The sequence below is a fragment of the Aegilops tauschii genome, chromosome 2 (genome assembly GCF_002575655.3).
Source record: "Aegilops tauschii subsp. strangulata cultivar AL8/78 chromosome 2, Aet v6.0, whole genome shotgun sequence".
NCBI classification, from domain to species: Eukaryota; Viridiplantae; Streptophyta; class Magnoliopsida; order Poales; family Poaceae; genus Aegilops; species Aegilops tauschii.
Genome location: NC_053036.3, coordinates 618,304,319 through 618,376,407, shown reverse-complemented (window position 1 = coordinate 618,376,407; position 72,089 = coordinate 618,304,319). Strand labels below are relative to the sequence as shown.

General features: G+C 45.1%; 1 protein-coding gene, 1 long non-coding RNA gene and 1 pseudogene across 2 annotated transcripts; all 3 read left to right on the top strand.

Moving 5' to 3' along the window:
* The first annotated feature begins 21,115 nt into the window (after window positions 1–21,115).
* Window positions 21,116–30,811, top strand: LOC141041355 (uncharacterized; annotated as a pseudogene).
* An 8,976-nt stretch (window positions 30,812–39,787) lies between these two features.
* LOC109771866 (uncharacterized) lies at window positions 39,788–41,369 on the top strand. Its single transcript, XM_073507496.1, has 3 exons — window positions 39,788–40,787; window positions 40,986–41,107; window positions 41,223–41,369. Exons 1-3 carry the CDS (start codon window positions 39,788–39,790, stop codon window positions 41,367–41,369), a joined length of 1,269 nt encoding a protein of 422 aa, XP_073363597.1.
* A 20,413-nt stretch (window positions 41,370–61,782) lies between these two features.
* On the top strand, window positions 61,783–67,368 carry LOC109771858 (uncharacterized). Its single transcript, XR_012203542.1, has 7 exons — window positions 61,783–62,336; window positions 62,420–62,509; window positions 63,110–63,183; window positions 63,261–63,319; window positions 63,993–64,096; window positions 64,524–64,596; window positions 67,043–67,368. It is a non-coding gene; the product is annotated as an uncharacterized lncRNA (long non-coding RNA).
* Window positions 67,369–72,089: the final 4,721 nt, after the last annotated feature.

Sequence of the window (72,089 nt, the reverse complement as noted above, 5' to 3'; positions counted from 1 at the left end):
TAGCAACTGAACTAGTATCAAGTACCGAGGGGTTGCTATAAACACTAGTAAAGTACACATCAATAACATGTATATCAAATATACCTTTGTTCATTTTGCCATCCTTCTTATCCGCCAAGTATCTAGGGACAGTTCCACTTCCAGTGACCATTTCCTTTGCAGTAGAAGCACTCAGTTTCAGGCTTGAGTCTAGCTTTGAGTTTCTTCACGGGAGTGACAACTTGTTTGTCATTCTTCTTGAAGTTCCCTTTCTATTCTTTTGCCCTTTTTCTTGAAACTAGTGGTCTTGTAAACCATCAACACTTGATGCTATTTCTTGATTTCTACCTTCGCCTATTTCAACATCGCGAAGAGCTCGAGAATTACTATCGTCATCCCTTGCATATTATAGTTCATCACGAAGTTCTAGTAACTTGGTCATAGTGACTAGAGAAATTTTTCAATTACTATCTTATCTGGAAGATTAACTCCCACTTGATTCAAGCAATTGTAGTACCCAGACAATCTGAGCACATGCTCACTGGTTGAGCCATTCTCCTCCATTTTGTAGGCAAAGTACCGTCAGAGGTCTCATACCTCTCGACACAGGCATGAGTATGAAATACCAATTTCAACTCTTGGAACATCTTATATGCTCCATGGCGTTCAAAACATTTTTGAAGTCACGGTTCTAAGCCGTAAAGCATGGTGCACTAAACTATCAAGTAGTCATCATACCGAGCTTTGTCAAACGTTCATAACGTCTGTATCTGCTCCTGCAATAGGTCTATCATCTAGCGGTGCATCAAGGACATAATTCTTCTGTGCACCAATGAGGATAATCCTCAGATCACAGACCAAGTCCACATCATTGCTACTATCATCTTTCAACTTAGTTTTCTCTAGGAACATATCATAAATAAAACGGGGAAGCTATTTGCGAGCTATTGATCAACAACATAGATATGCAAATACTATCAGGACTAAGTTCATGATAAATTTAAGTTCAATTAATCATATTACTTAAGAACTCCCACTTAGATAGACATCCCTCGAGTCATCTAAATGACCACGTGATCCATATCAACTAAACCATGTCTGATCATCACGTGAGATGGAGTAGTATTCAATGGTGAACATCACTATGTTGATCATATCTACTATATTATTCACGTTCGAACTTTAGGTCTCCAGTGTTCCGAGGCCATATATGCATATGCTAGGCTCGTCAAGTTTAACCCGAGTATTCTGCATGTGCAAAACTGGCTTGCACCCGTTGTATGTGAACGTAGAGCTTATCACACCCGATCATCACGTGGTGTCTCAGCACGAAGAACTGTCGCAACGGTGCATACTCAGGGAGAACACTTATACCTTGAAATTTTAGTAAGGGATCATCTTATAAAGCTACCACCGAACCAAGCAAAATAAGATGTATAAAAGATAAACATCACATGCAATCAAAATATGTGACATGATATGGCTATCATCATCTTGTGCCTTTGATCTCCATCTCCAAAGTACCGTCATGATTTCTATCGTCACCGGCATGACACCATGATCTCTATCATCTTGATCTCTATCAACGTGTCATCATATGGTCGTCTCGCCAACTATTGCTATCGCATAGCGATAAAGTAAAGCAATTACATGGCACTTGCATCTTATGCAATAAAGAGACAACCATAAGGCTCCTGCTAGTTGCCGATAATTTCAAAAACATGATCATCTCATACAACAATTTATATCTCATCACGTCTTGACCATATCATATCACAACATGCCCTGCAAAAACAAGTTAGACGTCCTCTACTTTGTTGTTGCAAGTTTTATGTGGCTGCTACGGGCTTAGCAAGAACCGTTCTTACCTACGCATCAAAACCACAACGATTTTTCGTCAAGTGTGCTGTTTTAACCTTCTATAAGGACCGGGCGTAGTTACACTCGATTCAACTAAAGTTCGAGAAACAGACACCCACTAGCCACCTGTGTGCGAAGCACGACGGTAGAACCAGTCTCATGAACGCGGTCATGTAATGTCGGTCTGAGCCGCTTCATCCAACAATCCCGCCGAATCAAAGTATGATATGCTGGTAAGCAGTATGACTATCATCGCCCACAATTCTTTGTGTTCTACTCGTGCATATAACATCTACGCATAGACCTGGCTCGGATGCCACTGTTGGGGAACGCTGTAATTTCAAAAAAATTCCTACGCACACGCAAGATCCATCTAGGTGATGCATAGCAACGGGCGGGAGAGTGTGTCCACGTACTCTCGTAGACCAAAAGCGGAAGCGTATCAACGCAGTTGATGTAGTCGTACGTCTTCACGATCCGACCAATGATACGTCTCCAACGTATCTATAATTTTAGATTGCTCAATGTTATATTATCTACTATTTTGGACATTATTGGGCTTTATTATTCACTTTTATATTATTTGTGGGACTAACCTATTAACCGGAGGCCCAGCCCAGAATTGCTGTTTTTTGCCTATTTCAGAGTTCCGCAGAAAAGAAATAACAAACGGAGTCCAAACGGAATGAAACCTTCGGGAACGTGATTTTCAGGAAGATTATGATCCGGGAGACTTGGACCCTACGTCAAGAAACAAAAGAGGAAGCCACGAGGTAGGGGGGCGCGCCCTCCACCCTCGTGGGCCCCCTATTGCTCCACCGATGTACTCCTTCCTCCTATATATACCTACGTACCCCCAAACGATCAGATACGGAGCCAAAAACCTAATTCCACCGCCGCAACCTTCTGTACCCACGAGATCCCATCTTGGGGCCTGTTCCGGAGCTCCGCCGGAGGGGGCATCCATCACGGAGGGCTTCTACATCAACACCATAGCCTCTCCGATGAAGTGTGAGTAGTTTACCTCAGACCTTCGGGTCCATAGTTAGTAGCTAGATGGCTTCTTCTCTCTTTTTGGATCTCAATACAATGTTCTCCCCCTCTCTCGTGGAGATCTATTCGATGTAATCTTCTTTTTGCGGTGTGTTTGTTGAGATCGATGAATTGTGGGTTTATGATCAAGATTATCTAGGAACAATATTTGAATCTTCTCTGAATTCTTTTATGTATGATTGGTTATCTTTGCAAGTCTCTTCGAATTATCAGCTTGGTTTGGCCTACTAGATTGATCTTTCTTGCAATGGGAGAAGTGCTTAGCTTTTGGTTCAATCTTGCGGTGTCCTTTCCCAGTGACAGTAGGGGCAGCAAGACATGTATTGTATTGTTGCCATCGAGGATAACAAGATGTTTTTTATCATATTGCATGAATTTATCCCTCTACATCATGTCATATTGCTTAAAGAGTTACTCTGTTTTCATGAACTAAATACTCTAGATGCATGCTGGATAGCGGTCGATGAGTGGAGTAATAGTAGTAGATGCAGGCAGGAGTCGGTCTACTTGTCTCGGACGTGATTCCTATATACATGATCATACCTAGATATTCTCATAACTATGCTCAATTCTGTCAATTGCTCAACAGTAATCCGTTCACCCACCGTAAAATACTTATGCTCTTGAGAGAAGCCACTAGTGAAACCTATGGCCCCCGGGTCTATCTTCATCATATTAATCTTCCAACACTTAGTTATTTCCTTTGCTTTTTTACTTTGCTTTTATTTTACTTTGCATCTTTATCACAAAAATACCAAAAATATTATCCTATCATATCTATCAGATCTCACTCTCGTAAGTGACCGTGAAGGGATTGACAACCCCTTATCGCGTTGGTTGCGAGGATTTATTGGTATTGTGCAGGTACGAGGGACTCGCGCGTAGCCTCCTACTGGATTGATACCTTGGTTCTCAAAAACTGAGGGAAATACTTACGCTACTTTGCTGCATCACCCTTTCCTCTTCAAGGGAAAACCAACGCAGTGCTCAAGAGGTAGCAACCGATCCTAGCACTGAACGTACGACACCTCCGCGTTCAGCACACGTTCAACTCGATGACGTCCCTCGTACTCTTGATCCAGTTGAGGCCGAGGGGGAGTTCCATCAGCACGACGGCGTGGCGACGGTGATGATGAAGTTACCGGCGCAGGGCTTCGCCTAAGCACTACGACGATATGACCGAGGTGTGTAACTGTGGAGGGGGGCACCGCACACAGCTAAGAGATTGTCTGTTGTGCCTTTGGGGTGTCCCCTGCCCACGTATATAAAGGAGGGAGGAGGAGGAGGCCGGCCCTAGAGGGCGCGCACCAAGTGTGGGGAGTCCTACTAGGACTCCCAAGTCCTAGTAGGATTCCCCTTTTCCTTTCCGGAGTAGGAGAGAAGAAAGAGGGAAAGAGAGAGGGAGTAGGAAAGGGCAAGGGGGGGGGGGGCGCCCCCTTTCCCCTAGTTCAATTCGGACCCATGGGGGGCACGCGCCTCCTTCCCTTTGGCCTGCCTCCTCTATTCCCGTATGGCCCAATAAGGCCCAATACTTCTCCCGGCGAATTCCCGTAACTCTTCGGTACTCCGAAAAATACCCGAATCACTCGGAACCTTTCTGATGTCCGAATATAGCCTTCCAATATATCGATCTTTACCTGTCGACCATTTCGAGACTCCTCGTCATGTCCCCGATCTCATCCGGGACTCCGAACAAACTTCGGTCATCAAATCACATAGCTCATAATACAAATCGTCATCGAACGTTAAGCGTGCGGACCCTACGGGTTCGAGAACTATGTAGACATGACCGAGACACATCTCCGGTCAATAACCAATAGCGGAACCTGGATGCTCATATTGGCTCCTACATATTCTACGAAGATCTTTATCGGTCAAACCGCATAACAACATACGTTGTTCCCTTTGTCATCGGTATGTTAGTTGCCCGAGATTCGATCGTCGGTATCCTCATACCTACTTCAATCTCATTACCGGCAAGTCTCTTTACTCATTCCGTAATGCATCATCCTGCAACTAACTCATTTGTCACAATGCTTGCAAGGCTTATAGTGATGTGCATTACCGAGAGGGCCCAGAGATACCTCTCCGATACACGGAGTGACAAATCCTAATCTCGATATATGCCAACTCAACAAACATCATCGGAGACACCTGTAGAGCATCTTTATAATCACCCAGTTACGTTGTGACATTTGGTAGCACACAAGGTGACGAACTTGGGCGAATATATCCTTTATCCAGTAACTCCTTAATCTGCTTCTTAATTTCCTCCAAATCCTTTGCGGGCATTCTGTACGGTCTCTTAGATATTGGCCCTGTGCCTGGCAAAAGCTCAATAAAAAACTCAATGTCTCTATCCGGTGGCATGCCTGGCAACTCCTCTAGAAATACGTCAGGGAAATCCTTCACCACTGGTACTTCCTCCTGTACAACTCCTGATAAGGAATTCACTTGAGTCTTCTTCGGCACATGCCGGGATACATACTTGATCCTTCTTCCTTCTGGGGTGGTAAGCAAAATCGTCTTACTGGCGCAATCGATGTTTCCTCCGTACATCGATAGCCAATCCATTCCCAAAATCACATCCAAACCTTGGGACTCCAAAACTATTAGGTCTGAGGGGAAAACATGCCTACCTATGGCCAATGGCATCTGAAAACATCCTTGGCTTGCCATATACTCTGCTCCTGGCGAGGTTACTAAAATAGGTGTTCTAAGAACTTTGGTGGGCAACTTAAACTTATCCACAAATCCCCTTGATATGAATGAATGCGATGCACCAGTATCAAAAAGAACGATTGCAGTAAATGACTTAACCAAAAACTTACCTATTACTGCATCAGGCTGGGCTTCTACCTCCTCCACGTTAACGTGGTTCACTTGTCCTCTGTTGAAAGGGTTCGGCTTCTTCCCCGAGCTTCCGTTGCCATTCCCATTCCCATTCTTAGCTTCAGGACATTCATTGGCATAATGTCCAGTCTTCTGGCGTTTGTAGCAAGTGACGTGGCTCAGATCCTTCTTGGCTGGGGTTGATGGGTTGGAACGGTTCTGTCCGTTGCTTCCTCCGTTACCATTCCCATTCTTGGGGCCACTATGGTTGTGCGAACTCCCTCCTCCATGGGTATGCTGAAAAGGCCCTCCCGAGTTCGGGGTAAATCGAGGCTTCTGATGAGCTCCAGAATTGTACTTCCCTTGTCCATACTTCCTCTTACGGCTCTCAATCTGCTGCTGCTTCCGTTCAATCATGAGAGCTCTGCCTACCAACTCCTGGTAGTTGTTAAAAGTTGCCACCATCAACTGCATGCTCAGCTCATCATTCAGTCCTTCTAGAAACTTCTCATGCTTAGCTGCATCCGTAGCAACGTCATCTGGGGCATAACGTGCTAACTTACTGAAATCCTCCATGTATTGGCCAACGGTACGTCCTCCTTGGCGTAAGTTGCGAAACTCACGCTTCTTCATGGCCATAGCTCCTGCTGAAACATGGGCAGTGCAAAAAGCTTGCTGAAACTGGTCCCATGTGACAGTGTCAACGGGGTGAGTGGTTGTGTAATTCTCCCACCATGATGCTGCGGGTCCATCAAGCTGATGTGCGGCAAAACGCACTCTCTCCGCATCTGTGCATCTTGCAGTGGTCAACTCCCTATCAATCTTGCGAAGCCAATCATCTACAACAATCAGCTCGGTGCTACTGGAGAACACCGGCGGATTCAGCCTAAGAAAACGGGCTAAGTGGTCAACTGGTGGGGGTGGTGGTGGGTTGTTGTTGTTGTTCCCCTGGTTCTGAACTAGCACTTGCATCAGGGCATTCTACTGCTGAATCAACTGAGTGATCTCCGGTGGGAAAACAAATCCGGTGTCGCGTCTCAGAGGCATCTGATGGGTTTAGAAAAGATGAGAAAATAGGATAGAATGAGATCTAGAGGGAAAACACTACCCATATGCACATGAGACAAACACAATCATATCACTCCAATCAATTCAAACAAGGCATACAATCGATCTAACTATCGTTACAAAGTGCTTGGACTATACTATATACATGGTGGAATACTACTACTGATATGGTGGTCGACTAGAAAAATTGATCGGTCGAAGACTCCATGATATCTGCTCCGGCTTCATCCTCCAAATCATCATCACTGGGGTCCGAGTCAGTGTCGTCGATGATGATGTAGTTCTCCGGACAAGTAGAATCGTCGTCTTCTCCTCCTGGCGCAGGGTCTCCCATGAAAACTCCTAGCTTCTTTGTCAGGTCGCCATTCTTCTCTACTAGTGCGATGATTTCCTCCAGATAATCTTCGCGTGTAGCCTTGAGTTCTTCCTCCAGCTCCGTGATCCTTGTCATTGCATTCTTCAAATCCATCATGCCTGCGCACATCTGGTTCTCCTGGCGACGAATGTGCTGGTTTAACTCCTGAATGAAAGCTGCAATAGATCTATCCTTCCTGGTGCTGATCATCTCCCATTGCTCGTCTCGGCGCCCACAAATCTGATAGATAGTATCCTTGAGATCATTGTGGTAAACTTCTCCAATGCGTCCCATGGTAATCTGAGCTGCCATACTCTTTCCTAGACTCCAGGTTGGTGCATCGAAAGAAAACTCTATGGGCTCAGTGACTGGCGTGAACGTCCTTCCTGGAACTTGAACTTGAATCATCCAGCGCTCCTCTTCTGGTAAAGTGGCGTTGTAGGTCCCGGTGAAGCTTGGTATTCCGATGTTCAGGTACCTAGTAACTTCCTTCAAGTGTCGTCCAAAAGGTGTATCCTTATCCGGTTGCACGAACTTGTTCCTTGCATCCGCCATCCTAAAAGAGTGGAAGAAAGGAGAGGAGTCAGAAATGAGAAGAGAGTAGTGATCTAGGGCTTTAGCTTAGTGGTCGTGTCCTACAGTCAGCGTGTGCTCTGATACCATCTTTGTAGCGACCAGACCTCAAACAGTCTAGTCTCTGTGCATCAGTGTCATCCCTGGATCGGTAATGCTGACACGCACAACACTTGAAGGATTTATAACAGCGTAGCAATCACACACTTATTACACCGAATAGTCTCAAGAGAGAACTTATTACAAAAACATGGCTTAAGGCCATCTAATATGATAACAACGGAAGGCTTGGAAGATAAAGTGAGTCCATCAACTCCAACGGCATCACTGAGTATAAGACCACGACCTATGGCACCTCACTCGTCGTCTGAAAAGTCTGCAACATGAACGTTGCAGCCCGAAAACGGGTCAGCACATGGAATATGCTGGCAAAGTAACACATAGAGAGTAATGAGCAGAATAATGCTAACACTACATGCATATTTGGCTGGTGGAAAGCTCTATGGTTACAATTTTGCGAAAAGCCAATTTTTTCCTACAACAAAGGAATAAATTTTATTTAAATACAAAGTTTGTTGAAAAACATTGAGAATGGTAAACCCCATCTCAATCCCAATTAAGTAATCTTCATTAAACCCAACAAATTTAATTAAGTAACATGATGATGAGATTCACATGATTATCCAAGAACTAGATACTCAAGATGTCCTTAACCGGGGACACGGCTAACCATGATTAGATTGTACACTCTGCAGAGGTTTGCGCACTTTTCCCCACAAGACTCGATCTCCTTCGTTGGATTTCTCACACTTCATGATATTTGAGAAACGGATGACCGAGACACAGTCTTTCAGAAGCGTTAGCACCTTACGATGGGTAGACAGTTACACCTACTTTCCCCTACATCTGCTAGTCTACCACTGTAAGAGTTCACACGACTTAATCAACTATGCTAGAGCCCATAATAGCTTGTGGATGCACACGGAAGTTTCTAGCATGAATAATCTCATGATCCCTTTGAGCCTGGGTGGCGGTCCATAGGAGAATCACACGGTACCCCGGGATTTCCAAAAAAAACGGGCAACACTGGGTTCCCCAGGTGCCTCAATCCACCCAGATGTGTATTTAAGTAGCCACCTTAAGTTAACCATTAATTAACAATCTCACATCTGTCATGTAATCACTCAAACCCAATCCACGTCTACGAGCATAGCATAGCAATATAAGCAAACATAGAAGTAACTCCCAAGGGTTTGATAATAAAACAGGTAATAGGTACTACCTCATCTACTTCCCAAAACCCATATATTAAACAGTTCCTAACCATGAAATAGTTTGAGGGTTGATCTAATGCAATAAAACTGGGTGGTAAAGAGGTATGTTCAAAGTGTTACTTGCCTTGTTGATGATCCGGGAAACCTAGAGACTCGTAGTAGCACGCTGCGCACTCCGGGTACTCTATCGCAAACAAACAATGACATACATAATCAATCAAGCAAGGGTGCACGGGTAAAACTCAAATAAGAGATCTAACCAGAAAGTTCAACTTAAGAACTCCGTTGGCAAAAAGAATCAAATCGAACAAAGCAACAAAACTCAAACGGCGAAAGAAACAAACTCCGTTTACTAATCTAGACTTAAATCAAATTTTGCAGTAGCAAAAACTTGTTTGAGTTGGTTAAATAGAAAGAGGGTTTCGAGACGAAACTCTAGGCACTTAAATCGCCTGATTCCGATAAATGAGCGAAAATTTATACTAAAACGAAAATTGGATCAGAAATCGAGATCGAAAATAATCCCGAAAAATCCGAGAAAAAGAAAAACTGACGAATAGGCTAACGAACGAACGTTCGCTGACTGTGGTTAAATGACGAAAACCATTCGTTAAAACGAACGTACGGACGAACGTCCGCAAAATAACTAAACCGAGAAAACCGACGAACCGATCTAAAAAAAGGATCTAGTTTTTTTTTTAAAATAACCGAACGGTTTTGTAAAAAAAAACGGCGGCGACTACCTCGAGTCCGGCGAGATCTCCGGCGAGGCGGTGAGGTGGCGGCGGGACGGGACGGCGGCGGGTCGGTGGGTCGGCGGCGGTGGAACGGGCGGCGTTGGCGGCGGCGGCGGCGGCGGGGTCCGGCTAGGGTTAGGGTTTAGGTGGCGGCGGGCTTCGGTGGGCTGGGGGGCTCGGGGCGGCGCTATTTAAGAGGGCCGGCTGGGCGGAGTCCTGGCCGGTTACGGCCTGAGTCGGTTTGACTTTTTTTAAACAATTCGGACGTGCAAAAAAAGAAAGTAAAGAAATACTAAACGGACTCCAAAAATTCTGAAATAAATTTCCCCCGTCCTCTAAAAATAAGCCGGACAAGATGAACATTTATTTGGGCCTAAAATGCAATTTTAAAAAACGCATATTTTTCCTAGGCAAATAAAATAGAAATATAATCCGAATAAAATCAAATATTTGTTTTTAATATTTTTCGTCCAATATTTCATTATTTTTGGAGAAGTCATATTATCCCCTCTCATGTATTTTGATATGAAATATTTTCGGAGAGAAAAATAATTAAAACAAATGATTCTCGTTTCGATATTTGATAAAATTCAAATATGAAAATCGTGAAATCCCCAACTCTCTCCGTGAGTCCTTGAGTTGCTTAGAATTTCGAGGATTGCAAACCGAAATGCAATAAAATATGATATGCATGATGATCTAGTGTATAACATTCCAAATTGAAAATTTGGGATGTTACAGGAGAAGGCTCGGCTCGATTATTGTTCCGGGCAATTAGCGGCATGCCGTATGGCTGGCCATAGTGGTAGTATCTTAGCCAGTATCATGCACTCGGGAATAGTAAACACGCTGATGTGGCGGTGAATTAAAGAGAGAGAGGGTTAGAGTAACATAGGTAGATACCGTATCATATTAAATGTTATGCTACTTTGTGTCATGCATGTCAATAAATATGATCATCTATGATACTATGCACTATGAAGGTAGTATGATACACTAGTATCATATGCATGATGCTATTATATGATACTCCCCACTGTGGGTAGCCTAAGAAGGAAACTCTACTAGTATACTATGTATTAGCAACAATTAGTTAAATTGAGCGCCGCTACTACAAGATACCATCATTGACATTTAGTTTTCGTAAGCACCACCAGTAGTTTAGGGTTGGCACTCTAAACGTTGGGTCTGGTGGCGTTCACTTGCCTCGCGTGGGGAAAGTATCGAGTGCTCTCAGCCTTGGGGTACACCCGGTGCTCCAACGTCAAATTTTTTTTTAAATGTTTCAAAAAAATCCGAATCATCCCCTAGAAAACAGGTCGAAAATTGAAATGTACATTGAGAAAAAAAGAGAAATCTAGGTCTAAATAGTGCCAATGTTGCTTTTGTCTGAGAGTGGCGTTTTGGCTCCTAGGTGTAGGTACACCTATTATGAAATATGTATAAAGGACACATTTCAAAATGTTAAAAAAATTCGCTGTACATCTGGACATCCTATATTCACACACAAAAATTCGGTGAAAAGGGGCATTTTTTGTGGCATGTATAAAAAAGATAAAACAATGCCTCGTGAATAGCTGTAATCAAGCATCAAAAAAAGTCTTTTGTACACAAGCCACAAAAAATGTCCTTTTTCATTGAAACTTGGTGCACGCACGTATATAATATCCGGATTTACATGCGGGATTTTTTTTCTCAATTTTTTTAACCTTTTCAAATGTGTATTTATACAATGGGTGCATGTATACCTATGAGCCAAAGTGAATTTCCTCTTTTGTCTCTTCTTTACACTATTAGTAAATGCGTACGTGCAACACACGTTAATATTTAGGCAATATATTAATTGTACGCGGATATTAGGTATGCTATTATTTGTGTGTTAATCATGTGACTAGTGCAATATTTGGTATGATATATTTTTGAAATGTATTTGGTATGATATTAATTGCACGTTAAACACATTTAACGCTCGCCATTAGAGCAGTCTAGATCGTTGGATTGACTTAGTTCGATGGCCGAGATCAGTTGGATCTGCCCCTTTGGGTATTTTTATGTTGATACAGATTCATTCTAGATTTCATATTTTTGTTTCTCAATGTGTGTTTCGAGTTTGGACCTGAAATTTTTAAGGCTTGTAGTCACATCCATTGTGAACATTCACATTTTTTTGAAATTTTTGAAACATTAAAAATATGTTTTTTTGGCATTGGGGTACCGGGAGTACCCCAAGGCTCGGAGCACCGGATACTTTCCCGCCTCGCGTGCACGCTGCTAATATAAGCTACCATCAATGGAGTGTGTTGCCATGGCGCCACTAACTATTTCCGGTTGGGACTCCAAACGTTGGGTGCTACACTAGTAGCGTTCACTTGGTCTCCACCCTGCTGATATGTGGCATAGTAGTGACGTCCACTATTTGGGCCAAACAAGTTACCAGCGGTGCGTGGTTTTGGCCGCTTGATGCTAATAATGAAATTCTATAAGGGTTCCTGCACTACTGTACTTCCTTGCCACCCATAAGAGGTCACCCATGACCCATCGAAGGAGGCTACGTTGGTGCTCGACTGATCGCCCTTCAACACCTGGATTTTAGACTTATTTTTCTACTTTTTCAAATGTAAGCGTTATATATTCTTCTCATCAACTCTCGGTCTGAAGATCAACTTTCATAAAGGTGAATTGTTTTGTTTTGGCGAGACTCAAGACGAGGCCCACCTGTACGCTGAACTGTTCGGATGTGGGTTGGGTCAATTTCCGATCACATATTTGGGGATACCGATACATTATTGGAAACTCACAAATGCTGAATGGAAACACGTCGAGGAGAGGCTGCAAAAAAGTCTTAGCAGTTGGAAAGATAAACTACTGTCTCTGGGTGGAAGATTGGTTCTCATAAACTCAGTGCTAAATAATATGGTACTATATATGATTACCTTCTTCCAGTTGTCAAAAGGAGTTTTACATAGATTGGATTATTTCCGATCAAGATTCTTTTTGCAAGGAGATAGCGAGCGAAAGAAATATCGACTGGCTAAATGAAGCGTGGTTTGCCGTCCCAAAGACCAAGGCGGGTTGGGCATTCATGACCTTGATGTTAAGAATAGGGTCCTCCTCGGCAAATGGTTGCTTAAATTACTGACAGAAGATGGTGTATGACAAACCCTTCTGATGAGGAAATATGTGGGCTCCAAGGCGGTATCCCAAGTATACTGGAAGCCTGGGGATTCTCACTTTTGGGCGGGTCTAATGCTATTAAGAAATATTTCTTCTCCTATGGATTCTTCTCGATTAAGGACGGCTCAGAAATTAGATTCTGGGAGGACAAGTGGCTAGGAAATGCCACACTCCGGGAACAATATCGGGCTCTATACAACATTGCGCGTCACAAGGGCGATACTATTGCCACTGTAATGGAATCATTTCCGCCAAATGTGACGTTCATAAGAGATTTAATTGGAGCCAGACTCCAATCGTGGTACATCATGCTTCAATGGTTGTCCACGGTGCAATTGTCACATGGGTCTGATGTATTTCGATGGAACCTATATGGGAATGGACAATTCTTAGTGGAGTCTATGTATAGAGCATTAATCCAGTATGATGTGCTAGTTGATAATAACAAGAAGATCTGAAAGATGAAGATACCTCTTAAGAATAAAATATTTGCATGGTATATTCATCGCGGAGTCATTCTTACTAAAGATAACCTTATCAAGAGGAATTGGCATGGAAATCCGTGATGTGTTTTTTGTCATCATGATGAGACAATAAAACATTTATTATTCCAATGCAAATTGGCTCAGTCTATATGGTCAGTCATCCAAATAGCTTCTGGCTTGTATCCTCCTTGTAGTGTTGCTAATGTATTTGGCAACTGGTTACATGAGATTGATCACAGGTCTAGAACTCTTCTTAGGGTGGGAGCTGAAAGTGCAACTATCCCTGGGTGTTTTTGGTAATTACTAACAACATATAGCTCATTGAACTAATGCTATTTCAAGATAAATATTTCAGGAAAGTTCAATGATTGGCATGGCATGGATTAGAAATGTGGACCCCTCAAAATGCTAAGGACAAAAGATTGCTCAAGCTCTAAAGCTCAAGACTCTACATTTTCATTTTAGTGATCCAAGATCACATTGAGTCCATAGGAAAAGCCAATATTATTAAAAGGGGATGAGGTGTTGCTTAATGGGTTTCTTGCTCAAAGTCCTTAGTGATATGCTTCAAAATCCTCAACCACTTTCTCACATCTACGTTTGTCCCAAACCAAAAGTCAAACTCGGCCCCACCGAAACCTTCTATCCGGCGCCACCGAGTTCTGTTGACATAGCCATTTCCACAAACCCTAGTCACTTCGGTCTCACCGATAGTGATCTCGGTCTCATCGAGATGGGATTGCAAACTCTTTGTTTCCCTTCGTAACATTTCGGTCTAACCGAGATGAGCGATCTGTCCCACCGAGTTCGCAATGCAAACTCTCTGTTTCCCCTTCGTAACATTTCAGTCCAACCGAGATGAGCGAATCGGTCCCACCGAGTTTGCCTGACCAACTCTCTGGTTAGCTTATTACCAAAATCGGTCCCACCGAGTTTGTGTAATCGGTCTAACCGAGATTACGTTATGCCCTGACCCTAATGAAATCGGTCCCACCGAGTTGAGATGTCGGTCCCACCGAAATGCCTAACGGTCACATTATGAACTAAATCGGTCTGACCGAGTTTTCTGATTCGGTCCCACCGAGTTTGGTAATTTGTGTGTAACGGTTAAATTTTGTGTGGAGGCTATATATACCCCTCCACCCGCTCTTCATTCATGGAGAGAGCCATCAGAACATGCCTACACTTCCAACATACATTTTCTGAGAGAGAACCACCTACACTTGTGTTGAGGTCAAGATATTCCATTCCAACCACATAAATCTTGATCTCTAGCCTTCCCCAAGTTGCTTTCCACTCAAATCATCTTTCCACCAAATCCAATCCTATGAGAGAGATTTGAGTGTTGGGGAGACTATCATTTGAAGCACAAGAGCAAGGAGTTCATCATCAACACACCATCTATTACCTTTTGAAGAGTGGTGTCTCCTAGATTGGTTAGGTGTCACTTGGGAGCCTCCATCAAGATTGTGGAGTTGAACCAAGGAGTTTGTACGGGCAAGGAGATCGCCTACTTCGTGAAGATCTACCCTAGTGAGGCAAGTCCTTCGTGGGCGATGGCCATGGTGGGATAGACAAGGTTGCTTCTTCGTGGACCCTTCGTGGGTGGAGCCCTCCGTGGACTCGCGCAACCGTTACCCTTCGTGGGTTGAAGCCTCCATCAACGTGGATGTACGATAGCACCACCTATCGGAACCACGGATAAAAAATCTCCGTGTCTTCATTGCGTTTGCTCCCTCAAACTCCTCCCTTTACCTTCATGTGCAATTGTTTTACATTCCGCTGCTATACTCTTAGAATTGCATATGTAGGTTGATTGCTTGACTTGTGCAAAGTTACTAAAATCTGCCAAGACTTAAAATTGGGAAAAGACTAGATTTTTATTTTGTCAAGTAGTCTAATCACCCCCCTCTAGACATACTTTCGATCCTATAAGTGGTATCAGAGCTACGGTCTCCATTTGACTTGATTTCCATAGCTTTTGGTGATCATAGCCTTGGTTTCACAACCTAGGAGAGTATGGCGTCTAGCGAGGGAAATTACCACCGTAGAAGTCCTTACTTTTATGGTACTAATTTTGCCAGTTGGAAGCATAAGATGAAAGTGCATATTCTTGGACATAACCCTGCCGTTTGGGCTATTGTGTGTATTGGCTTGCAAGGTGAATTCTTTGATGGAAGAGAACCGAACCGTGAAGCTACCTCGGAAGAGTTGAAGATGCTGCAATACAATGCTCAAGCTTGCGATATCCTCTTCAACGGATTGTGCCCCGAAGAATTCAACAAAATCAGCCGTCTTGAGAATGCACAGGAAATTTGGGATACTTTGATTGATATGCACGAAGGTACCGACTCCGTCAAGGAATCCGAGTTGGATGTGCTTCAAAGTCAGCTTGACAAGTTCAAAATGAAGGATGGTGAAGGTGTCGCTGAAATGTACTCTAGGCTTGCTCTCATCGCAAATGAGATTGCCGGCTTAGGAAGTGAAGAGATGACCGATAGATTCATCATCAAGAAGATCCTAAGAGCCTTGGATGGAAAATATGATACCGTATGCACATTGATCCAAATGATGCCCAACTACAAAGATCACAAGCCTACGGAAGTCATTGGAAGAATTGTTGGTCATGAGATGTCACTTAAGGATAAGGAAGAGCTCCAAAACAAGTCAAGTGGTGCTTACAAAGCCTCATGTGATGCTCCCACATCATCAAGTGAGAAACAAACCTTCAATAAATAATTGAGCCTAATGGTGAAGAACTTCAACAAGTTCTACAAGAATAGAAGCAAGGAAAGAAGTTCCAAGTCAAGGTCCTACAATGACAAAAGATCTTCTAGTCGTGAGCGTAATTGCTACAATTTTGGAAGACCCGGACACTACTCCAATGAGTGTACGACTCCCTACAAAAGAATAGAAGATTCTCCCAAAAGAAGAAGTAGGCGAGAAGAATCACCACCAAGAGAGAGAAGGAGTAGAGATGATCGTTATGAACGAAGAACCTCTCGGAGAAGAAAGGATTCGGAAAGGAAGGACAAATCATCAAAGAGCTACACAAAATGAAGACATCAAGCTCATGTTGGTGAATGGGTATCCGGCTCCGACTCCGACCATCACTCCAAAAGAAGTTATCACTTCGACTCCGAATATACTCAAGATGAAGGTGTTGCCGGTCTAGCACTTGTGTCAACCAACTCCTACGACATATTTGACTCACCAAATTAAGGAATTGGAAGATGCTTCATGGCTAAAGGCCCAAAGGTATCACACCCCGAGTATGTTTATTTCAATAGTGATGAAGATGATTTATGATGAATTTCCTATTAATCATGCTAATCAAGATAAAACGAATGATGATGATAAGAAGGATATTGAGCGTCTAACTAAAGAACTAAACACTCTTAAGTTAGCTCATGAAACTACCTTGGAAGATCATCGAGAACTTTTAAAGACTCATGAGAAGCTATGCTTTGAAAAGCTCAATCTTGATTAAGAGCATGAGTTTTTAAAGGCAATCAATGATGATCTTCGCAAGAAAAGTTCTTCTTACATTGCCAAGCGTTCACTCTTGTCTACTTACATGCCACAAGTCAAATCTAGCAACAAGAATAAGAAAGATTCTTCTTCTAGTGGTAACAATAATCATGCTAAATCCAATATTGTTGCTTCTAGTAGTTCTCTTGATTCCACTAATGATTCTCTTAGCCAAGTTACACTTGAGCAAGAAAATAGCTTATTGAAGGGAATTATAGAGAAAGGTGTTTACAAGAGCCTTGCCAGAAGTAAGCAATTTGAGGAAATTGTACGCAAGCAAGGAAGGCACCGGAAGAATCAAGGTGTTGGTTTTGAACGAAAGTTCAATGCCAATGGAGTTGAGTGGGAAGAAGATCAATACCCCAAGACGAAGTTTGTTCCTCAACAAGAGAAGTATGATCCTACTTCCTTCCAAGGGACACAAGCTCAAGATGATCTTCCACCACAAGACCACAAGCAAAAAGGCAAGGATAAGCTTCAAGAGGAGATTGATGCATTTGAAGAACCTCCCAAGGCCTTGGTCAAGTGGGTTCCCAAGACTACATCAAGTTCTACTTCATCAAGTACGACTACAACCCCAAGGATTCCCATCAAGATGATGTGGATCCCGAAGAAGAAGAACTAGAGAGTTCTTGAGGGTGACTTCGCCAACAAACTTCACTCATATCATTTTGGCAAGGACAAGTCCAAACAACTTTCACATCATGCACTAGTTCAAGGAGTCACAAACCCTCTTGTTGGTAAGACAAGGGACAAGGTAACCTAATGCTTTCATGGACATCATCTTGTGTGTGTACATCACTCTATGTCTATGGATATCCTTGTTTGTTCCTTGAGGGACTAACCCGTGTAGGTATTGTGCAACTCACTCCAACTGATTGCTTCAAACGATCTACATCAACATTGAGCATCCACATCTTCAACACCTACATGAAGTCATCATCGACAAAACCCAAGGTTAGTTCATCCCTCTTAGGGTGATATCACATCTAGGGGGAGCTTTACTCTAATCAATTAAGCTAAAGCAACTCTAATGGTGTGAACACATCAATGCTCTATGTAAAAGTGGTAACCCCACTTGTGCTTAAACGATGAGTATGACCTATGATCAAATGTTCTCATTTGACTCCTAAGTCAATATACTCATATATAGATGACCTAGTCATCGCCAATTGCTTGATAGATGCTAGAGCGTTTGTGCATGTTTTGCCACATATTTCATTTGCCATTTTATTGTGTGAGCATGTTGGTTGCATATTTTATTCATTCGAGGACATCCATTTGTCGCTTTGATTGTTTGGCGTTTTCTCTTTTGCCAAATGGATGGACAAGAATGCCTAAGAACACCCTCTAGCTATCTATGCTTTTCTCGTCTCAAACTCTATTCATGCTACATCACAAAGTTTGATCAAGTCAGATTCGAACCACTCTGTGTGAGGAGCACTCGGAGTCCCCGATTCGTCATAGACTTAAACTTCCAAAACCTCTTTGTGTAATTCGGTATGACCGAATTATCCATTTCGGACACACCGAGTTCACTAAGTTGATCTAGGTTTTCCATCTTAGTGCAACCGATTTGAACTTTTCGATCACACCGAGTTGCAGTAACCGCTTGTGATTCTGCATCTCGGTGCCACCGAGTTGTTCCACTCGGTCACACCGACAGGGTCGGGATATATATACCCACGGGTGAGATTATCGAAATTTCTTCAAACACCTCAGCCCGCGCGTGTGTCCTGCTCTGCCTCCTCAGGTCTCCGGATCGTCTCCTCGCTGCCAGCGACCTCCCGCCACTGGTTTCCATCGCCGTCAAGGGAAATCTGCTCCGCCGTTGTCGCCGTAGCTAACTCCCGTCGAACTAGGGTATGGGTTCGACTCTTTGTGCTAAATTCCTTACTCCGATTCATAGCACATTGCTTTGCCATGATCTTTACCATGTATGCAAACAATCTATCCAAAGAAAACATCCTTTAGATTAGATTAGATTTGAAAATTTATGGTTAGGTTTCCACCGAACTCATCTCGGACCGACCGAGTTGTAGAAATCGGTCTCACCGATTTGGCTTAGGCCATTGCACATGCGCTTGTCGGTCTGAGCGAAAACTGCAAATCGGTGTGATCGAGTTCAATCCTCTGTGAAACCCTAGCAATCTCGGTGCCACCGAACTGTGACTCGGTCTGACCGAGTTCACTAGTTTAGGTTCCAAAAGTTGCTTCGGTATCCCCGAGTTTAACAAATCGATAGCTCCGAAATGCTTTCTGTGGAGAACTAAAACTAAGTTTTTGAGTCATCTGTTTTGCAAAAACTCTGCACTTTGTGATGCTTATCCAATCTACGTCATCTATATCTATTCACAGGGTTTGCTGTCAGTGAGATTGCCAAGATGTCTGACCAGAGTGATAGCCAGAACAGATCAGAGGAACAAGTGCAATTGAGTGAGGGTTCAGATCCCTCAAGCAGCTATGATGATGGCAGTAGAAGCACACCAAGCAACTTGCCCAAGGCAGCCACCAGAACCAGGAAGAAGAGAACCTCAGAATCTGAGGATGAGGACTATGTGGCTGCTGAGGATGAAGCTACATCAAAGAAGAAGGTGCTGAAGAAAGAATATGGCACAGCTGCTACAACAAAGCCTGGCATGCATAAAAAGGCACCTGCCAAGAGAGTGCCAACTTCCAAGCCCAGGAAAGCTGTTGTAGAAGAAACAATGGAGTTCACTCTTGAACCCAAAGAGGCTGGAGATGGCAAGAAGAGGAAGGAGAGGGTCAGGAAGACTATTGCCAGAGTCATTGGCAAGCCCTCCATGATGAGAGATCCATCTACTGATGAAGATGAAGAGGATGCTGCACCAGCACCCAAGTCACAAAAGCTTATGGGAGATGCAATCAAGTCAGGGGCTGCTCCATCAAAGCCCAAACCTGCTCCCAAAGCAACAACTCAAGCTCAGAAGTCTGCTCCTAAGAGAAGCACTAGAAAACATTCCTACTGAAGAGAAGAACAAGGCCCCAGTGCCTGAAGCTGAAGAAGAGGATGATGAAGCCCTAGTGCTGAGAAAACTGAAACCCAAGATTCTAGACCACAATGATGCTCATCCAGTAGCTGAGGACATGAACATCAGGAAAGATGCAGGACTGAGATTGTGGAGACAGTCTGATCCCTATGCTGTGAGGAGGACTGCAGTTGACTATAGGTTCCACACCAGAGAATAGCAAGATTTCTATGAGACCATTCTGCTTGACAAGAAGCCAATGGTATGTGACATGAGATGGATTAATTGGGAATACATCAAGAAGAAAGAAGATCACTACCTAGGTGTATATGACAGCTTCAAGGCTTGTGGAGTTGATGAGTTTGTTGGACAGAAACTCGCCAAATGGAATGATGAGCTCATACTGCAATTCTACTCCACTGCCCATTTCTATCCAGATGGGAGGATAGTTTGGATGTCAGAAGGTACTATGTACCAATCAACTATTGATGAATGGGCCAAGTTGATCAATGCCCCAGAAGCTCATGAGGATGACTTGGATGTGTATGCCAAGAAGAAGAAAGACCACAACTCTATGGCAAACATGTACAAAGAGATCCCTGATAAAGCTTTGGAGACACACAAGCTTGGATCTATACACTACTTGTTGTCTGGCCTGCCTACCATCAACACCATCCTAAGGCACACTCTGCTACCCAAGTCAGGAGATCACAAGATGATTAGAGGACATTCAATCAACTTGCTGCACATTTTTTATGTCCCTCAGAAGTTCAAGGTCATGAGTCTGATTGTAAAGACAATCAAGAGGATAGCTGCTGACCAGAAGAGATCTTGTGGGTATGCTCCACATATTTAGGTACTCATCAACTCCAAGATGGGCACATGCACTTATCTGTTGGACAAGGAGCATTTACCTCTATATCCTGAATTTGAAGACAACAAGGTTGTGATGAATGAGAATGAACCTTCATCAGTGCAAGCACAAGAAAAGATAGCTAAAGCAAAAGCTAAGAAAGCTGCAAAGATGCCAAGTGCTGAAGAGGCATCTCAAGTTTTCCTGAAGAGCAAGCAAGATCAGCTGGCATATCTAATCCAATCAACTTTGAGGATTGAGAAGGGCTTGGCCACCCCGACTCAGAATCAGGAGAGCTTGGAGAGGATCATTGAACAAAAATTCTATGATCTTGATCTGAAGGTAACTGAGATGCAGACAGCATTTGAGCAGCTCCAGGAGGAAGCAGAAGAGAAGAAGGGGAAGGCTACCACAGATGCTCTTCAGCGAGTGCCTAGAGGTCAGAGGTCTGCTGCAGTACCCATGGCTGACACTAGAGCCACCACATCAGCACCAGCAGCCACAGCTTCAGTGCCACCTCCAGCAGCCACTCCACCAGCTCCAACTAAATCAACCGATGCCTTTATCCTTGGAGTTCTCTCTACACCACCTCCCGAAGACCAAGCCTGAGAGACGCATAGCACTATGCATATTTGAAATTTTTGGTAACTCGTTGCCAAAGGGGGAGAAATATGTATAGATCATAGGCTTCGAGAGAGAGTGTTTTGCTTCTTTGTCTCTCTTGCTTTTGGTTAAACTTTATTGTGTGCTTGTTTATTACTCTATGTCCTTGTGTGAGATACTTGTTTGATCATGTGTTTGATCATATGCTACTTTAATGCTTGCTTGGATGATATTATCTTTTATATCCATATATGATCATTCACTTTGCTTGGTGATGAGTGCATGTTTTTAATTTATATCATTTTGAGTGCTCCACCAAGATGTATGTGACATGGAAGAGTAACTCATGATCCTAATTGATTGTGCATTTGCATTCAAAAGCAAATCTTAAATAATGCACAAATTTAGGGGGAGCTCTTGCTTATCACATACTTCTCAAAGCCACGATGTATTTAAATCTTATGATCATTTGTCGAAGCTTTGATCTATATGTTTTCATCAATTACCAAAAAGGGGGAGATTGAAAGTGCAACTATCCCTGGGTGGTTTTGGTAATTATTAACAACATATAGCTCATTGAACTAATGCTATTTCAAGATAAATATTTCAGGAAAGTTCAATGATTAGCATGGCATGGATTAGAAATGTGGACCCCTCAAAATGCTAAGGGCAAAAGATTGGCTCAAGCTCTAAAGCTCAAGATTCTACATTTTAATTTCAGTGATCGAAGATCACATTGAGTCCATAGGAAAAGCCAATACTATTAAAAGGGGATGAGGTGTTGCTTAATGGGTTTCTTGCTCAAAGTGCTTAGTGATATGTCCAAAACCCTCAACCACTTTCTCACATCCACGTTTGTCCCAAACCAAAAGTCAAACTCGGCCCCACCGAAACCTTCTATCCGGCGCCACCGAGTTCTGTTGACATAACCATTGCCACAAACCCTAGTCACTTCGGTCTCACCGATAGGGATCTCGGTCTCACCAAGATGGGATTGCAAACTTTCTGTTTCCCTTCGTAACATTTCGGTCTAACTGAGATGAGCGATCGGTCCCACCGAGTTCGCAATGCAAACTCTCTGTTTCCCCTTCGTAACATTTCGGTCCAACCGAGATGAGCGAATCGGTCCCACCGAGTTTGCCTGACCAACTCTCTGGTTAGCTTATTACAAAAATCGGTCCCACCGAGTTTGTGTAATCGGTCTAACCGAGATTACGTTATCCCCTAACCCTAATGAAATCGGTCCCACCAAGTTGAGATGTAGGTCCCACCGAAATGCCTAACGGTCACATTATGAACTAAATCTGTCTGACCGAGTTTTCTGATTCGGTCCCACCGAGTTTGGTAATTTGTGTGTAACAGTTAGATTTTGTGTGGAGGCTATATATACCCCTCCACCCACTCTTCATTTGTGGAGAGAGCCATCAGAACATGCCTACACTTCCAACATACATTTTATGAGAGAGAACCACCTACACTTGTGTTGAGGTCAAGATATTCCATTCCAACCACATAAATCTTGATCTCTAGCCTTTCCCAAGTTGCTTTCCACTCAAATCATCTTTCCACCAAATCCAATCCTATGAGAGAGAGTTGAGTGTTGGGGAGACTATCATTTGAAGCACAAAAGCAATGAGTTCATCATCGACACACCATCTATTTGCTTTTGGAGAGTGGTGTCTCCTAGATTGGTTAGGTGTCACTTGGGAGCCTCCGTCAAGATTGTGGAGTTGAACCAATGAGTTTGTACGAGCAAGGAGATCGCCTACTTCGTGAAGATCTACCCTAGTGAGGAAAGTCCTTCGTGGGCGATGGCCATGGTGGGATAGACAAGGTTGCTTCTTCATGGACCCTTCGTGGGTGGAGCCCTCCGTGGACTCGCGCAACCGTTACCCTTCATGGGTTGAAGTCTCCATCAACGTGGATGTACGATAGCACCACCTATCGGAACCACGGATAGATAATCTCCGTGTCTTCATTGCGTTTGCTCCCTCAAACTCCTCCCTTTACCTTCATGTGCAATTGTTTTACATTCTGCTGCTATACTCTTAGAATTGCATGTGTAGGTTGATTGCTTGACTTGTGCAAAGTTACTAAAATCTGCCAAGACTTAAAATTGGGAAAAGGCTAGATTTTTATTTGGTCAAGTAGTCTAATCACCCCCCTCTAGACATACTTTCGATCCTACTGGAGCGCTTGCCATTATTTGGTCGCTTTGGCTATGTAGAAATGATAAGGTTTTAAACGATAAAAGTACTTCTCTAATGCAGGTTATCTACAGATGTACCATGACTCTTCGTTTACGGTCCTCTCTACAATGCGTGGAGAATCGAGACCTATTTACGGAGGTGTGTACACGATTGGAGGATACAGTGAAAGATACTTATATCCAACATGGGTGGCAACATGATCCTAGGATTGGCCCACCTCCGCTTTAGGCGTTATACGGTACGGACTCTATCTTTGTATTTCGTCTTTTTATTTTTCGTTTGTGCAAGAGGACTTTGTTTGGCTGTGTGCATCTTAGTTATGCAAAGGACGGTTGTAATGCTTAAACCTTTTAAGTAATAAAGCGTCCTTTTTTGAAAAAAAATATTCTTCTCATTGGATACCCATTAGGCATAAGATATCCAATGGGTATGGGTTGGGTGTCGATTTGCGTCCATGGGTATTGAAGTGGGTGGGTATAGAAGGTTTTTGTGGGTATGGATTTGGGAAGAAGGGGGTTGTATCCACCCATACCCTATGGCCTACCCATTGTCATCCCTACGAGAAAGGCGGAAACCTCGGCAAGGTGGCGAGCTCGGAGGAGCGGTGGATAGGAAAGGCGTCGGCGGCAGGTGTGGAGGAGTTCACGCAGTGGGGCGGCAATGATGGCAGGTATGGAAGAGCTAGGGCAATATTAGGCACTGCTCGTCTTTAATGCAATGGGAAGACGAAATGGAAGGGGCGCGAAAGGTATGTCAAGTTTCGTTCTTTGGGTACTCAGCAAACATGACCCCGTCGTCATGGAGCCACCAGTCATGAACGGCTGGGACACGTGCACATTTTTACCGAGTGCCACCTTTTGGGCTCTCGGCAAAGACTACATAGGCTGAGCGTTTTCTTTTATCGAGTTTTTAAGAGAAGATGTCGACGAATGAAGACCTCTGCCGAGTGTACATCTCGTCAAAGTGGATATTTATGAAACACACGTGGAAAAAAAAACTGGGCAAATACTGTTGCGCTCGGCAAACAACAATTTTTCAGCAGTGAGTGGGGATCGAAACAAAGTCTCCATATGGATGGGACGACAATGCGGGGGTGGTCGGAGAGAGCATCGCTCCAGAAGCGGCGGCCTAGATCGCCTCACATATCACAAGAGCTCACCTAAAGTTTCAATGTGCTTTGATCAACTTTTTTTGTTGCGATTGATGACGGCGAGCATCGACGGCAGTTGTCTACGGCGAGGCAAACATGTGAGGGGAGAGGCGAGCTGGCGGTGTATGGGGGGTTTGAGAGACGATGGGAATGAAGCCCATCGAACGGCTATGTGCAGGGGAGGGGGGAGGCATCCGTTGCTGAAAAAAAATGTGCAGGGGGCATCCGAGAACTGTGTTGCGACCGACCGAAATTTGGTGAGGTCGGCAGATGCCTAGCGCCACCCTTGGCTCGGCAAACAATAATTTTTTAGTAGTGAGTGGGGATTGAAACAATGAGAGGGACTCGACGGCACACCTTCCGCAATGCAAATTCTCGTCACCTAGCGCAGGAGAGCTGTTTCTGAACAGGGTCATACTTCCGTCACGATAAACCCAACAAATTTTCCATCCAAGATATATGGACGCGTCTAGGGAGCAGCCGTGTGCTCCCTAGCGTTACCTGGCGGCCTCCCCCAAAAAGGTAAGTTTCTGTCCCCCCTCGATCAGAAAGGAAACGCTCCAGACCGCGATCACAACCTGGTCCCCCCGACTCACGTGGTCGTTTCATCCCCACCTTCCCACCCCACCTCACGTGATCCCTCCCATCCTACTTTCCTCCACCCCCACCTCTCCTCCCCTCCTATTCCAGCCAGCAAAACACCGAGACCATCTTCTTCTCCCCCAAGAAAGAGGCAAGGTTCATCCTCCTCAGATCGCAAAAGCTTCACGCCTGCAATACGCCATCCATGAAACTGTTGATCTAAACACACCTAGAAGCAGCAGAAGCAGTCAAGTTTAGAGGTAAAAACAATAGATCTGCTCACCTTCCCCAAGCCCCACCCCTCTCCAGCATCTTCTGTAGAAAAAATGGATCTGCTTCTTGATTTGCTCCATCTGTGTTCCATCCTGTTTCATATGAAGCATTTTTAACCCTGTGTTGAATCATCTACTAGTTTTTGCAAAAAACACATCTTGTTTGAGCAAAAATATTGTAAGCATGTGGCAAGTAGAAAAAAAGGGATGAACATCATGGCTGATGGCTGATGGGAAAGTAACTTGGTTGATAGGTCGAGACAATATTTTAAGCATGTGCTCGGCAGTAATTTGACTTCATAGTAGTAAGTTACATTCTAAACATTATGCAGAACATCATGGTTGATGTAAAAGTAACTTGCATTGTAACTTGGATGAAGTTAGGCAAAAAATAATGTTGTATGAAGCAACTTGCATTGTAAAACTAGGCAAAAAATCATTGCTTGCATTATCAGCTTGTAAAAAATGTGAACACTAGGCAAGAAATACTGTGAAAAGGGCAACTCATGGCTGATGGAAAAGCAACTTGGATGAAAGAGGGTAGGAAAGAAAACTATTGTGAAGAAGCAAGTGATGTAGAAATTTAAAATCTACTACAACTGGTCAGTTTTATCCTTGGTACTTTTATTCACCAGTGACAAAAAAAGTGAGGTTTAATTTACCTTTCCAATAAGGTCTAGGTTGCATTAAATCCTTCAGCATGATCCTACAACAGTTGTTGTTGTTGTGATCTTGCGATTGGCGGGGAACAATGCGGTGGATGCAACATATATTGCTATTTTGATCCTGCAAAATGGAAATGGCAAAGAAATTTACTATACAACTACAATAAAATGGATGCATCAGTTGCAGCACGAAGAAAGAAAGAGAAAACTCACGACCTCGACAAACAGATTACTTGAAAAAGTGACTATACAAAGACAGTGATAACCAAAGTTGCTGCTAGTACAAACTTTAGGAGAAAAAAAAAGTACTGAACATAAAAAGGACAAACATATGTTGCCCATGACTGCTGCTATTCTTAAGTTTTTTCTAACACAAAACATGCTGCTGCTCTCTCTGTTTTTTGGTGTGAAATCCATGCTGAAAACACTCCAAAAAAACTACTATTCTTTGGCATCTAGCTTGCTTCCCCCTTGAGATCCTTGAAAACCATGCATATGTATGAGTTGCCTGCATTTTAAAATGATAAAAAGTTAGTAAAAAATTATGATACAAGCAAAAAACAGATGCTCAAAAAAGATGCTATCTTATCATTCAGTTGTGATTTTCAGCATGGAACCCATATTGTATGCTGAAGTGTTTCTTACAACAACAAAAATGCTATCTTATCATTCAGTTGTGATTGCCTGGGTTTATTTTCTTACTTGATTGACATCAAGCTAACTAGCTTTGGTTTTCTGGTTTAAATGTTGCACAGGCTGTAAAAAGATGATTGACCTAAATGAGGAACGAGATGATATGGATATTGGTGATCCAGTGAACTCTACACAACAGGGTGCTCAAAATCCTAAGTTTACCGGTGATTCTCCTAATCCTCCTATAGTGCAAAATGCCACTGCTCCTGTGGCAAAAGCAGTGGAGACAGATGAGCAACCACCTGCAGCATAAGAAACTGAGACTGATGGTCATACCCTTGATCGCACGGATGCCGCGGGTGATACAAGTGTGACTGTTGGTAATGGTTTGACAGGTTTTGGTGCTGAAAATGATGAAGAGGCTTGGTCACAACCCAAGGAGCCTCATGTGGGCATGAGGTTTGACACTTTGGAAGGCGCCAAAGAGCACTACAATGCATATGCCTTGCAGATTGGTTTTTCAATCAAAATGAATACTTCAAGGAAGGCTGTGAAAACTGGAGTGTTGATAAAACAACAGTTTGTTTGCAACAAGTTTCGAAAGCCTGAAGCCAATGACGGAGGGGCAAAAAAAAATCCTGTGCTAGATGATATCGTTGAGCAAACAAAAGATGATGATGAAGACGAGGATATTGTCTTTCTTGATGATGATAATAAAACCAAAAAGAGGAGCAAGAAACGAAAGAGAGATAAAATAGTGCAAACTGGTTGCAAAGCTAAGATGGTTGTCAAACTGATAGATGGCAGATGGGAAGTGATATATTTTGTTGGCGAGCACAACCATCCACTAGTTGACAAACCAAGTTTGACTAAGTACTTGAGATCGCATCAAGGGATCCCACCAGAAGAAAAGTCCTTCCTTACCCACCTACATAACTGCAACTTGACAACAGGTCTATAACCTTATTACCCTCCTCTCCGACAATTTTAACTGCCCAGACTTGCCTAGGTATTGTATCCACCTTGCTTGCAACATGTGTGTGATTTGCCAGACTAAGTACACAAACATGCTAGTTTTTGATGAAAAAAAGTCCGGTACTCCCTAAAACTTGCCTTATTTTTAAGTAGTATTTGCCTGCTTTTGATCAGAAAACAAGCGAGGGTCGTGCCTCTGTTGTCTTGTCTTTGTTATGAAATGTGGTAGATGGACTTGCCTAGAATTTGTCTGTTAGTTGCTCAATGTATATTTACTACCTGCCTATTTGCCTTTTGCACAAATGCATATTAGAACAAACCACAACCCAACATAAGTTTGTCTGTCTGGTTTTATGAAGCTTGTTCTTGTATTTTTTACCCACTGCTGGGTTGCCTGCGTGTTTGTTGTGTTAGTTGCTTGTACAGGAGATGAAAATGCCTAAAATCTCCATTTGAGTTGCCTGGTGCAAGAAATAAAATTGTTTTTTGGTACTGTTCTTAGGTAACAAGGGTTAACCACCATTTTGACTTCATTGAATGCAGGGTGTATGATGCACATCATGTTAGACTTCTATGGGATAGAGCTAATTGTGCCTTATGGAACTAAGCACATTACGAACCTGAAGACGGTCTTGAACAAGGATGCTACAAGAGAAGGCGACATGATAGAGACAGTAGCATACTTCAAAGATCAACAAAAAGAAGATCCAGACTTTTTTTACAAGATAAAGTATGATGAAGAAGACGAAGTGGAGAATATTTTCTGGGTCGATGGTGCAGCAAGGAAGGCATACGTGGAAGCTTATCATGATTGCATCTCCTTTTACACAACATACATGACTAACATGTACAACATGCCCTTTGCCATTTATTGGAATTAATCGACATGGGCAATCATTTATGTTGGGATGTGGTTTTGTTAGGCAAGAGTTGGCTTCTAGTTTTGATTGGCTATTCGAGACCTTCCTTGAAGCAATGCATGGAGTAGCGCCAACCAACATCATAACCGACCAAGACATCGCAATGGCACAGTCAATTAAGAAGATCTTCCCTACAAGTGTGCACCGCTGTTGTCGCTGGCATATTATGAAGAAAGCACAAGAGAAGCTTGGGGCATTGTTGGGACAAAACCCTGGCTTGTCCAAAGATTTCAACAATTGTGTTGACTTTAGCTTCACACCATAGGAGTTTGAGGCAGGTTGGTGTGAGCTGATGATGAAGTATGAGGCTATGACTGACTCCCACTTCGAGAATCTATACAAGTACCGAGAAACATGGGTGCCCTGTTACTTCAAGCACCAATTCTTCCCTTTCTTGCAGTCAACTCAACGCAGTGAGGGGTTCAACGCTGTCCTTAAGTGTTATGTGAACCCACACATGTCCATCTTGAACTTCGTGAAGCAATATCAGAAAATCCAAACACACATACTAGTTCGAGAGGGTGCGAAGGATTACAGGACATGACATTTGCAGAGTGAAATATGGTCATCTTATCCAATTGAAAAGCAAGCCTACAATTCATACACTAGAGACTTGTACGAGAAGTTCCGCGACGAGTTTCAGTTGACTACAAGGTACAATGTGCGGCCCCACGGTGAACACTTGTATGAGCTTTACCCCAATCAAGAATGGGTTGGTAAATATGGTTCTAGGAGCTATTTTGTGACTGTTGAACTAGTGTTGGAGACTACGGATATGAATGTTGCAAGTTTCATAGGGATGGTATGCTTTGCTGCCATATATTGAAGGTTTTCAACCATCTTGGGGTTGATGAAATCCCAACGCAGTACATCAAAAGAAGATGGACACCTCTAGCAATCCTGGATGCACCCCCTGCTGTTGAGGATCAGCCTGATGAGATGCCGGAACAATTGAAGAAAGAACTCTGTCATGCAAATTTGATGATGGACTTTGGTGGACTTGCTAAGGTTGCTAGTGCATCAGATGCTGCGAAAAATATTGTAAAGAAGCATATGCGTGGAGCACGTCACGAAATAAAGGATCTCAGCCTGTCAAGGAAAAAGAAAACAGCAGCCCCTCCCAGTGGATCCACTGGTGGGCCCCCGCCATCAGCTGGTGGTCCTGTGCCACCAATGACAAATGCTTCAGCGAGTAGTGGCAACACACCACCACATGCTGCGCAAGCCCCTGCTAGTGCTAGGCAGTGTCAAACTACTTCTGCCCCACGGCCAAAAAATGTAGCATCACTACCTACAAACAGTATGGGGCAGGGTGTGCATCCACACGCAGCAGTTGGGGGTGCGTCAGTGCACAAGGGGTCTGCGGTGCCAAGCTCGTGCGCTGCAGGGCACCCGTCAGGATTTGTACCTCAAAGTAGGGGACCTGCGCCACAACCCAGGGGGCCTGCACCACAACTGTTGGGGACTCCGACACTAAACGGTGGGCCTGGGCGAATACTGAGGGGGGCTCCGCGACAACTGTTTAGACCTGGAACACTAACCAGAGAGCCTGCACCAACAACGATGAGGGCTCCCCGACCAAGCTACTGGCCTGCACTACCACTTAGGGGGGATGCACCACCATCCATGGGTACTACACCAGCAGACATGAGCCGTCTTACAAATGCTGGCCTTGCAGCATTGCCTACAGATTCTGCAACAATTGCTTGTGCTTCTGGGCTGTATACAACTTCTACTACTGTACAACAAACACATGTTGCCCCACTTTCATCTTCTTTGGCGCAACCTCCTGGTGGACATGCACGCCAACCACTCAACATGGAATCCCTACATGCAGCTGTTGCAGATGCGCAAGGTGGTTCTAGTACACCTGACCCCCAAGTTCCTAGAGACCCCCCAAAATCGACTACAAAAGCGAGAGCGAAGTCGAAAAGGTTGCAATCAGCACTCGAGCTACATCCGAAGAGGAAGAACAAGTGCAATTACTGTGGGTCTTTCAACCACAACAGTGCACTGTGCCCCACAAGATTGGCATGACGAACACCACAGGAATGGGAAAACACAGATGGAGTTTTAATTATGAAGACAAAAAAATGAGCGATGACTAGATGCCCGATGATATGTTAGGAATGACATTTGCTATTTTTCTGTACGAACCTCCTTGTTTACCCTCATTTGGATTACTGTCTTTCATGCAAAAAAGACAACTTGCTTTTTAAGCCTGTAAGGTTCAAAAGTGCTCTGGATAACTATACTAGTATTTTGGATTGCATGATTATTATGTTTAGATTGCCTGGTACTACAGTTTGAATTGCCTACTTGCAACAAATGTTGGAGTTAAATCTGGGTGTTCCATGACTACATTTTTGCATAGAAATGTAGGCAATTTCTGTTTGGTGTTGTTGCAAGTTACAGAATGGTTTCAGGCAACTCCTTTTTTGTTCAAAAAATTACATGTGACTTCTGGAAAAAGGATGATGATGCAAATAATATTCATGTAAAAATAATGCTGGCAAACTTCAGTTTTTACGCGAGCAAAAAGAAAAGTCAGTAAGAAAACATGAATGGAAAAAAACTGACCTAAGCTAACTTCAGTATAGCTTCTCATGGAGCCTTGTTGCGCTTGGTGTTAACCCACGTGTTTTTCAACTGCTTCCTGATATTTGGAACATCCTCTGCTGTAAATCTTGGAACGTTCCTTCCTTCCCACCCATTTGCAATTGAGAGAGCAAAAATGCCACAGTCGTATCTAAGCAAATAATAGAGAATGTTTCAGGTCAGCTATGAAACAAGTATGAATTTGTTAGGAATTTGTTTTGGAGTTTGTCTGGGAATTGATGCTTACTTGTTAGTTTGTTTTGGCACATCAATGTTTCTTAGTGGGAAATCATCCAATGAGATGTGAGACTTCGGATAGGGCTCTTCCCACAGAGCCCGAAAACTAGCAACCATAATCCTTGCACAGACATCTAGAGTCTTGTCCTGAAGTGTCCTTCACGAATCAAGCACCTCGAACCTTCGATCCCTTATATTCACGTTGAAGACACAATAATGGTTGCCTGTAACTTTCTTTGACTTGTCGATATTCTCTAACACTGGGAACATTATCTGTGGGAAAAAGGGCAGAAAAAAAAGCTGGGGTAAGAACATAGTCTGTAGGCAACTTGAAGAGATATGGAAAGCATGTAAAGTTTTCTCATGCTATGCGAAAAAGCTAATTGTGATTCTGCACTCTGGCAACTTCGTGCATGTGCTGAAACTAGTACTCTACTATTCACATGTGGGTGGGAAAAAAGGAATATGAGAAGAATACTATAGTGGAAATTCGAGAAACATGGACTTACCATATCTTTTCGGTCCAGGTGATTTGATTTCTTGAATCAGGAAATAATCTCTTGCCTGTGCATATCATTGGATGGGAAAGTCATCTGTTGCATCCTTGTCTGTAAAACAAAAAAGGACAAGGTGGTTAGAAATGACCAAGTAGGGACCAAGAACAAAAAAATGAAAACCTGAAGTAGTAATGACTCCTAGTCCATTTTCTTACCGAGAACCTCAGGGGCATGACAACCTTCTTGGAGTTTGCTGGCAAATTCATCATTATGGACAATATGCCAATTTCCATTACATGTGTCAAGACATATCCTTTTTTTCATTGATTTTGCAAGCTCCCTCACCGAGACATCATATCCATTGTAGTCAATTACCTTCGGGCTGCAATCAAAAAGAAAAAACCAAAAAAGGACAACCATGAGAAAAAAGTAACCAAGTTGCCTGCTGCTGTACTTTTGATTGCCTAGAAATAGATCTTGTTTTGCCTAAGGAACAGAACTGGGGGTTGCGAAAATTTGCAATGAATTGTTACTACCTGAAAGTGCATTCTAGTTAGCATATATAAGGCATGGGGAATTGTGTTACTGCCTGAAAGTGCATTGTGGTTAGCATATATTTGGCATGGGGTGATTATGTTACTATGGTATTGGGCTATTTTTACCTGCTTGTTTTACTTTTGTTTGCCTATGAATACAGCCTGAATTGCCTGAAAAGTGCATTTTAATTGAAAAACATGTAAAAAATGCCTCATAAAAAATGTCATACCTAGTATCTTCATCTGGTGATTCTTCTTCATTCAATCTCCCATGCAGAATAACCGATGCATATAGCCTGCTTGCTTCAGGTTTGCATATGTACACTTTCCTCTCATTATAGTCCAAGAATGGTGACCTCATGCACGGAGGTGGCTTGATAATCCTTCTCTCAAATTGTTGTGGGACCATCTCTCCTGAGCTACTGCTGCTATAAATATTACTGCCTGATCCCACTACTACTTGGTTGTGTGCAACTTTTTCAGGTGTCTGGTAAATGTTCCCAACTATGCCTTCAAGATCCACAACATGATCGTCATCAAATATTTCAATGAGTGGCTCCTTGGGTGCTTGGTACTGCAGGGACTCATGCTCACACTTCATAGCCTGTTCTTCTGCATGTGCATACACTTCATCTATGCCTTCAAGATTAACAACTTTTTCATCTTCAATTATTTCAATGACTGGCTCCTTGCTTACTTGATACTGCAAGCACTCATGGTCAGCCACTACGTTTTCCCTGGCATCTCGATCTGCTCCATCATCTACATGTGCTGTAGGAAAATCGTATTTGAAAATATCAAAACTTGGAGCTGGGCAGTATTCACTATCAAAAACATTTGAGCTTTCACTTCTGCTATGCTCAAAATGTTGTCCATCCATCTCTGCTGGAATATGAATTGCTGACTTGCTTTGCAGATCGTTGCTAGATGGGGGAACACACCTTGCCAAGAGCTCACTGACATCTAGAACATATATTTCCAGTGGACTGACCGCCTTGTTAGCATAACTAAAATTGATATCCTTCAGCTGCGGATAGGGGGGTGATTGGGCAACTGTAGGTATAAAAGCAGGCAACTTGCCCTGAGCTTTTAGCAACTTTGCTTCCGAACTTTGTTTCATGTGCCGCCGATGACATTTTCCATCCCTCCAACCCCTGTGATTGACACAGGAGGTATGTTCTCCTGACCTGCATCTAATGGTACATCCTTTTGTGATGCTTTGTAATGAAAAAATTTGCCTCTCTGGGTGTCATTGGCTGATTGCATCCCATTCCCTCGAACAAGATTTTGTGCTTGACCATTTAGACTGCTTAGTGGTTGCCTCCCACTAGGGTTTGTACTAGGGATTGCTCTGCTTACTTGCAATGATGCATCCTGTTTCATTTGAGTTGTTCCTCCTGCTGTAGGTTGAACTGATGCCTGTGCAATACTTGCCTGAAAATCAGATGAACTTGCTTCCTCCCTAGAGTGACTTGCTAGAATTTGTGAGGCACTTGCTTCCTGTTTTGAAACTGTCCCTAGTGAAACTACAACATTTGCATCTTTGCCCCTGGTGAGATCTGGGTGTCGTGCTGTTGAGCTTGATGCTGTATTGGTTTCAAGCTGGTTCTTGTGAGTGCTAGAACTTGCCTCTTTTGCATGATGTATTGCCTGATGTTGCAACTGAAAATGCCCAGATTTCTTCATGGCTGACTTTGTTTCCTTTCCATCTTGCAGTTCTTGATCATTTCGGGCACGCATACCTCGCAGTTCCTCCACTGTCTCTGTCACTACCGTTGGCTCTGATACGAAACTGACACTCTTTTTCTTCTTTGGTGGTGGAAGTGGTGGTACACCAACTTCCTTGGGTTCATGTAGAGCCCCTATCTCCCTCATGATTTTCTTGCGAATCCACTTGGGGCAGACATCCTCAAGGTTGAATGTCATCCCCAGTTCCATTTCTTTTGTTCTCAACAGCTCTTGGAACATTTTGCTCGCTAGCACTGCAATAGTCTGCTCGTCGAGATCCAACATTTCTTTCACTTCAAACATGCGGATGCGTGGCATTTTGCAGTAACTTTCCTCATCCATCATAACAACATCTCTCACAGAGATGCTAACTGCCTCGTCAAGCCCCTTTGGCTTCATATCCTTTTTCTTTTCAAGTAAATATTGAAGTGTGGATTGCTCATCATCAGTCTCTGTTTCCTCACCTGCAGCATCCTCGTTCCCTCCATTGTTTCCGCCATTGCCACTCTTGCCACCCGAATTGTTGTCATCCTGGTCTTCCTCATCACCCTGCATATCATCATCCCCCGTGTCTTTGTCATTGTCGTTGTCATTGTCTTCGCTTTCTTCGTCATCATCGTCTTCCTTTTCTTCATCCTCGTATTTTTTTCTTCCTCCTCCTCTTCGTCCTCCTTATCCTCCTTGCTTTCATCCATTACTGCTCCCCTCTCCTGAAAAGTTGCTTCTCCCTCCTCGTTGTCGTTGCATCCAGCATTTTCAACTACAAAAGTCATCACCATCATCATCGCTTGAGTGGTCGTCGTTGTCACTCTCATCACCCCCTCTATCCCGGTCAGTTTCATCACTGTCACTTGCATCTTCCTCACTTTCAGTTTTGAATGACTCTTCTTCACTCGATAAGCTTTCTCTCGCAGCTGGAGCTTGTTTGGATCTCCTAGTAGGTTCTTGCCTCCTCTTTTCCACATGAACAGCCTCTGACCTGCTTGTCCCCTCTTGCGCATCATCTATCCTCCCAATGCCAGAAACAAGCTTCCCAACTGCATGTCAAATAGTTGAACACATTTCGTGCACCATACCTGTCAGCTTCTTTTGTTTCTGCAAAAAACAGGAAAGTAGAAAAAAGGGATGAACATGATAAGTGTTGACAATATGTTGGTTTGAGATTAAAAATGGAAAAACTAGTGAGCATAACACGCACTTGATAACTTACATTTTTGTCATATGACTCAGGTAATCTTGCTGCTACAAATTTTGTGATGTGGTCCATGCTCCAAACAAGCTATCATCTGCACATTGTGAGAACTCGGTCTTCAGTTGCTCGTTGGGTTGGCAAAAAAGACAAACAATGAAGGATGGGATAAAAGGAATTAGTGAATTGTGGCACTGGCTTGACAACAGAAAAAAAGAAACCGTAAAATGCTCATGATGGTGGTTTGATTTCACTGCCATTTTTAGTCAGAAAACTAACCTATCATGTTGCCAAGTTTACAGAAAAACAATGCATGCTTTGAACCAAGTCAAGCACTGTGGCATCATTGTTGCCTAATTTCCTTATCATGTGTGGATGGGGTTTCTAGCATGTAGCTTCGCCTAGTTTTTCAGTATATAACTTGGCAGGACTATATCAAATATAGGAAACTACCAAGTTGCCTTAAAAAACTATGAACTTGCTAATGTTTAGTGTGCAAGTTGCTATGGTGAAATTGTTGGATTTGCCTAATTTTTCTTAAAAAATTTAGTCATCAGCTGAACTGCCCCAGCAAAAAATCCTACCTATCATGCTGCGGGCAGTTGCAAAAAGGGTAAACCATGAGTAAGAAACTACAAAGTTGGTCATGAAATACTTTGAACTTGCTACTGTCCAATATACAAGTTTCTACGGGCAATGTGTTGGACTTGCCTACTTGTTGAAAAAATCTTATATATCAGCTACAAAAAATGACCAGAAACAAAAAATGACCACCAAATACTTTGAACTTGCTTGGACCTTGTAATTCAATTGCCTCCTCTATAAGAAGGTAGGTTTGCCTAACCTTATGTCTTTCCTATGTCTTTTAAAGCAAATAAAATGCCATTATTGAATACAGATGTGATGACAAAAAATAGCTTACCCGCAGTTTCCCATATTCCCGGGAGCTTTCCTGTCCTTTTTGATAACTCTTGCGCCATCAAATCTGAATTCCAAACTGAAACCCTTGGTACCAAGCTGTGAATTGGTTCATCAACATCCAAAGAGTCTAGATACAGCAACTGCGTTTCGGATAAGAAAAACATAAAGTTTGAGTTATGATATGATTTTTAAGAAAACATAGAGCACAGAGAGAACATACAGATTCAAAGTTAGGTGAACTTACTACGAGGTGGAAAACACAGCAACAAACAGCCTTCTTGCCACAACCTCATTTGAATGCTAGCTTTAGTTGATCAACAACAAACTGGCATATGTTGGTTTCAGTTATTCCATTTACATCCATGGCCGTAGGGAAGCTTTTTGGTGAAATGCTTAAACTTGTAGATGGTGCAAGGAAGCAGGAGAAAACAAGAAACAGCCATGCGCGGAGGAAGTCGTCATCGTGAGCTCCTTCCATGTCTTTGATCATCTTGCACCATGCTGTGAGAGATGGTGAATTCTTTGAAGTGATATTGTAAATCCTGAACATTGCCTTTGTGATCTCAGGGCGGTTTTCATAGCAGACTTTTCTCCCCCTATTTGGCAAACCCCATATCCTCCAAACACTCGCAGCATCTACTGGAATCTTCCCCCTCTTTGGAATAACTATCTGTGACATCTCTGGATCATAATGCTTCATTATCCATTGACTAAAATCACCAGGCATGCTGTTCGCTGCAAGGTCCAAGAGGCCTCCAAACTCTTCTCCAATAATAACACCTTTTTTATTAGAAACCAAGTCTTTATTCAATTTGAACAGCCTTGCAGGCGATGCCCTGTTCCTACGACCCTATGGGAAAATAGTTTGCAAAAAGGAAGAATCAAAAATCAACAAATGGTATATGCCAGGCAATTTAGACACCACTACTAGGCAATTGTTTCAATGAGGTGAAGCAAAAATTACCTCATTTCCTCTGGTTTTCTGCCGCTTTGGATTTGGTGGCTTATCCACACCACCGCTTTTGTCACTCACATTTTCAGCATCTCCAGGAATACTCTCATTGCTCACAATATCATCGGGGCGCTTCCCTCGAGAGATAATTGCCTTACTCCTCTGGCGCTTGTACCCAACTAACGGTTCACTGCTTTGAGACTGAAAAATGAAGATAAACACATAAATAACAATCCATAACATGAAGTTAGGAAAAAAGAAACCAAGAATGAAAAGAAGGAAAAAGGTAGAATGTTTCGAAAATGATTCAATGAATTCTACGCACCTCCATCCTACGGGCTTCAGTTGCATGAGATGGGCCATCATCAGGATCCAATGCAGGGGGGCATCCTGTATGCCTTTTTTGCTTGCCCCCGACATGTTTTCGTGCTGCGCATAAAAAGAACATCATCATACATGAAAAATAGGAGTAAAGAAACTGCAAATTGCCTAGTGTTTTAGCCTAGTCATGTAAACACACAAGGACACACATAATGCATAAACACATTAAAAAAGCAAACTAAAAACTGATGCAAAAGTGTCAGGCAAACTCATACAGAAAAAATAGGAAACATGACATGCTGAGGCAAACCAGGTAGGCATATGAGGCAACTAAAACTAAAACTAAAACTGAATTTATATTTGTTTTGCTATATAAAGTAGGACTAAAGTGTAAAGAAAAACTGAAGCACATCAGACACACTATTTTTTCAAATCAAACAACTTGCACCATTGTCGTTTAAAAATTCACACCAGTAAATTAGTTCCCTCTATTCTACATCTTTCCATCATTTCCTCTGGATAAAAGTATTGTTCACACATATAAGAGATAGGAACATATGGACAGACAACATACTACAGTGACCTTAATTCAGGATTTGATGCCAACATACAAGGTTTTGCCTGATGCCCACAAACTACTGAGTTTATGTGTGAGCAACTTCTGGCAACATATTGAGCAAGTCACTCACCACAGTGAAGCAAAACAAACAAAAACTACAGAGTTTCTGTATGGGCAACTTCAGGAAACATATTGAGCAAGTCACTCGCAACACTAGAGCAACTTAAACAAAAAGGGGACAAAACTATGGAGTTTCTGTGTGGGCAACTTCTGCACCATATTGAGCAATTCGCTCGCAACAGTATAGCAACAAAAACAAAAATGTGAACAACTGAACTACCCCTGTAGTGAGCATCCCAAAAACACTTCCACATTAACCCAGCAGCCAAAAAACAGCCGACAAACTGCCTTCAAACCACCTACATCCAACCAGTAGCGGAATCACCTTGCCAGCAACCCCAAAGGTCCACTATCTACTCGTCAATTTCGAGACACAGGCAACAAACGCAAAACGAAAAGCGAGGCCAGATGTCCTTACCAACAGATTGCGAGGCAGGGAGATGGTCGTCCTATGCGCGACCCTGACCTCTGCGCGAACGGCACGGCGCTCGCAACGGCCGTTCCTCCCCTGTCGACGACTTGGACGGCTACTGCTTCCCTTCCGACGACCTCTGCTCCAGGCCGTGGGCGGCGCAGCAGCACAGGCTACTTCTCCTCTTCCGGGAATGGGAAATGTAGCAGAAGCACCTGGTGCCCGCGCGCCACTGGCTACCTCCCCCTCGCCGGTAAATTCCGCCCGCACTTGGAGGTCGCGCGCCACTGGCTACGTCCCCCTCGCCAGGAAACGCCGCCCGCACCTGGTCGGCGCGCCCCGCTGGCTACCTCCCCTTCGCCGTGAATCGCCGCCCGCACCTGGCCGCCGCGCGTCGCTGGCTACCTTCCCTTCGCCGTGAATAGCTCCACCCCGGCGGGACGAACCGTGGCGGATTTGGGGCTGGGAGATTGCGGGATTTGGGGGGGATTGAGAGAAGTGGGTTGAGAGAAACGGGCGAGGAGCAGTTTCAAAATGAGGGGAGGTGGACGCGAGAGGAGGGGAAGTGGTGGGACCTGGAACCGACGCTCCCACCCAACGGGCGACAGGCCGACCAGGTGGCACCGCGCGAGCGACGAAACCGACAACGGCGCACCTGGTGGACGCGATTAAGATCGGACGATGCGGAGACGTGTGTGCTCGAGTGAGCACAGCTGCATTTTTTAGGATTTGGGAAGATATATATATATATATATATATATATATATATATATATATATATATATATATATATATATATATATATATATATATATTCCTTTTACATACCGCCAATGGCTAACCTTTCATACGGAGTCGACCCAACCAATCTCCCGCCAATCCTAACCGCTCGGTTCGTTGGTTGGTCCTCCCAAGCAAGAAGCCAAGAAGCTCACCGCTGCCAATGGCGAGCACAGGCGACGAGAGCAAGCAGCCACCAGAGAAGCGCGCCCGACATGACGGCGCCCAGGCCGCGCCGGCGCCGGCGCCGGCGCGCGTGCAGCTCAACCCGGCCGACTGCAACCTCGGTCAGTGCCTGCATTTCCATATCCCCCGAAATTCTCCACGCGCTCGCTCAACTCCGGTGGTGACGCGGCTCGTCTCTCTCTCTCTCCTCACCTCTCCAGATTTCATCGTCGGCCATGGCGGGCTCCGGGGGCACGCGCTGCACGGGGGCGCGTTCGCCTACTGCTGGTCGGGGGCACGCGCCACGGCGGGGGTCCGGGGCGGCGGGAAGTACTGCTTCGGGTGCTGGGTGCTGGCGGAGCAGCCCGTGGAGATGGAGGACACGGACGCCGGCCAGCGGCACCTCTGCCGCGTCGGCGTCTCCAGGGGGGACGACCCCGTGGGCGGCCTCGGGGAGGCCGGCGGCCAGAGCTTCGCGTTCGGGGGCACCGGCGGTAAGCCCCGCCACGACGGCAACCTGATCGACGACGAGTTTGGGGTCGGCGACACGGTCGTCTGCGCCGTGGACCTGGATGCCAGGCCCATGGCCTCGATCGGGTTCGCCAAGAACGGGCAGTGGCTCGGCATCGCCCTGCCCTTTGATGCCAGCCAGACCCAGACGGGGCTTGGTTTGGTTGATGCTCCTGTGAAGCCAATGCCGTGGGAGTCGGCGATCTTCCCTCACGTTCTGCTCAAGAATGTGATGGTGGATATGCAGTTTAGCATGGAGGACGGGCTGGAGCCGGTCAATGGTTACCAGCCCTGGAGCTCACTTCTTGGTGATGGCAATGCTGTTCTTGGGCCTGCGTTTGCAGAACAGAGGGAGTGCGAGCGAGATCCTGGTGATGGTTGGCCTCCCGGCTTCTGGGAAGACTACTTGGGCAGAGAAGTGTGCCAGGGAGCATCGAGAGAGACGATTCGTGATTCTCGGGATCAAGCATGCGCTGGAACAGATGAAGGTGAAAATTAACCCACTCGCATCTTACTTACATCTAGGACTAGCTAGTAGTAACTTTTTCTACTTGTAGTTGTTTCTTCAGCTAGCTAGCTGAGCAGATGGATACTTTCTCTTTGTTGCGTGCAGATGGCAGGATTGCTTAGCGAAAGAAAGATTCCAGATGCGCAATTCGATCGCTGGATTGATCGCGCTACTACAGTTGTCAACGGATTGCTGCGCATAGCTGAGAACGTCCCTCGCAACTACATTCTCGACCAGGCGAACGTCGAAAGAATCCCTCGCATTCGTCTTCTGAACAGATTCTCCAATTTTGGCCGCAAAGTAAGTTGTAATGTGTGTCTCCACTTGACTTGTAGTAGTTCAAATGGAATGGAATGGATGGTCACACTGCAGTGCAGGTGTAACTAACAGTAGGTAAAACTGAACCTTGTTACAGACTGCTGTGGTTGTTTTTCCGTCACCTGCTGAGCGAAAGTCAAGGTCCTCCAAGCGATTCCGTGAAACATGGAAGGAAGTGTCTGATGAGGAGGTTAACAAGATGTCAGTTATGCAATTTCTACCACTGAACTTGTTTCAGTTTTGATGAATGAATGAGAATTCGAAACCAAGGCCCAGGGAAGATTCAGTCAGTGGCACTGAACCTTTAATACAGTAGCTTGGATTTCCCCCTTGACTGTCGTGTCTTTCTTTTGGGTATCCGCCATCTAACTAATGTAGTAATTTGTTAGATGAATTTCCTCTCTAAGCTGCAAGATTACCATCCAGTGAATGAAAATTCAGAAAAGCCTAGGGAGGCGGCGGATCGGGATCGGGGTTTTTTGAATCCTTTGAAATGGCGCGTGCGATTTGAAGATGCTAGGGAGGTGGGGCGATGGATCAATGGTCTGATCTACTCGCATCCGTCTCGTTGGATGACGATCCGAGATGAAGATGGAGAAATTTTGGCCGGACGACATCTCAACACCGACGAGGAACTTGCTAACGGTAAGCGTTTATCGATTGATTTCTTCCATATCGAGGTTCTTGAGTGTGTGCAGGTGCCTGTGGATTGCGAAGAACAACCTGTCGTTGTGGATCTTACGGAGGACGTGGACGGACCAAAGCCTACGCAGCGGTTTGGGGTCGTTTCTGGATCCTTGCCGATGAGGACGAAGACGATGATGATCTGCAGGAAACGTCGGATCGGCCGCCACCTACGCGTGGCTTGGTAACATCCTTCTCTTTGCCTAAACCAATTGAGAGCTGCAAAAATTTGTTTTCGCTCGGTCCTCCGGTTCCTTCGCAGAAGTCGAAAGTGAAACCATGGATTGGACCGTTGCCTAAGGTGGTGTCGCCAGCTATCACTTTGTCCGACTTTTTTTCGTCACGAGTGCTGGACAAGAGTAACTAGGAGAAAGAAGAAGGGAGGCCGGGTGGTGACACAGCGATCGCCGGCGGTGGCCGGCGTGCGTGATGTTCGGGCGGCCAGATTTGAACGTTTGAATTCGCTTTTAGGCAGAGATGGGCCGCAAGCGACTGAGAGCGTTGTGGGCTTGGCTAGTACTGGGCTTGAGGCCCGGGGGCTGGCCAGGCCTGCGCTGCACCTGGCGAGGGCGACGTGCATGAGGAGGCCTCGGTTCGGTCGCCACCGCATGCACAATCTCTCTCCTCCTCCTGCCGCATCGTTCCTGCTAGGGTTCGCCGTCGCGGGAGGCAGGGTTTCCCGTTTGCTACCTCGCGCCGTCCCACCCCGGGGATTGCCGCGTTGGGCTCCGCCCGCCTCTCGGGTCTTCTGCGGCCGCGATGCCGCCCAAGCCTCCTCCACCGAGGGTTGCGCCGGCGGTGAGGAACCCACCTGGGGCTGCGGGTGTCTCTGCTGCTCAGGCAGCAGCCGCTGCCGCGCAGGCTCCCGCGCGTGCGGCGCCTCCGCCTAGGGTGGCTCCGCCGCCGCCTCGGGTGGCGCCTCCTCCGCCCCCGGCGAGGGTGGCCCCTCCTCAGCCCCCGAGGGCTGCGCCTCCTCCGCCGCCACCTAGGGCCGAGCCGCCGCCGCCCCAACGGCCGTGGCCGAGGCAGATGGCAGGTAGTTGCGGTGGGTCGGGCCAAGGCATGAACGGTCGCGGGGCGGGTGCTTCTGCGGGGGACGATCGCAATCCTCCGCGCGGTCAGTGGGGCGATGATGGATTTGATGCTTATGGTTCTGGTCTGCATCGGGGTTCTTCGTCTACCGGAGGTGGCCGTGGCTATGCTTGGGTGGACAATGGCAATGCCAATAGGGGTTTCCAAGGACCGCCCGGCGATTTTGTGGAGGGTGCGGTTGGCCCTAATAACCGTTCTTTCCGGGGTCGTTTCCGCGGAGGCCGTGGTGGGAACCGGCGTCATCCTCCGCCGAAGCAGCCGACTACTGCTGCTGAGCAGCATGCGATCTCGCCGGAGGTGGCTGCCGGTGGATCGGCTCTACCGCAGGTGGCGGTGGAGACGGTTCAAGCCCTGGCTGCAGTCACGTTGCCGGAGCCCATGCAGACTGGAGATTCTGCTTCTAAGCAAGGTACGGAGAAGTCCGAGGTTGAAAAGGTGTCCAAGTGGGCGGCTAAAAAGAAGAAGCTAACTTGTTTCCGTTGCGGTGAACCGGGACACTTTTTGGTTGAATGCACTGCGGAGTTATGTGACTTGTGCCGGAAACCTAAACATACAGCTGCTGAGTGTCCTCTTATGTTGGGGCCTAAACCTTCTGTTCAGATATACGGGGTTTGCTGCTCAGAGTTGATGTTCTTCGAGTCTCCCAGTGTGGAACCCTTGGCACCCGCGGTGGAGACCTCCTTCCCCGGTGTGGTGAAGGTGGTTCATGGACCTTTGACCGAGGCACAGATCATTCAGCAGTTGCGGGAGCTGACTCCGGGTAATTTTCAGTGGTCGTTGCTCAAGCTCACAGATACATCTTACAAAGTAGATTTCTCGTCTAAGGAGGATCAGCTGAGAATCCTCAAGTTCGGTATGAGCAGGGTCACGGGTACTAGTTTTGTGCTGCAGTTTGATGAGTGGAAAAAAAGGAGCCGCAGGGCACGCCGTTAACTCAGATTTGGGTTCGTTTCTCTGGGGCGCCATCTGAGCCCCTGGACAGCTTTTTTGTTACGTGGAGCCGGGTTCTTTGATTGGCAAGACTGAGCAGGTGGATATGCAGTTCACACGTGCTCACGGGGTGGCGCGTTTACTTGTCAGTGTTGCTAACATTGAGTTCATGCCGGATGTGGTGCCTTGGACGCATGAAGGCGTTCTGTATCATTTGGATGTTCAGTATGAGGATCCTAACCTTTTCAGTGAGTTTGAAGATGATAATCCTATGGACACCTCCGAGGGAGGAGGTGCTTCGGGGAACCAGGATGATAGTGCTAAGAGTAATGATGATAAGGCCAAGGGGCCTTCGGGTCCGTCTGATTCTGGTGACACTACTCCTGATAGGTCATCTGGCACGGTCCCGACGAGTACTTTGCAGCTTGGTTCCTTGGGGGCTTTCTCGGCTCCGCCTAGGCTTTGGTGTGACCGAGTTGATCCAGTGAGCCCCGTGGTAAGTCCGTGTGTGTCCAAGCCTGTTGAGGTGGGAGGTGCCCAGGGGCAGGAGGCCCCTCCCTCTTCTCCTACTCCTTCTCCGGTTATGGAGGAGGTGGCTGCGATGGTGGTCTCGGCTGGAGGTGGCGGGCAGGTGGCCCGGCGATCCGCATCGCCATCATCGTCGGCGCCGAGGACAAGCTCGGGGGTTTCGCTCCATCCCATGAGGTCGGTTGTGTGCGGAGGGGTGTGCGTGCAGGAGGCCACCGCACCCCTTCCTGCCAGGACGCTTCCTGCCACGGAGGGCGGGTCGGGTGGCGTGGCCGTTATGACGCCCCAATCCCCGGATCGCTCCCCTAGGCTGGCCTCGCCGGTCTCGGGTCCGTCTGCCGTTCCGGCTATCGGCGGGACTCCCGTGGACAGGCCGCGGGAGATGTCGTCCTCTTTTGGTGCTGCGCCGAGGTCCCAACACGGGTCACCGCTGTTGGGGGACGGGCAGGAGGCCCTTCCCCTAGCAGAGCTTCGCGCGAGGAGGTCATCGCCTTTGGTGGGATCCGGATCCTGTCTCTGCGGGGAGGCGGATCAGCGGGAGGCTGCAGGAGCAGCCGGACGTTGATCACATGCAGCTAAGGTGTGCTATGAGGGTGGCCAAGCTGCGTGACGTCGAGATCTCCACCGGTAAGTCTGTTAATAAATCAAATTCAATTTTGCATTTTACCAATGATGAGATTGTTCATAATGCAAATCAACTAGGAGTTTCACTTGGCAGTAATGATATGGAGATCTCTAGGTCAGTTAATGACATTCTTGATTTAGAAGCAGAGAGGGCGTTGGAAATGATTCGTAACATAGCTGCCGTTACCTATGAATGAGTCGGACATTGATGCGCTTGGGGTCAGGATTATTGATGGTTTGTGTGCCGATCTTGACCCTACGTTACCGGAGACGGAGGAGGAGGAGGGTTTTGCTTATCCTGAGACCTCTGACCATGTAGATGAGTCGTTGGTGATTGCGGCTGAGCCCGAGTGTGGTGACCGAACTGAAGATCGCGTTAAGCCTAAACGAAATTGGAAACGGAAGGTTTATCCAGTGTCGGCTATGCGTAGAAGTGCTAGGATCCGTACCTCTAAAAAAATTCATGATGAAATATGAGAGGCATTTTCTGGAATAGCAGAGGTCTTAAAGACTTGGCTAAAAGAAGGTTTCTAGCGGATGCTTCTCTTGAACATCATTTGGATTTTATTGCTTTGTCAGAGACTGCAAGAGACAACTTCACTTCCCAATTTCTTAGCACTTTATCCGGGGGGGGGGGGGGGGGGTAGATTTCGACTGGCGTTGCCTCCCTCCGCGAGGAAGATCCGGTGGGGTTTTACTTGGGGTTAAGTGTGATACTTTGGAAGTTCGAAGTGTAGTTCTGGGAGAGTTTGCGGTAAAGTTTCGGGTCAGAACTATGGTCGATGGGTTTGATTGGGCTTTGGTGGCGGTTTACGGCGCCGCGCAACCAGACCTCAAACCAGACTTCTTGGCCGATCTGGTCCGTGTGTGTGGTAACGAGCAGCTCCCTATCTTAGTGGGGGGTGATTTCAACATAATTCGAAGAAGGGAGGAAAAGAATAATGAGAATTTTGACGGCAGATGGTCGTTTATGTTCAATACCATCATTGAGAGCTTGGATCTCAGAGAGATAGAGCTCTCGGGTAGGAAATTCACTTGGGCTAACTCGTTACCAATCCCGACTTTTGAGAAGCTAGACCGTGTCTTAGCTAGCGTCGAATGGGAACAGAAGTTTCCCCTGGTAACAGTGCAGGCGCTGACACGAGGTCTCTCGGATCACACGCTGTTACTAGTTGACTCGGGGGCTCAAACCCATGCGGGTAACAAGAATATTTTCTCGTTTGAACTTGCATGGTTTGAAAGAGAAGGGTTCCTCGAGCTGTTAGCTAGAGAGTGGGCTAAAGACTCAGGAGGAAGGTCACCTATTGAAAGATGGCAATGCAAGATTCGTCATCTACGAAGGTTCCTTCGTGGATGGGCTAAGCATACGCATGGGATTTATAAGGCTGAGAAGGAACGACTCCTTCTACTTATTCAGACCCTAGAAGTAAAAGCTGAAACTTCTATTTTAGATACCAGCGAGCTGGAAACTAAGATGGAGGCTGAGCTGCGGCTGAAAGATCTCCTCCGCGAGGAGGAATTGAAGTGGGCGCTGCGAGCTAAGGTTCGCAAAATCGTCCAAGGAGAGGATAACACTCAATTCTTTCATATGATTGCTAATGGAAAGCATCGTAAGAAGAGGATTTTCCAATTAGAACAAGACGAAGGGATGATAGTTGGTCAAGAAAATCTGAAAGTTTACATTACCAACTATTATAAGCAGTTGTTTGGACCTCCGGAAGAGAATTTTGTATCCTTAGATGAGTCAAGGGTTGAGGATGTTCCTCAACTTGAGACTGACGAGAATGAGATTTTGACTGCTCCCTTTACGGAGAAAGAGGTGTTTGAGGCCATCGCACAAATGAAAAATAATAAGGCTTCAGGACCGGATGGGTTTCCGACGGAGTTTTATAAAAAATGTTGGCACTTTATTAAGGGGGACCTGATTCCGATGTTCCATGAGCTTTTTGCTGGACAGCTTCAATTGTTTAAGCTGAATTTTGGAACGATAACTCTACTTCCTAAGAAGACAGAGGCCGTTCGCATTGAGCAGTTCAGGCCTATATGTCTGCGTAATGTTAGTTTCAAAATCTTCACCAAGGTTGGGACGAACAGAATTACGCAGATTGCGCATTCTGTGGTGCAACCATCCCAGACTGCTTTCATGCCAGATAGAAATATCCTTGAAGGGGTTGTCGTCTTGCATGAAACGCTCCATGAGATTCACTCAAAAAAAGCTAGATGGCGTTGTTTTTAAAGTAGATTTTGAAAAAGCATACGATAAAGTTAAATGACCATTCCTTCAACAGGCTCTCCGTATGAAAGGATTTGATCCGGCCTGGAGAAACCAGATTGAATCCTTTACGCAAAAAGGGAGTGTAGGGATTAAAGTGAATGATGACATAGGTCACTACTTCGAGACACACAAAGGGTTAAGGCAAGGAGATCCAATGTCACCGATCCTATTCAACATAGTGGTAGATATGCTGACCATTTTAATAGGACGGGCGAAGGATGTGGGGCAGGTAGGTGGCCTTGTTCCGCATTTAGTTGATGGCGGTATCTCCATCCTTCAGTATGCTGATGATACTATCATCTTCATGGAGCACGACTTGGCGAAAGCGAGAAACATGAAGCTCGTGTTATGCTTATTTGAACAATTGACCGGGTTAAAAATTAACTTCCACAAGAGCGAATTGTTCTGTTTTGGAAGAGCTAATGATGACCAGGAGGCTTATAAACAATTGTTCGGATGAATTGGGAACGTTACCGTTCACGTATTTAGGTATACCCATTCATCATCGTAAGCTGACTAACAAAGAGTGGAAATGCATTGAGGATCGTTTTGAGAAGAAACTGAGCTGTTGGAAAGGGAAGCTCATGTCATATGGAGGGCGATTAATTTTGATTAATTCGGTCCTCACAAGTATGCCTATGTTTCTCCTCTCCTTTTTCGAGGTCCCGGTGGGAGTTAGGAAGAGGCTAGATTTCTATCGATCACGATTCTTTTGGCAGAGTGATGAGCTTAAACGAAAGTATAGGCTGGCTAAATGGGATATAATCTGTAGGCCGAAGGACCAAGGAGGTTTTGGTATTGAAAATCTGGAAGTCAAAAACAGATGTATCCTTAGCAAGTGGCTGTTCAAACTTTCGTCCGAGACGAAGGCTACTTGGGCTCAGATTTTGCGAAATAAGTATCTTCACTCTAAAACCTTGTCTCAGGTGACAGTGAGGCCGACTGACTCACCATTTTGGAAAGGCTTGATGAGAGTCAAACCACTCTTTTTCAACACGACAAGGTTCTTAGTCGGAAATGGAGCTACTACGAGGTTCTGGGAGGATACGTGGCTTGGGGAGACTCCCCTTGCGCTTCAATATCTTACTTTGTATAACGTTGTTCAACGTAGAGAAGCCTACGTTGCAACCGTTCTACAATCCACTCCCCTCAATATTAGCTTTCGGAGGATGCTAGTGGGAAATCGTTGGGAGGCCTGGCTTCATCTTGTAAGACGATTGATGGATGTCCAGTTGTCTCAGCAGCCAGATCAGTTGTATTGGAAACTAACTAAGAACGACGTGTTCTCGGTCAAATCCATGTATTTGGATGTTATTAACTCTAGCGTGATTCCTTCCTCGAAGCACGTTTGGAAAGTGAAGGTACCTTTGAGAATCAAAATGTTTATGTGGTTTGTGCATAAACAAGTTATTTTGAGTAAGGATAATCTGGTAAAACGCAACTGGGTGGGTTCTGCAAGATGTAGTTTTTGCGACCATTACGAAACTATCGAACACCTCTTTCTTGATTGTCCGCTGGCCAAGATTCTATGGCAGTCGATTCATATTGCTTTTAATTAATATTAATCTGCCCACTTCTATCAACACGTTATTTGAAACGTGGCTCGATGGGATTGATTCAGATACTGCGAGGCACATTCGTGTAGGCCTGTGTGCTTTATTAAGGGCAGTCTGGAACTGCAAAAATGATTTGGTTTTTAGCAGAACAACGAACATTCACTTTTTGCAGGTTATCTTCAGGGCCACTGCGTTGATCCGTATGTGGTCGCTACTCACTCCGACGGAGGCCAGGGAGCGTTTGGTTACTGCGTCTACCCGATGGGAGATGGTAGCTCGGGATATTTTCAACCGGTTTAGATGGCGGTCATGTAATAGGATAGGCATGTAGTGCTCCTATTTCTATTTGCCAGCCGGTTGTGGCTTTGTCTTTTTTGTTTAGCTCTTGTGAGCATTTGTTTACTTCTTACTTCGAGACTTGAAGACTTGTTGCTGGATATTTTTATTAATAAGATGAGCCGTATGCATCTTTCTGATGCAGAGGCTGAGATAAACCCCTTTTTAAAAAAAAAGAAAAGCCTAGCATCCAGTGCCATGTCATTTCCTGTAGCCTGAACTGAACAACATGTTGTAGTACGTACAATGCATCACTGGCCTTTTTATACTGTACTGTACTTGTTTAGATTGTTCGAAAGAAGATAACTTACACTAATTATAATAAAAGGATAAGCAATACACTTGCAGCTCTTCTTAGGGTGAGTTCCACATATGCTGAAAATTTACATGATGTCAGTTTATCCAATAAAGACCATTCTACCCTTGGACCCATATGCCAGAAATAGGAAACAAAGAACCTGAAATAATAAATAATAAAAGGAAACAAAATAGAAAACGCTGCCTAGCACTACCTCGCCGGACCTCCGGTCCCGACCACTCCGCCGCAGCTGCCGGTCCCGCCCCGCCCCCCTACCCCTCCCCTCCCACCGCATATCCTCATCGCCGTCGCCGCCAGTCCCGGACCCAGCCATAGCATCTCCACATCCCCCCCCCCCCCCCCCCCCCCCCCCCCCCACCCCACGCGGCCCTGGCCGCGCTCGCAGGATGGCGGCGGGAGGTGCCGGCCTCGACCCTCCTCGCACTCGCGGCGGCAAGCAGCGAGCCGCTCCGGCCGAGGATGCGCGGCAGCAGCAAGCAGCCCCTTCTTCCTCATCCTTAATGCTCCATCCACCCCCATGTGTTGTGATGAACCAATATGCTCATGTGACAACTTTGATGCTTGTGACGACATTTTTGTGTCATAGCTGTGAGTTTTTATATATGTGGTGCTGGAACTTCTTATGCAAATTGTGATGTTATGCTAATTAAGGTGAAATGCTGCTGAAATTTCGTTTTCTTATGTACTGATTTTTTAATTGTTTTGCTGAAATTAACTAAAATATTTATCTCATATCCATGCCGAAAATTTTGAAATAGAACATAAACGGAAAAGTATATCATTTCGCCAAATATTTCGCTGGAAATGTTTATCTCATATTTCCTGTTGCGGCATTTACGATTACAATGTGTATATTAGCTTGGCACGCATCTTACAAAACTTTTACAGTAAATGCCTAGTACAATTCTAAGCTGAAAAGGTTTGCCTTCAATGTTCTTTTCAGCGAATTTTGCCTTGCCATTATCGACGAACATGCCTGGTTCAATGGAACATTTCGATGAGGTATTACTGATTTCATGACGTTGTGATGTACTATCTTTTGGTTTTCATTTTGTCAAACCATTTGATGAGATCACTGCTGCTTCACAATGCGTGCAGGTATTTTTTGTTGAGCTCTCCCGGGATGATGCTGAGAGATACCTCAATCCAGTGAGAAGTAACCGTGGATCAAATGTATGGTTCTCTTTTATTTACCTTCACAATATGTTTTCAACATATTTGCTATTCTGAAATATGTTAGAAGCCCAGTAGATAATTGACATAATGTTATAATTCACGTTGCCAAATGTACTTTGAGTTTCCCATCAATATTTTTGAAACTGTTTAGATGGTCATGTGAAATACGAGTATGTCACTAGACTTGTCATTACAAGTATTTTTTCTATCTGCACTAACAGGGAACCTGCTGCATGATTGTTTTTTGCTATTCAAAACACTACCGACTACTGCATTGTTTTCACAATAGTTAGCGTGTTTTCACTTACCCAATGTAAATAAGAATAAATCAATTCTTAGTTTTTTGCCACTGCATGGGGACGTATATGCGAAGTTTTACTCCTAACTGGCTAACTATCATAATTTAGAATTCTTCTCCAATCTCTACTATCATAGGTAATCCTAAGTCAAATAGGTCATAGTTTGCGCACTGAAGCAAACATGACTTTCCGTTTGCAATATTACCTATTGTTGATGCAGTAGCTAACAAAACTGAGCCTGCTACACGCATTGGACATTCCACAGTTCCTCTTGTGTGGCTTAATTTATTGTAATCTCAGCTTTTGTGTGTGAGATGGATGTTGTTTCCCTTTGTTTTCATCTATGGTTGACTCGCTGGTGTTTACTGTGAGAAGGGATATTCCTCATCATGGTCACACAAGAGTCATTTACTTGCAAAATACAAATTGATATCTTACTGAAACATTGTAAAGACCGGAAGAGTTTTAATGTCTGCCATTTCATGTCATATATGCTAGTTTATTCACATAATCCTTGCAACATTACGGGCAGCTAAAATCGATGATAAAAAAATTGATTAATGGCGCTAGGTGTTTTAATTATGGGCCGCTAAAATCTATGGCACCTTTTCATGCTTACAGGCTTACTCTCAAGACGCTTCTGCTCGAGGCTGGGGGAGTACAAGCCATAATCAGAGGCAGGGGAGATCCAATGTTTCAGATAAGCAGTCCTCAAGTTCCAATGCTCCAGCTGAAAAGGTAATCCCTCGGTACTTGTGTGAAGGAGATGCTTCTCTTCATTGTGAATATTTGCTGTGTGTGGGACACACACACACACACACACACACACACACTAAGGTTCACGATTAATGTGCTTTGTATGCATCCAGATAAGCAGGTGGCGGACTCTGGTTTCATCCTGTCCAAGAAGCTTGAGCTAGGACAGGAATACGAAGAAATGGATACGGAGTACAGCAACATCAGGAAAATGTCCAGGGGTGGCCAAGCTTCAGAAGCTGAAGATGCTGCTTGGGTTGCATTCGAAGCTCGCCTCGACAAATGCAGAGCGATGCAAAGAGAGATAAGAAATGCCAAAGGGGATCCTGAGCCCATCCCTGAGTGGTTCTTATTGGGAAGGGATTTCGTTCTGTTGAAGAATCTTGAGCTTGAAGAGGAACTGAAATCAATGGTGAAAAGTCACAAGGAACTCACTGCGATGACCGGGAGAGGCCATGCCTCAGCAGCTGAGATGGAATCTGCTTCGGATGCATTCAAAGGTCACCTTAAGAAATGCAGAGCGATACAGAAAGAGGTAAGAGAGGCCAGAGGGGTTCCTCTGCCCATACCCGAGGAGTTTTTGGACTACTAGTAGCAGAACCACGTTCATTGATTGCTGTTATGCGTGCAAAACACTGTTGAGTCTTTAGAGCTCACGTGTCTTAGAGCATCCGCACAGTTCCTTGTAAGTAACTAAGATGTTGTATAGGTGGTACAGTACTACTCTCTCCGTTCCAAAATAGATGACCCAACTTTGTACTAACTTTAGCGAAGGGAGTAAAACGGTTCAGGTTTTCTTTTTTGGTTGCTAACTTTTTAATCAAAATTGTGAGATAGATCAGAGAGCTGGGCATGCACAATTCGTCACTATTATATTCATTGAAATGTTTGCATCGTCAACAGTTTCGACCGAAATTTGAATGAGTTGGAATATGATTACAAGATAATCAAATAAATCCATGAATCGTGTGAACATGAGCGGCACCTCTCATCAAGATGCCAACATGGATGCATTAAAAAAACCTAATCCAAACGCCGAAGTTATATACACAAACTTTCGTCTAGTACCTCAAGGACAATACTCAGCAACCAGCAAGTGGCCATGCCACGTCTTCCTCCAGCGCCGGTGGTATACCTCAAAACAGACTTTTACCCTGCTTTAGAAATGAAGCCACACGGGTCGAACGATTGAGGAAATCCTCACAAGCTAATCTATACCTACTTTTTTCTTACTAATAAAGGGACAAATGCTTCTTCCTTCCAAATTTTCGTTTGTTTTTCGTCCGTACGCCAAAGCCTTTTTCGTTCAATCGGTTTGTTTGGTTCAAAACCGAAACAGATTCCTTTGCCGCACATGGGGCAAGCCCAGCAGCAAAACTACGAGAGCCGGCCCACGTCTCTCTAAGAGCATCTCCAGCCGTTGGCCCCTCCAGGAGGCATGAAAATCGCCGCCTGGGGGCGAGCCGGCGGTACAATCGGCGCTAGGGGTGGTTGGGCGTCCAGCCGTCGCCCCCAGGCGCCGATATTGGCCCAGTTTTCGGCCCACTTTCGGCGAATAAAGGCCCCATATGAGCGAGAATCGGCCCATATTCGGTGTGGTTCGGTGTTGAATTCTTAACATAATTATTTTATCACATAGTTCATCACAGAAAATCAAATAGTTCAACAAAATAATGCAAGAACAAATAGTTCAATATGAAATATATAGTTCAACAAAAAAAACTCATATTTCATCACATGTCACGTCCGGCGTCGCCCTTGAGCCTCCATAGGTGCTCCACTAGATCTTGCTGCAGTTGATGATGCACCTGTGAGTCTCGGATCTCCCAACGCATACTGAGGTAGGCAGTCTAGGTTGCCGGTAGCTGGTGATCAACTTCGCCTAGAGGACCCTGCCTGTAGTATGGTTCAGTGTCAAACACTGGCTCTTCCTGCTCGCTCTCGATGATCATGTTGTGCAAGATGACACAGCAGGTCATGATCTCCCACATTTGACCTTTCGACCAGGTCTAAGCAGGGTATCGGACAACAGCAAATCAAGATTGGAGCACACCAAATGCCCGCTCGACATCCTTTGGGCAAACCTCCTACACCTTGGCAAAGTGGGACTTCTTGCCTCCTGACACAACGTTTGAGATAGTCTTCACAAATGTAGACCATCTCGGATAGATGCCATCAGCTAGGTAGTACTCCTTGTTGTAGTGCCTCCCATTGACCTCGAAGTTCATCGGAGGAGAATGACCTTCAACAAGCTTGGCAAAGACAGGGGAGCACTGCAGCACGTTGATGTCATTGTGAGTTCCTGGCATACCAAAGAAGGAGTGCCAAATCCAGAGGTCCTGTGTCGCCACCGCCTCAAGTACCACACTGCAGCCGTCTTTGGCGCCTTTGTACATCCCCTGCCAAGCAAATGGGCAGTTCTTCCATTTTCAATGCATGCAGTCGATGCTTCCAAGCATCCCAGGAAATCCTCTTGCTGCATTTTGTGCTAGGATCCGAGCAGTGTCTTCCGCATTGGGCGTTCGCAAGTATTGCGGTCCAAACACTGCCACCACTGCCCGACAGAACTTGTAGAAACACTCAATGGTGGTGGACTCGGCCATGCGCCCATAGTCGTCGAGTGAATCACCGGGAGCTCCGTATGCAAGCATCCTCATCGCTGTCGTGCACTTCTGGATCGAGGTGAATCCAAGTTTGCCGGTGCAATCCATCTTGCACTTGAAGTAGCTGTCGAACTCCCGGATGGAATTCACAATCCTAAGGAAGAGTTTTCAGCTCATCCGGTAACAGCGCCGAAATATTTTGTCGTCGTGCAGTGGAGCATCGGCGAAGTAGTCGGAGTAGAGCATGCAGTAGCCTTCGAGACGATGCCGATTCTTTGCCTTCATCCGCCCCGGCGCCGAGCCACCTCGCCGCGACTTTTCATTGCTCGCCAGCAGCTGGGCGAGGGCGGCGAGCACCATGAGATGTTCATCTTCCTGGACGTCGGCCTCGGCTTCCTCCTCCAGTAGCGCGGCGAGCGCTTCCTCGTCGTCCGAGTCCATCGTTGAGGCAGGCAAATCGCCGAACACCTTGCGCCCGGTGGGCGCGTGTACCCGCTGCTAAACTGCCCCTCCGTGGCCGGAAACGGCGGGAAAAACGCCCAACTGCTGGTGAAGGGGCTGCCTCGGCGAACCTCTGCTCTTTTTCCGGCGGGGATTGGCTATCTAGCGGTGAAGGATGGTGGGCGACGCCGGGATACAGCTGTTGGCGGCCGAGCGCGCGGGGGGTGGGAGGCGAGTCGGGGAAGAAAAACTTGACTTTTCGCCTGGCAGTGTGGGCCAGCCGTGCTTTTCCCTTGCGCCGGAGCCCCCGAGCGCCCCCAGTGCGTCGGGTTCGGCCTGCGATCGCCGGGCCCAAAAACGGGCCGAACCGGCGGATTTCGGCGTCCTGGAGGGGGCGACTGGGGCTTATTTTGGGCGTCGGCGCTGAAAAAATGGCCTGGGGGGCCTGTTGGGGACGCCGCTGGAGATGCTCTAAGCTCACGCAGCCGCCTCTCCCATCTCGACCACGAATTGGCGACGCACTAGGTTTAGCGCCGGTGCCGGCGCCAACCACACCCGCCACTCGCGTGCGGCCTCCTCCAGCCGCTGGTCGCCACCGGCCGTCATCGATGCCTCCACGCAACCCACCAACGCACCGCCGGACGCCCTCTCGCCCATGCGGCTGCTGCTGACTTGCCTCGTCGGTCTTCTTCCTCCTCCTCTCCCGCCTAACTGACCCATCACCGGAGATTGAAGTTCCAAAGAATAATAAGTGAAGGAAGTATTTGAGAGTTATGACTAGGAGGTACTTGTAGGTGTTAATGAGATGCTTGAGTACTATGTTTTCTTCTCTGCCAGAACCCCTTTGTCATATTTGTTTTTTTTAACTCCAAAGAAAAATCCATTCTATGAGGGAATCAATTTTTTTATTGCCTAGCACCTAGTTAACTACGGAAGATTTGGTTGGGAAATTATAACTAGAGTGATAAGAGACTAAAGGTGGCTAGGCAACGCGCCTAAGTGCAACTATTCAAGTGCAAATATTCTCTTTGTCTGGGCCAGGGCCTGGTACCATCGTTTGTTTTGGGGAAAGGTTTGCGTAACAGAAGTGGAGGCCGGCCCGCCGACATCTCCGACAAAGCAAACTTGTCTCGAAAAAAAAATCGCCAACAACTTAAGCAAATTATAAGATCACGAGGTAGATCGGTTCCAAATCCCCAAATTTCACCAAGCGCGCACCATTAGACCTATGGCGGCGGATGAGGAGTTGACGAGCAAGGGGATGGCCGGCCATGAAGGGTGCCACCAAAATTGTAGTGTTGAGAAGTGCTCGTCGACCGGCGGCCGGTGCGCCACCAAAAGGAAGGCCGAGGAGGCGGCGGCGGCCGGCGAGGAGTGTCCGCTGAAGGTGTGCAAAGTGGAGGCGGCGCCGGAAGTCGCCGCAGATTCATTGAAGCCGGCAGTGGAGGCCGTACGCGAGAAAAGGTTGACGCGGCTGCCGCAGGAAGAGGTCGATTGGACCCTTGCCCATGTGGTGGATGGTCCTGTCTCCCATCACTACAAGTCCCTGAAGCGCCAAAAAGCCAGCTTGCTGCCCTCGCCGGAGGAGCAGATGGACAGGTACAAGGTTGATCTCTATAATGGTGCCCGCGCTCTCTACGCCGTTCGAGAGAGATTCGCCAAGTTCCAGGCACTTGTCCGCGCTGAGTATGAGAAGCGCGGTTACGTCGAGGTCGACGACGACTTCCTCGCCCGCAGGGCGCACCTCCGGGCGTATAACGATGTCCTACGCGCCGAGGTAATGAAATATGTCGCCCATTTGGTCGACACCGGCGAACTTTTGGTTGCCCCCCGCCAAGAATAAATTGGCTCCTGACAATGAGGATTTCACTTCATGCACATCTTTCTTATCTGTCTATGCACAGACAGCACTCTCAGACTTGATGAACACCTTGAATAATAGTATATGCCCCTCTGTGTGCTATTGTACTATTAACTTGTGGTTTTGTTAGTACTACTACATGGCAGACAGAATTATGGGTGTTTTTCTGTTGGACAAGTTCTCTGCTTTGTGAGCATGTGATGCCTGATATATCAGTGTCATTCTTGAACGACTTGATGTGCTGATGCGCTAGGTGTTTGAAAAGTGGCATTTTTTGTTGGCTCTGAGGAATGGCATATTTTGTGTATGTTGTGCATTTTTTGTTGTGTATGATTGCCAGATTAGTACTTGGCTCAATTGCTTTCTTATGTGCATGACATTCTTCCAATGCCCCTGTTCAGCTGTTCCTTGTGGTTAAGATCCAAGCGAGGCAGAGTTTGCATTATACTCCTACTAGGCAATATTTTGTGTAATGTTTAATTGGATATTAATTGAGGCGCAGGGCCCGCCCTGAGAATCAAGGAAGATTATGTAGCGTACGTAAAAGAGTTACATAGGTATAGCATTTTTGCTAGGCAATAATAGAGAGATGGGAAAGAGGTGTGAGTGTCTCTTATTTGGATCAAATACATTACACAAAGTTCTGATGGAAAGGAGAACCTCGTGTCAGCAGCAGGTCGGGACGCATCATCATCATGATGGTGAAGACATGCAAACCAACAGAAAATCAAGTCTCAGATTTTTATTGTTTTGAAACGGACAAGTCTCAGATTATATATATTTGTGCTAGTATAGAAAGACAGGTGAAATAAGCAAGCAAAAGGTAAAAAAAATTCGTAGGAAAACTGATGCAGTTGTCTTGATCATGGGTTTGCATTCAGTGATCACCAAGATATGAGCACTCCAGAAGACAATCGGAAAAAGGTTTCTTTTTCAGGTGTCGAAAAAAAGTTTTAACTCCTAAAATATTTAGGACCTTTAAGGAAACACCTCCTAGTAGCTTCTAATACTCGGGGAAAATTTTGGGACCTCCCAATCCAACTAACAAAACAAGAAAATCTGGTCAGAGGAATTTTCATCATCCAACCACTGCCTCCGGTTTCCTCTGTTCTCCGTCGTAGGTGCACCGCTGCCACCTTTTTGTGTTCCTGCCCCTCACTTACTATTCCCGCTGTCGGGAGTAAATAGCAAAAAACTACCACATTACGGGCTAGAATTACAAAAAACTACCACTTTCTTTAATTTCCCCAAATGCTACCATAATTTTGATTCGCTGTTGCAAAAAACTCAAGTAGTTGAACCGTGAAGTTTTAAGTGCCCTTATGACACGTCTGCCCCCCCCCCCCCCCCAGTCAGGTCCACGTCGGCTCTGGTAGACAGCGCGCGGCGTGAGGGTGTCGCTGTTCCAACCGGGTCAAGACGACCCGGGCCAGTTCACCCCCTCTCACTCTCTCCCCTCGATCTGGTAGACCTAGGCGATGGCGGCGGAGATGGCAAAACCACTCGACGGCGGCGGCGATGACTTGATGGGGGAGGTGGCACCTGGGGATTGGGCGGGGTGTATTCCGAAGTGGATAATTGGCTCGGGAGCAGCAGCTTCGCAACGCAACAGCCTACACAGCAGGTGCCGCCACTGCCTACACTGGCGGCATAGCCTACGCCCTCGCGTATCTCCAAACATCAATTATCTCAACGAAAGTATCTCCAAAGAAAATTGATAGCAAGTCCTTTCTTCGTATTAAACCGGCTGATCGACACAAGATCTACGGCAATTACAAGGCACAAGGAAAGTACTTCTATGATGCGGGTTATCTACAGATGTACCGGGACTCTTCGTTTATGGTCCTCTCTAGAACACATGGAGAATCGAGACCTGTTTACGAAGGTGTGTACACAATTGAAGGGTACGACCAAGGATACTGTTACCAAACATGGGTGGCAGCATAATCTTAGGATTGGCCCACCTCCACTTTAGGCGTTATACAGACTCTACATGTTTCTTTGTATTTCGCCTTCTTTATTTTCGTTTGTGCAAGAGGACTTTGTTTGGTTGTGTGCATCTTAGTTATGTAAAGAGCGGGTGTAATGCTTAAACATTTTAAGTAATAAAGAGCCCTTTTCGAAAAGAAGGAGAAGTGCAATCCAACACATTATGAAATAAAGTAGTACACAAAACATGCCAGCACCGTAGTACTAAAACAGAAAAGCACAGAGAGAGGCCAAGCAAATCCAAGAGTCCACACGGAGTCTTCCGCGGTCGACCAAGTGCCTAATAAACGTGGAGTGATATTTACTACGCGAAATGGAGATGCAAAAAAATTGATGTGTCAGAAATTCCAAGGCTGCCTACAAGCGTACGTCCAATCCCCCCCCCTCGCGATCGGCTTGTTATTATAACCTTGGATGAACACGAAGATCCACATCAAATTACGAGTCATGGTTTGTCAACAAAAATACAAGCCATAGAGATCATGAAAAAGATGTGTAATCCGACACAGTGAAGTACCATGCGGGGTGGGTGGGGTTGGGGGGGGGGGGGGGGGTGCTAGCAGCCGCCTATGCCACGCGGCGTGCCATTTATAAAGCGCATCTTGTAGCTTGGCATCGGCACAGACCACCTGAATGCAAAACAAAAGAAGATGTGATGATGGTGGTACAAACAAAGCTGTAACACATGGCGTCAATATTTTTATAAAAGAAAAGAAAAGAAACAAAATGCCTGTTATAATTGTTCTCTTTCGACATCTCCACAACGATAGTTTTTGATAGTGTGCTGCCATCTCTTCGTCGCTTTATCACAACCTAATAATATAGAGATTGTACATAAGAAGAGATTTTTTTTTGAGTAGGTACATAAGAAGAGATAATTTTATGAAAACAGAATATGGCAATGAAAAATAGAAAAGAACCAGGGAGATATGACGATATCCAGAAACATATCTTCTGGACGGACTAAACTAAATACCTCAATTGTCATGTCCCCATCACAACCTCCAATGGATTCAACATGGGCCACCGCAGCATCCAATAACATTGAACCAAACTAATGTACACATTGTGAAGTTATATTGATTAGTACCAAAATCAAACAACCACACAAAATCATAACGATACGTTTCGGGAAACATAGTTACCTCACATTTTACAATAACATCAGCGACACATAACCCAGCAACATCAGCAAGTGATCCCTCGACAACCTAATTAGCAATTTATTTGGTCCATTTTATACAAACATGCAACTGAACCAACTATATAATAAGCCAGAAAGTAACTAAATAATGAAAATTCCGATATTGCATTTTTTGAAATTCAAAAATCTATATGGATATTGTGAAAATAGTGTATATTAAAAAACCAACAGGTGCACCATAATTCAACATAAAATTCAATAACACTTCTATAGCACTAAATTCATATTTTCGATACAAATTCAACGGTATAATTTTTGCTCCCACCGCAGTCGGTCTCGCTGGTTAAAGAATAAGAATTCAGTGGTATAATTTTTGCTCCAACCGCAGTCGGTCTTGTTGATTAAATTTATGGTCAAACTTAGATCTCGGGAAACGCGGGCGCACTACATTGTGGAATGGAGGGGGTAATATTTACCGATGAATGCTTAAAATTGTTTGCCGAGTGCAGCGTTTTGGTGCCGAGGCTCATCTGCACCCGGTCAGAAGAAAATCACAAAAAATTCAAAAAAATCCTTTTTTTGCATGGCAGAAAATTTAGTGCTTGAGGTCCGCTCCAATTTTCATATCATTTAGACATTTGAGCAGCTCTCCGCAAAAAAGGCAAATCGGGTCAAAACGGTGCATGCAAAGTAAACTTTTTTACAGACCCCGATTTGTCTTTTTACAGAGGTGCTCAGATGTCCAAATGATTTGAAAATTGAAGCGGACCTTACGCATTAAATTATCTACCATGCAAAAAAATGATTTTTTTTAGTTTTTTAGTATTTGTTTTAATTTTTTCATCAACGCGGGTGCAGATGAGCCTGGGCTTAGAAGCGGATTTTTGTTGTTTGCCTTCATATTTATACACAAATGAGTGGAATGTGATGAAAGTAGTAAATAAAGATTCTACAAACAATTAATGTGGATCGAAGGGAGTAATAAAATGAAACGAATAGGTGGGAAAGACAAAATGGGAAAGGTTGATGGGCGTCCGTTTTTTCGCGAATATAGGGAGAAGCAGTTTTGAGGTTTGGCTGTGGAGATACTCCTGCAAAAACTTTGGCAAGGAAAATGCGCTTCCTTCCCATTTGAATTTTCAGAAAATATCCAACAGTACTTTGACAGGACGTAAAGTTGGCGATTGGACATGGGTCCAGCGGAAGGCCGGGCCGATGCGAAAGCATGTAGTCAACTCAGCCCGTTGGCATCAGCTAGCTAGTTGATTCTCTGCCATTACGCCACAGCTGCAGCTCATGCTCGTATTCCGGGGGGCTCGCCTTCTCCATCCATTCCCTCACTCTCCCTCTCATACACGCGTCGTAGTGACTTGTTCCCTTTGGTCCAGCTCAGACGTGGACTTTTCTTTTTTTTAATCACGTACTCCCTCCGTTCGAAAATACTTGTCATCAAAATAGATAAAAAGAGATGTATTTAAAAATAAAATAATCTACATACATTCCCTTTTATCCATTTTGATGACAAATATTTCCGGATGGAGGGAGTACGTACCTTGTGTTCTAATCGGGAGTGAGAGGTGATCACAAGCATACCCCAAAACAAATACTGAGCATGAGCAAGCCATTTTTGCTTAACTATTAAAGTTTTGTCAGTTACTCCCTTTATCCCATAATATAAGATGTTATCATAACCAATATGCTCACAAATGGGACACAAGGAGTAGATTATATGTTTGCTTACTTCGTTGCAACCATATTGCATTGGAGTTACTGCTACAGTACACTTTCGGCCACACCAATCCAGGAATAAGTATCTAGGGAGAACATGAGTGTTCTCATAGCTCAGTGACTCTCGGCCGTCGGATCGATTGTTTGATGCGTTGTGGACCGTTCGATCTCGCTTCTGCTCGATATCAGACGTTGGATAAAAAAAGTTACTGCTACAATGAATAGTTACCGTCTCGTTCGTGCCACCACATGTAATTTCCTTGCCCCGCCGAGGGCATATTGGACATTTCACCTGCTTGAGAAAATATCTAATATCGACAGCGGTGAGACCTAGCGCTGGAACCCTCCCGCTCCTGCCCGCTCTCGCCTCTGTCCCCCCGTCCCGTGTCTCCTCTCCTCCCCTCCCGCCGACCACCTACCTACCGCCGGATCTCCCCGTCGAGCTCGCTCCTCGCCGTCGCTCTTACAGGCGCCACGCGCTCCCGTTCTCCTTCCCCAGCCCGGCGACGGTGGAGGCGCGCGGCCATCCCTCCCCGGGCGGTGGTGGAGGAAGGGCGGGGCCTCCACGGTTGTCGGCGACCTCCTCCCCGACCATCGACCCCTTTGTTAGGGCGCGGGGGTGGTTGTCGATGGTGTCTCTCTCACCCGTTCTTCTCCTTGCACGTCCTCTCCACGTCGTTGGGCAGCGCCGCTGCTGGCTCTCTCCTCGGGGCTGGGCTGGGGCGTCCTAGGGAGGGATTGGGCTGCGATGGATTTCCTCTCCACATCGTTGGACAGCGCCGCCGCTGGCTCTCTCCTCAGGGCTGGGCAGGGGCGTCCTAGGGAGGGATTGGGCTGCGATGGATTTCGTGCGGCACGAGGCTGGCTGAGGTTCTCGTTTGGGGAATGATTTTTTTTCTCGATTTTGATTCTTCAGCTATTCATCTTAGATGCTCGTTTGGTACATGATGCAGGTCTATTGCTGCTGTCGTTTCTTTCTCCACGAAGATTCCGATGATTTGTGCTCCGGCTCTGCTTCCAGTGAGTGCGCTGATTCCTACTAGGTGAGCTTGTCGGCCTCCTATGTTCCTGATTTTACTCTATTGTTCATGTCCATGTACGTGATGGTGTTTTTGATTTCTTCCTATTGACGGCATGGTCACCTCTAGCTATGGTCAATTGTTACTTACTGTCTAGGAGACGAACAGATCTAGATGCCATCGAAGGAAAAAAAATTGTTGTCCCTTTTTAGCCTTTTTGGGTACCTTGTCTTCTATAAAGGTAGAATCTGAGCCTTCCTGTTGAGGAGATGCTGATGTTTAGCTAGATTCCATTAAAGGAATATTTTGTTGTCTTTCTTGCTTTGTTGGGTACCTAGCCTTTTCTTTGTCATGGAGGAGGACAGTTTTGTCTAGGAGCCAGGGCCTTTTGTTCCTTTGCATGGTTAGCTTTTCCCCCCTATCCTCAAGTGGTAGGGGTTTAGGTATGGAATTGTTCTTTTTATCTGCTGTTCTTGCATGTTGGAGTGTAGTGCCAGATTACCTGTCAACTTTGTTTGGGTCTGACGAATAACATGGTAAATAGCTGAAAAGGTCTAGACTGGTTCAGTTTCTTGCCTAACTAGAAATAACTCCCCATTTTCATTTCTTCAATTTTTTGGACAGCGGCCCCTCCTCTTCTCCATGAGCAAGCACTCCGGCCATAGCCTCGTCTCTTCTCCTCTCCGGTCGCCGTGGAGGTGGGTGGTTGATGTTTGTTTCTTATATTGGTGATGTGGGTGAGTTGATTTGTGCCTTTTCATCTCGATCTGTTTAGCGTTGGAGCCCTTGAAGCATTCGAATGGAACATGTATTGGCATGCTCGGTTCATCTTAGGTGAGTGTGAATGTTGAAGTGTGATTTCGTAGCATTAGGCTTGCAGTTTAAGAGATCTTCCAATCAATTTTTTTTGGATTTTGGGGATGTGTGCAGTGGAAAACTATAGATAAATAAGAATTCTTTGTTCTTCTTTCATGTTGGAGAGAGTGACAGTACCTACATTCCTGTTAGTGGGCTGTATATATTCTATAACTTCTTGCTGTTTTCTTTCTTACGGTAATTTTTTTGACATTTGTAACAGCAAAATGATATGTCAAGATGCTCTGTTTTTATGGCACTTTTAGAGATTTCTCCTCATATTATAGATGGTGTGCGATATACTTCTTGACATATCCCTAGGCATCTTGACATATCCCTGGACAGGTTCTCATGTTCAGCGCATCCAGTTTGGTTGATTATTTTGGGAGGCTTATTTTGGAAAGGCTTTGAGAGGCCGTCTGAATCACCACCTTGTGTTAATAGAATTATACATAGTTTTGTACAGCCATTTCATTTTGCATAGGGCTACAAAGTACAATCAAACAATCTGCAGCTTAGCAGTACTGTATTTCCTGGATTCTCCAATTTGGGGTTTGAGCATTGAGGCGTTGAATATGTCTATATGAACTGTAGTTATATATTACCTGCTACTCGAGCTGGCTCTCTCTCTCTCCGACGTCTTGGTTTGCAGGCCGCTGCGTGGTGAGGTACTGACTAAGGAGCGCGAATCGCCAGCACCACGTACCAGATGATGCCGTCAAGGTCGGCGTCATAGTGACTGTCGATGACTTGCAGGTCCATCTCTCTCTCTCAAATGTCAAGCTAGATTCCCTCTTATTTTGCATATTGGAAATGTCCGAAAGTTAATTGACTGAAATGCCATGTCTTGCGAAATCTAATGCCATGATAATTAGATGCATGTGCAGATCTTTTTTTCGTTGAAATGTTTTCAGATGCATGTTATGGATTGATTTCCGGCCGTCCGATCTTGAGTTTGATATGCCGTCAAATTGTACTGCTAAATAATTGCGTTGTTGTTTTCATTTCCTTCAGTTGATGCATTGATCAACACCGGTCTGGCGAAACTGAGCTATAAATATGTTAAGATCAGTATGGATTGCTCTCTGGACCATATTTCTCATGACATGTTGGACACAATTGCTAGAATATTTTTAACAGTATATATGTTTTACTCAAATGTGTTACTTGTCTCTTCTTTCAGATGATTGGTGGGCAGAATTAAAGAGGGATTACACAAGTAAGGAGATACACCTGAGCAAGCAGCTAGACCCATGGTACTAATGTAAATCGCTCAACCATTTTGATATTTAGTCTCTCAAGAGTTATTTTCTTAGTATATTATTCTTCAAGATCCACATTCATTTTACTCAGTCATGCCCAAATGCCTTTTCTATAAATCATTCTAAAAGATCCAGTTGTGACTTACTACCCCCCTCTGCCCATATTTTTATCTATGGATGCTGCTCTCTCTCTCTCTCTCTCTGTGTGTGTGTGTGTGTTATGGCCATGTTTAGTGCTTCCGTTTAGTCCAAAGGGAGTAGCTCAATTGTGTCCTGCATAAATTAGATCTTTCCGAAAACATTTTAACCAGGATCCAACTTTCTATACATTGATAACTAGAGCATAAGTGCACTCGCTCAATTCTGAAATTGTTCATAGTATACATAGTAATCATGACTAGATCGTAGAAGTTAGAGATGTACAAATGATTGATTGGAAATATATATTTGTATTTGCAACAACACACTGGATCACGTCAGGTAAATATTTTTGTAGAATATAAGTCAGGTTTAGAACTTTTGACGACGACAGCTGAAAAACCAAAGTAAATCCATGATATATAGTCAGTATAATATATATTTAGATATTCACGGCACTGCATAAGCATAGTTCAGTTCCCCTGGGAGCACTAGCTGCTGGCTTTTACATGTATTTCTTGATTCTAATAAGATGCAGCTAATCTTAGAAAATATAGTAAGCACCTATCATGAAATTTAAAACTGGCGTGATGTGGCTCTCCGTTGATAACTATGATGCTTGCATAGCTGGTTGATTTATTTGATTATTATCAAACTAAACCATCATAATATTAAGATTGTGATTATTCAGATGAAAAATGATCAAAGAAATACATGTACCAAAGTTACATCTGTTAAGATAATGATTAGGCATACAATTGCTTCTTCAAATTATTGCAATATTGTAGTTCTCTGTAGTCTAATAAATTATGTACTGTGGTCCTCCGCCTCACCGCTTAACGGGATGGATCGGGCAACGTACGCCAAGGCGAGACCTGCCTCTCCTCTTAAGTTGATTGGTTTCTCTTTCTGCATTCCTTTTCTATGGCCTCATTTGGCATTTCTCCTTCATGATTATTATGTTGTCCCTTTTGGGTTGTCAGATGCTTTACCTCGGCAGCATGATGAGATTCCTTGCTTTCTCCATGTGAATTTTCCAAAAAGCTTATCTATTTGAGGAACCATTTTTTTTCTCATTGATGTTGCATCGACCAATGCTTATAATACCTAATAGAACTAAAAGTCGGTTACCCGGTCAACACACCTTATAAAAAAATATGAATGGGCAAGATGTGGCCATCTAGAGTAGAATTTGGTTCATTGATTAATGTAGAAAGACACGGGTCAAAGTGATCCTTTTCCAAGGTAATCACCACTGTTTTGTTTTAGGCTTATGTGCCTGATGTTTTTTAGGATCTCTGTCAATAAGGGGATATATCAAGGTAGTGTGTTGTGTTCTAATTATAAATGAAGAGAAAGTTAAGAACTTCATAGTTACAATGTAATCATGGCTAGAGCGTAGAGGTTAGAGATGTACAAATGATTGATTAAAAATATATATTTGTATTTGTAACAACACACTGGATCACATCAGGTAAATATTTTCGTAGAATATAAGTAAGATTTAGAACTTTGACCATGACAGCTGAAAAACCAAAGTAAATCCATCATATATATTCAATGTTCATGGCACTGCACAAGCATAATTCAGTTCCCTTGGGAGCACTAGCTGCTGGCGTATAGATGTATTTCTTGATTCTAACAAGATGCATGGCAATCTTAGAAAATATAGTAAGCACCTATCATGAAATTTAGAACTGGTGTGATGTGGCTCTATTGATAACTATCATGCTTGCATAACTGGTTGATTTCTTTGATTATAATCAAACTGAACCATCATAATTCAAGATCGTGATTATTCAAATGATATGATCAAAGAAATACATGTACCAAAGTCACATCTGTTGAGATCATGATCAAGCATTATTGGGATATTGTAGTGCTCTTTAGTCTAATAAATTATGTATTGTGGTGCTCCACCTCCTTTTCTCTTCTTGCCAGGACATATACTCTGCATGGGAAGTTGCCTACTTGGTATGAGCTTCAGACGCATCGGCATCGCTACACCTTTCTATGTTCTTTTGTTAATAGTCTGCCCATAATTATAACAGCGAAATGCATGAATGTATATAGCTTTGCACCAAGCCACTTTACTTTATCTATGATCTGTCATTTTTGTGAGTCGCAGATGATTTTGGCATTGATATTCTCATGCAAGCCATCCTATCTTTGCAAGCCTACAGATAGAATACACTCAGGGCACCACATGTTTAAGTTGTCACTCCTATGTTTATAAGTTTATAGGAAGCAAACATTTTCATTATCTTTGGCACTTATATTTTCATTATATTAACTTGTGCAGCGGAGTTTTAAAATCAAAACGGGGCAATTCTCTACTGTGACAAAGTGAAGAGAAAACTGATGCATCAAATTAATACAGAAATTCAGTTCATATGAAGCAGAAGAAAGGCATGCAGTACCTTACATTGACAATGATTGTTAGCCCATTGTGGTACTTCAAATCTGATAAAGAATATATTTTATGACCGAGACATGGCATTTGGAGAATCTCAGTTCTAATATCTACATGAATCAACTTTTATTTTGTCACGCTACTGAATGTTCTGGTATGGGACTATCTATTCTGTGTAGCTCTTATAAGTAATAATGAAATGATCTATATGTAAAGTTTTCTTATTTTAATTATATTATGTTGTTGATGATGCATGGTTCTGGAATTTGGAGATTAACATTTAGGCTTTTGGTATTTTGAACCTTTTTGCTTTGTACTAAACTTGATGCAAACCAGTTTGTCTTATCTAGCACTGCCACTCAGTCTTTTTGGAACAAATTTTGTCATGTGCTTGCAAATTAATTACCCTATTGACTTAGTATTCTCAGTTTACCATGTTTTTGGTATATCTCTACTGCTTGTGATCTATACTAAACTCATTAGTTCTGAAAGAGTGTTGTAATTTCCTTTGGATGTACAAGATTTATACATGCCGGGTCAGGACGCTTGGTCGGGCAATGCGCGCCAAGGCGCGCTCCCGATCTAGTTGAACACGGAAACTGGGAGGCTTTCGGCCACAGCAGTGGACAGTCTTCTGTATTTTGTACGCCGTGTGGTCAAATCAGCACAAAAGTGGTGACCTAGTAGACAGAGCTACGCATGTTTTAGCATGAAACAGGAAACATCAAACATGTGTTCTTCTGTTCGATTCCACTTTTGTTCTTGTGAGCGTAACCCCCTCGTCCGCCCCGTGGGCGGCTAGGGGGAAACCCTAGCCACCGCCGCCGTCGGGCGCCTCTCCCATGCCTCTCTCACCCTCGCCGCCGCCAGCAGAGCCGCCGGGCGAAGCCTGGCCGCCAAGGGCGACGGCGGGGTATCTCTCCCCTACGCGCGATCTGGCTGGCACGGGACGGCATGTGCGTGAAGTGGCGCCGGACTACTGTGGGATTCGGTGGCGCTGCGGGCGGATCCTGGCGGCGGCGTGCATGACGCGCCGATGGCTGGAGTCCACGTTTGCAGCGCGGATTGGCGGATGCGGGAGCGCCAGGATCTGGTGGTTGCGTGAGCCGTCGCGTTCATGTCAGATCTTTTGCGATCTGGTGCTTGGACGCCGGCGGCCGGTGCGGGGTGGTGGTACTCGTCGTTGTCCAGGTTGGATTCTCTGGATCTAGAGCCTGGACGGATCTGCACTAAAGTCGCCCATGGTGCTTTCTTCTCCTGATGGTTTCGTTTATCGGTTTGTGGCCAGATCCGGAGCAGACATAGGTTGGTGGTACAGGTTGGGGACCGGAGGAAACTTTGGTCGGCTAGCTCAACCCGGCATCGGCGACGGCTTTGGCGTCGTTACCCTCCTTGGAGGCGAAGCCGAGGTCCCATCCTATCCACCTCTGACCCACTCCCGGACGAAAGTCCAAAACCCGTCTTGGATTGGGCGGCGGCAGCGCCCTTAGCGTCGTGTCCTCCATGGAGGCGCTGTCTTGGGAGGCTTGGGTGTTCGGGGGAGAAGTATTGTGGGTGGTGGGCTCTACATGGCAGTTCCTACAGCGGCGACGGTGTGGAGTGTAGGAGATATGCCCTAGAGGCAATAATAAATGATATTATTTATCTCCGAGTTCATATTATGTTTATGTTTCATGCTATAACTGCAATGATTCTCGAGTCTGCAATATCCACGAGGCTCGGAGGAAGACTCATATGCACGTGTGGAATAATAAACGGTAAGAAGTATTCCTAGTCTGGCCTCTAAGACTAGCTCAAGTGTTGCATGATGGTTCTATTTTCCTGATCATGGGCATGTCTATGCCAGCAACTTTGAGGGCAAAATGTTAAGAGAACATTTGTGTTGAATCGACCCGGATTGATGTTATGCTATGAGATTCATTCATCACAAGTTAATGGTACATAACACAGAGATGGTTAACGTTTGCATGATTCCTTAGACCATGAGAGTATCGAGTTTCTTCATGCTTGCTTCATGAACTTTGGGGTTTGTTAAACGTCATCCGTAAATGGGTGGCTATTACGGCGCTTACGGGTTCATGGAAAAGTGTGTTAAGTAACTTGATAGCTCAAGATTGGGATTTGCTCCTCCGACGATGGAGAGATATCTCTGGGCCCTCTCGGTGTTACGGTATCCATCATCGTCTGGCCAGACACTTTGTGATTTGATCACGAGGATGCCGGAACACGATAATGAGAAAAGAGAACAATACCGGTAACGAGGTAACTAGCATAGTGGACAAGTTGTTGATCCACGGGAATGCCAACATGTCTCACCTCGGGTATTTGTAACATATCGCGAAGCAACAGGAATAGCACATGACAACTGGAGGTTCACTCGAATATTTATTCGTGTGGGTATAGGGGTCAATATGGGTGTCCACGGCACCGATGTTGATCATTGATCGGAAAGGGTTCCAGTCATGTCTATACTTCACCGAACCTATAGGGTCACACGCTTAAGGGTCATCTATCTGCTGAATACTAGACAAGGAGTCTGAGAGAAAATCACCGAAAAAGTTTCGGACACCGGAAAAGTTTCGGACAGCGGAAAAGGTTCGGCAGAAAGAGGTCATCGGATGAGTTTCGATGAAACTGAAAAGTTGTTTCAGGGGATACCATAAAGTCAAATTGGTTTCGGCACATGCCTGATAATTCTTGGAGGGTGCCAGAATCATTCTGGAAGCTTTCTGGAATTTTCCGGGATAATAACCGGATATTCTTCGGGAGCTGCCCGAACCACTTCAGATGCTTTTGGCAGATGAAAATCACTAAACCGGAATTTTTTCGGAACGCGTTGAAAATCATTATGGTGGGTACTGGAAATGTTCTAAGCCCACATAAATATTTTCAGTTCGACTGACGCTGAAAAATGTCGTCGTGAATAGTGAAAGTGCATTTTGGGATATTTTATGGTGAGTCACCTTTTGGGATATTTCCAAAAGGATTCTAGAAGGGCTTGGGGGCCAAGCATGCTCCTCATGGGGGTCCCCCAAGGGGTTGGCCGGCCACATGTGTGGGGCTCCATGGAGCTCCACTTCCCTCCCCATTATGCCCTTCATGTGTGACATTTGCATGGGCATTTTGGGTTTTTGTGAGCCATCCCTACCCCTTGGCTTTCCTATAAATAGAGGAGGAGTGGGCAGCCCAAACCTCATCCCTTCTCACATACAAGTGCCATGCAATGATCTGGCTTCTCTCTCCCTCCCCGCGAAATAGTTTCGTAGAGCCGAAAGGCTGTCTTGGTTCCGGCAGGAACTAGTTCTGGACGGCGAAGCCCTGCCGGATAGATGACACCGTATGTGTGCAACTCTGTAGAGAGATCGTAGTTTCGATCTTAGTTCGTGAGTGCCTCCCGAAGGGCTGTCCGTGTGACCGTCCGAGTTTCGAAGGTCCTCCCGAAGGGCTGTCCGAGTGACCGTTCGAGTTTCGAAGGTCCTCCCGAAGGGCTGTCCGCGACACCGTCCGGGGGGCTGTTCGACCGCCTCCCGGAGGGCTGTCTGAGGAGCAGATGAGGGTATACATCCTCGTGGTTGGGAGGTTGTAAATCCTAGCTGAGGGGATCTGCACCGCTGATCGTCATCGACTCTACTTCCCGCTGCGCTACGAGTCTGTAACGAAAAAGATAAAACCTTGTATGCAGTCTCCATAGTGGTCCTGGGCAAGTGCGTAGGTTGGAATTTTTTTGTTTTCTGCTGCGTTACCCTTCAGTGGCATCATGACCCGTGCTATGCGTAGATGCAGGTTGGGATCTAGAATACATAGAGATGTATGGGTATTGCATAATATAATTAGGTAGTAGATGAGATCTATTGCTGAAAATTATTTATGCGGGTGACGGATGAAATCTGTTACCCGATGTTCTTGTTGCTTCCCTAGAATTTGCGTTTGCTCAATCTCGAGACAGCATGGTGGAATGTGACAAAGTTCTGGCAATCCGTGATCCTGATTGATCATGGAAGTGCTATCAGTTCTTTGGGTTCTGCCGTAGTCAAAAGAAAGATGAAATTCGCAGACGACAGGGCAATGCAGATATGATCTGCACGGGGGTCATGCGTATGACGAAGTTTAGTATGCGGTTCGAGATTTTATTGTCTCGTGCTTCATACACCCTGCAAAGTTAATCTAGCGACATGAACTATCATACTTGATGATGAACGTTGGTCGCTGCGGTTTAAGTCAAAACCTTAGAAGCCACGTAAAATAAATTTTGCATAAACCGATTAGAGGCGTCTAACTTGGTTTTGCAGGATGTGCATGTGATGTGGTATAGCAGTGCTCATATTAATTCGATTATGTATGAGATGACTATATGATGTAATTTGATTAACATGACCTGCGTGTCATGATTCGGCATGATGGCTGGAGGCATATGATTGCGCTTTAATGACCTGCGTGTCAACCTTAAGTAATGCATTAATTTTATACGCTATGGAGATAGCAATATTATCTGGTGCATCGACAAGGTGGTGGCAATCTTCGCTAAGGTGAACACCAACACGAATGCCGAAGACGAAGAAATGAAATACTTCTCCGTCAGAAAGGGCTATACCATATCATGCTATTATGAATTGCCTGAGATGTTTATCCCTTATGATGCACCCTTCTTGATTGCGCGGTAGTCGCTTTTTATTAGGGTGATCTCTCACAAAAATACCAAGTAGTTAGTGTTCTCCCAAGTGTAGCACCGTCACGGCACCTATCTTTTCGGGGTGCGCTGTGTCACACGGGTACGAACGATTAGAGAAGTGTGAGGCGGGTGAGTTGAGACCTCGCAGCGAGATCACTTGGTTGTCTTGACGTTCAGGCATGACCGTCATGAGCTCGGAACACACGCATCGAAAGATGAACAAGAGTCACATAGAGATGTGATTGGCAAGTTGGCCTACCGGTTGAG

Coding starts and splice junctions, on each gene's coding strand:
- LOC109771866 (XM_073507496.1), top strand. CDS start 39,788: ATGGCGAGCACAGGCGACGAGAGCAAGCAGCCACCAGAGAAGCGCGCC. Junction 40,788..40,985: donor ATGCGCTGGAACAGATGAAG/GTGAAAATTAAC, acceptor GCGCTACTACAG/TTGTCAACGGATTGCTGCGC. Junction 41,108..41,222: donor TCTCCAATTTTGGCCGCAAA/GTAAGTTGTAAT, acceptor ACCTTGTTACAG/ACTGCTGTGGTTGTTTTTCC.